General features: G+C 39.8%; 4 protein-coding genes across 6 annotated transcripts; 1 reads left to right on the top strand and 3 right to left on the bottom strand.

Moving 5' to 3' along the window:
• The first annotated feature begins 4734 nt into the window (after positions 1–4734).
• Positions 4735–10878, top strand: LOC133728382 (uncharacterized). 3 transcript variants are annotated; one of them, XR_009855827.1, is made up of 6 exons: positions 4735–4953; positions 5119–5880; positions 5974–6131; positions 7487–9422; positions 9513–9670; positions 10591–10878. XR_009855827.1 is itself a non-coding variant. In XM_062155795.1 (4 exons), exons 1-4 carry the CDS (start codon positions 4946–4948, stop codon positions 7888–7890), a joined length of 1332 nt encoding a protein of 443 aa, XP_062011779.1. In that variant the 5' UTR covers positions 4735–4945; the 3' UTR covers positions 7891–10141. The 3 variants fall into 3 exon arrangements, 1 of the variants encoding a protein (XP_062011779.1); XR_009855826.1 differs by having other exon boundaries at positions 7487–9670; XM_062155795.1 differs by lacking the exon at positions 10591–10878 and having other exon boundaries at positions 7487–10141.
• Positions 10879–33658: 22780 nt separating this feature from the next.
• Positions 33659–40433, bottom strand: LOC133730785 (uncharacterized). Its single transcript, XM_062158308.1, has 3 exons — positions 40355–40433; positions 35572–35650; positions 33659–35072 (listed from the first exon to the last, which is right to left on the bottom strand). Exons 1-3 carry the CDS (start codon positions 40431–40433, stop codon positions 33659–33661), a joined length of 1572 nt encoding a protein of 523 aa, XP_062014292.1.
• A 10044-nt stretch (positions 40434–50477) lies between these two features.
• Positions 50478–53918, bottom strand: LOC133734101 (ankyrin repeat-containing protein At5g02620-like). Its single transcript, XM_062161746.1, has 6 exons — positions 53775–53918; positions 53375–53591; positions 52195–52665; positions 51951–52106; positions 51419–51867; positions 50478–51246 (listed from the first exon to the last, which is right to left on the bottom strand). The coding sequence occupies exons 2-6, from the start codon at positions 53547–53549 to the stop codon at positions 50620–50622; spliced, it is 1878 nt and encodes a 625-aa protein (XP_062017730.1). The 5' UTR covers positions 53550–53591; positions 53775–53918; the 3' UTR covers positions 50478–50619.
• Positions 53919–66320: 12402 nt separating this feature from the next.
• Positions 66321–66668, bottom strand: LOC133730783 (uncharacterized mitochondrial protein AtMg00310-like). The gene has a single exon (XM_062158307.1). The coding sequence runs from the start codon at positions 66666–66668 to the stop codon at positions 66321–66323; it is 348 nt and encodes a 115-aa protein (XP_062014291.1).
• Between the last annotated feature and the right edge of the window lie 5421 nt (positions 66669–72089).

The following is a 72089-nucleotide window of genomic DNA, read 5'->3' as shown; positions in this document are numbered from 1 at the left end:
CGGTTTGTTTCCCCATCGGTACTCTGTTGTTCCCGATCGATCCTGGATTGTTCCCTGAAGGCTGCTATCTCCGCCCGCATGGATTTCAACTCCGATACCGGAGACACTTGGTCCGGGACATGTGGGTCCAAGGACCCGAGACCATGAATTCCTTCAACACATGGCGCTTCTGCTGACGAAGTTCCCGGAGAGAATATCAGTGCCCGGGCGAAACTTCTGCCCTCTCCTGCCGTTCCTTCCGGCTCAGTCATGATACGCCCCTATCTGGTGCGCCAATGTTTCTGGTGGCTTTCTCCGGGTACCTCACACAGAATGCTATACCGTCTGGGGTACCGATCCAACTCCTAATCCTGTACCAAGAACACACGCTTAGAGGGGTAAACCGTACCGGACGGTTTACACCTCTCCGATGCTTGAATGAGAAACTAATATAGATGTGTACCAAGTAAATAGTGGACAAAAGGAGTTATTACCCGTAAAAGGTGGTTGTGCTAATGTCTTTATACTCGAACATGTGAAGGGAGTCTCCCCCATCCTCGATGTGGGACACTAGTTGTTCTTCTGATGCCATATCAGTCCTCCTGTTGTGTAAATAGTTGGGCTGTGCTGGCCTTGCCCAAGGCCCCGGGTGCCCGGGGTGGCATCCTAAATGAGCCCCGCCATGGTGGGTCGTGAACCCGGCCCATGGCATAGTACATGGGAGTACCGATGGGGCCCAGCCGATAGTGCAAATTTAGCTGAGACTTCCCTAGTATGTACAGCTTTAGTGGCTCATTTTGATATGGAGCTGCACCAAATGGATGTTAAAACAACCTTTTTGAATGGTGAACTAGATGAAGTGATTTATATGAGGCAGCCAGAAGGTTTTGTACAGGCTGGAAGTGAAAACTTAGTCTGTAAGTTAAGAAAATCAATCTATGGCCTAAAACAAGCTTCTAGACAGTGGTACAAGAAATTTGATTCTGTGATTTCTACTTTTGGATTTACAGAAAATCTTGTGGATGAGTGTGTTTATTTGAAGACAGTTGGGAACAATTTTATTTTTCTGGTACTCTATGTGGATGATATACTTTTGGCTAGCAGTAACATTAAACTGCTTAAAGACACTAAGAATTTGCTGTCAAAGAATTTTGACATGAATGACTTAGGAGAAGCATCCTATGTACTAGGTATTGAGATTAAAAGAGATAGGTCACAGAGACTACTTGGTTTGTCTCAACAGAATTATGTTACCAAAATTTTAAAGAGATTTGGTATGGAGAAGTGTGCAGCTGGAGAAGTTCCCATGTCCAAAGGAGATAAATTGACCAAGAAGCAAAATCCCAAAAATGATGTTGAGAAGGAGAATATGGAGTCAAAGCCTTATGCCATACTTATAGGAAGTCTCATGTATGCACAAGTCTGCACTAGGCCAGACTTGTCTTTTGCAGTAGGGATTTTGTCAAGATTCCAGTCTAATCCAGGCCATGAACATTGGGTAGCTGGGAAGAAAGTGTTGAGGTACCTGCAGAGAACCAAGAATTACATGCTAGTGTATAGGCAAGTGGAGGATCTGAAACTCATTGGATTTTCAGATTCTGATTTTGCAAGAAATTATCCAAACTCCAAGAAATTGACTTATGGATATGTGTTCATGCTTGCAGGAGGTGCTATTGCTTGGAAAACCATGAAGCAAACTCTTGTTTCAACTTCTACTATGCAAGCTGAATTTATTGCAGTATATGAAACTGTGTGTGAAGGACTTTGGATTAGGAATTTTCTCATGCAGACCAAAGTATTGAGTCACATTGTGGCTGGCACACTTGTGATTTATTGTGACAATGAGGTTGCAGTTTTCTTTCGCAAGAACAGTAAAAGATCAAACAATTCTAAGCATATTGATTTAAAGTATTACAGTTTTAGAGAAAGAGTAAAACATAGTGAAATAGCTGTTTTGAGCATTGACACGAATTCACAGATAGCAGACCCCTTCACCAAGGCCTTGTCAGTAGCAACATTCCAGAAGCATACAGCAAGCATTGGAGTTTTAGCTAATCTAGATGCTTAGGTTCAGTAGAGAGTTATTCTAGTTGGAGCAATTTAAATTTCTAAGGTTTCTGAGTTCTTGTATTTCTTTGAGTTGTGGATTTCCAGTTTATTTATCACAACTTGATTGTAAAGACAGTTTATTATTATCAATTAAAAATTGAGGTATTTCCAAATATGGTTTGCTGCAGCTTTATTGTTATATTTTGGAAATTATCATCTTGTTTTTTGAATATCATACTTGTTATCAGATGGCTTAAATCATGTATAGCTTGATGTTAAGGTTCAAGCAATATTTTTAAGCCATCAGTACTGTTCAAAAAAATTTGCTTGAGTTTCTGGTTTAAGAAACATAAAGTAGGACCTAGCATATGCCTTCTTGTTGATACACATTAGCATATATCGTATCACTTCTGGATTGACATATGTAGATTGCAGGAGCTTGTGTTTGTGGTTTTGAAACTCTGCATTTTTGTTAAAATGTATACTGTTTCTTGCTCTGCATAAGTAACTGTGATCTGACCATGTTGGAATGAATTTTTGGTTTGATTTTGTTTTCTGGCGCGCACTACAGTAAGTTGAGTAGTTTTTGACATTTTCTGGTGCAAATTATCAAGCTTAATATGTGTCAATCCAAGGGGGAGATTGTTAGAATCAACATGGACTTGTCACACATTAACATATAGTAAATTGATAATTAGCTTAATGTCAAAACTAGTTCAACATGGACACAAACTGTAAATCAATATTGTAACTTAATGAAAGAGTGTATCAATTCATTAAGGTAAGTAATCCTATTCTTAGTCTGCAAGAAAGACTACAATGATGTGATACATTAAGAATCTAACTAGGAAACCTAATCCGATAAGGAATGCTTTAATGGGAAGCTTCTTGAGGGTTAAGTCACCTATATAAATAAGATGAACTTGGTCCCTGTTACTACCACGTTTTGCATATTGTTCTGTCCATTGAGAAGCAAGTTGGTAAGTAACAGAAGGCCATCTTCAAGTGATCATTGTTGTGCAGCTGCAGAAGATGGAATCCATGCCAGTAATTGCTGAAGGTAAGTCTTGATTCTTGTGTGATTGTTGTCGAGTTTGTATGCATATGATTGTGAGCATGAATATGGTTTTACACTGGGGCTATCCATTGATACATTGACTGAAACACAAAAAGAAAACAACAATGCATGCAGTTTATATTAGCCAAAATAAAATGCAAACAACTCATGATCGACTTGAAAGCAACATGCAAACAACTTATCTCCTTATGACTTGAAAGCAAAATGCCTCCTCCTTTTTTTTTTTTTTTTTTTTTTTTTTTTTTTTGAGAAGAGGTGGTTCTAGTTGGACCTCCAAATTTGATATTTGGACTTCCAACTTTTTTCAATTATTAATAGACTTTGTCAAGTCATATGATATGAAAAGACAAATAAGGACAAAGTGAGAAAAATGAAAAAAAAAATTACTCTTCTTACCTCCCCAAATATAACATTCAATTAAATTGTTTTTTTCTTTTTCTGGAATTTCCTTATATTGCCATATAGTTTTATAATTTACCTAAAATAATTAAGTAAAAATAATAATTTATATACATGGCCCATCATTTAATACCAAAGTAAATTCAAAACAATCTGATTTTGAATTTTTTTAAACTAAATTAATTGAATATTATGATATAGTTATTACTCAATCTTCCAACCCAAAACCCTTGAAATCCTTCTTTTAGCAAATTCAAAATGTTTCTAGCAACATATTAAGATCAAGAACCAACTCTCTAAAAATAAGGAGGTCTACTAAGCTTTTCAAGTATTCTAAAAGGTAAATTAGAGGTATACTAAGTATAGGAGGTCCAAATAGCAAATTTGGAGGTCCAACTAGAACCACCCGAAGCAAAATGCCCTTTGATATCACAAAAAGTTGCACACGTTTGCAGTTGTTGATCGAAATGACACTTTTTGGTCTTCCTTAGATGCTCTGTCATTGTACGCACGGACGCACCTATTAGCAGATGAAATTTAATGTTTCTAACATTATTTTGCGAAATTATATAACAGAAAGCACAAACACGAACAAAATTTTAATTCAAGTTTTTGACATTTAAAAGAGTAGCGCTAGAGACCCCAAAAAATTATACCAAATATGAATCCCAAATGACGTGGCAGCAGCCACATGATCTCTTTTAACTTAGTAACTTCCAATATGTAAATAAAAAATAATTTATTTGAGGAACTAATATATTTTTTGAATTAAAATCCTAATATTAGCAAAACATAAGAGGAAATAAACTCTACACACAAACAATCAAATTCCAACAATCCCGGTACTGATAACATCGATTTTTAAAATCACAAGTTATTGTCATCAATTTTTTAATGCAACTTCTCAATTTGGATTCCATTTAATAGAAAGTGATAGCACCAAAAATTTGACTTGATCTAATTCAAGGAATCATCTAAGCTTTTTAATATTTTGAATGGCAACATGCACAATTGTAAAGGAGACAACTCCATTTCAAGTAAAGATTCTTGATCAAAACACTGTTTGTATAATCTTAAGAAACAGTTATCGGAGTTGGTCGGTTGCTAGCACGTTGGGGGATTTGGCAAGAAGCTTCATGGTCGTTAGGGTTTTGAAAGCAACTTATACATAAATATTAATATAATTCCATTTCTTTTAAACAATTCCAATTATAATCTAATTAAGGTAACAAATTGGCCTTCATATAAATTGAAGTTCAATAAAACATACTTGGAAACTTTGATTTAAAAAAAAAAAAGGGTTAGCCTCGCGGAAAGATGAAGAAGTGAAATTGAAAATTGAAGTCGGCTGGGTCGCTGGCTACTCTGCTCAAGAGCGGGAAGTTCGTGTTTGTTGAGCGAAAAGAGGAGCCCCCTTCTGGTTTTCTTGGAATCGGCAATATGGGAAGGTAAGCTCTCACCCGCCCCCCCCATAGTTTTGATTCTCTCTGTGGTTTGAATTTGAAGGTTTGGCTTAGGGTTTAGTATCAGTTTTTTTGAATAAAGGGTTTAGTATTAGTTAAAACCACAATGATCACCTTTATGTTTATGGGCCTTGTTCCTATTCAACACAGGAAAGGTAAGAGAGGCAGGGAGGAATTGTTGTTGTCCTGGAGCTTTCCTCCCCAGGGATGGTACAAGCTCAACGTAGACGGGAGTCGGCGTAACAAATCTGGGTGCATTGGAGGAGGAGGTGTTATTCGGAACGAAAACGGAGAATGGGTAGCTGGATTTGCAGCCAATTTGGGAACAGGCAAAGTTATTGAGGCAGAGCTTAAGGCCTTGCTCAAAGGCTTGGAACTTGCATCCAATTCTGGGTGGTCACTTCTTGAGGTAGAAACTGACTCCAAGTTGGCTGTAAATCTTTTATCGAATGTAGGCGAATTGTACCAAGATCACCATCTGATTCAGTTTATTAAAAGCTGCAATGCTCTGTTTAACCAAAACTTGAGATGGACACTAAGTCATGTGTATAGACAGCAGAACTGTGTAGCTGATTGTCTAGCCGGTTTGGGGCTTACTTTGGAGGAAGGGGTTACTACATATTATGATGCACCCCCTACTCCATGTGAACCGATTTTAGTTGAGGATCAGTCTATGGTAGCTCGAACCAGGTTGATTTCTCTTCGTAAATTGAAGAATCAGAATGCTGGTATATTTATTCCAAGGTCGTATAGATTGAAGAAACATTATGTTCGTAGCATGAAGAAGGTGAAAGTCGAGGAAGGGGATGATCTTGAACCTGTGACATTCACATGGAAAATTGAAAACTTCTCTAAGTTGGATACCGCCTTCAAGCATTACTCTGATATTTTCGTCACCAGCAATTCTAAATGGTAATTTGGAGTATCTACTATTTGTCACATGCTTTAATGTTATATACTTTCTGATATATGTCTTATGGTTTTGGACTTGACTGCTTTGGTTAGGCGGATCCTTCTGTATCTGAAGGGGAATGTTGTTGATTACTTGTCACCATATTTGGATGTCCCGGATGCTTCAGAATTGCCTCAGGGTTGGTCTAGATGTGCACATTTCAGCTTGTCTGTGGTTAATCAACTTCAACCCAGCGAATCAATAACAAAGGGTACTTTGTTTTCCATGTTTCCATGGCACATTTATGGTGATCCGGTCATTATGTAGAAAATAGTCTAATTTATTAAATTGAACGAGTGATTCTTGCATACTGTTATTGGGGGTTTGGGTTTCAATCAGTCTGACTCTTGCTGCATAAGAATGAGATCTTGTATGATTTTTTGCCTGATTGTCTTCTAGACATTTTTATATTTTCACAACTGAAACCTTGTTACCAAATGACAGTATGTTGACCCTAGTCTATGGGTCTTCGTTGTAGTAATGATGTTAGACCTTCTATGTACTTAACGGCTAGGTGAAGAAAGGAAGTATGTTTTTATTTGGTCTGGATCAGAAAAGTTATAGTTTTGTTTTATCTTTTTGGTCTGGACAAGCGATTAGAGAGGAACTAGAATAATAATAAATTGGCTTTCAAATATGGGGGATATTTCTTTTACAGAGAATTATAGAACTCACACATTATCTTATCTTATTGTTCATTTTGTTTCTGTTCATATTATGTAAACTCCAAAATTTCTGATAAATGATATTTCACATTATGTTCTTTTACTCTTTTTTCTTCTTCTATATTTTCCCTTCAATTCCTCAAAGTAACCAAGCATGCAAACACCAAAAAACATTGCTTTCTATTCTTCCTTGTAATTTCTTGCTGAAAATGAAACATAGTGTACATTCATGGATTGGTCATTCACTTTTATTCCCGGTTAATGTAGTATCACATATCCTTCCATGACTTCTAGTCTGCAGATTGATCGTGCACTTTTATTAAGACTTGAACAATGAAAGTTTTTTGAATATAAGCAACTTGAAACTTGTTGGCAAAGTCATCTGCTTGCCTGGTTGCTTCATTTTGAGCATTGAACACGACAAAGATGTATATTGAATGATGGCTATAATGATGATCATTTCAATTTATTGCTCTGCCCAGAGGGGGAAAAAGCAAAGAAGAAGATAGTGCTCCCTATTTTGTTAAGGTTCTGGTCAACTGGCTCCCAATGTGTATTTAGTTCTAAGATGCATCAAAAAAAAAAAAATAAAACAAACAAAAAAAAGGGTGGAAATATTGCAAAATATCATAGGCATCCATTTGGTTAGTTTGCCCCAAATGCCTCTGACAACTCAAGTTTTGATATATACTTAAAAGTTCCTTTTATCTAACATATGTTGATATATCTCTATAATTGATTATCAAGATTGTTAATCTATGAAACCTTAATTGAGTTCATCCACTGTGTATCCTAAAAAAATTTACCTCATTATTATTGTTTCTTTACTATGTAGTAATGAGCTATGCCTTCTATTAATTTTTTTTTTTTTTTTTTGTGATATTTTATTTTTGATTTGCAGATGCTGTACATGTGTTCAATGCTTGTGACAGTGACTGTGGCTTCAAATTTTTAGTTCCTCTCAGTTGGCTTTCTGACCATGGTAATGAGTATCTGGTAAATGATACATGTATCCTTGAAGCCAAGGTCATACTTGATAAGGGTAAAGCTAAGACTTTAGAAGATAAAAGAACTGTTGGTTCTGCACCCGTGCAACCCTCAGAAGAGGAACTTAAGGAGCAGGGACCTGATATGGATTCTGTAAAAGCTCCAGACTTTTTGACTACATGCAAGGAACTGAATTGCGAACAGATGCCTGCCTGCCAGAATGCACCAAGTTTTGAAAAAAATTGCTCGGAGCCTACTAGCCCTTCATCACTTGAGGATGTACATCAGGAACTGAGACCTTCAGATGGGGATCTGTAAAGCCTCCAGACTCTTTGGCAGGATGCAAGGTACGGAGTTGTTAAAAGGTGCTTATCCTTCTAGGCATGCTTACTGGGATGCATTAAGTTTTCGAGGTGGATATACATAAGGAGCACCTTCTTCTGTAAAAGCTCCAGATTTTTTGACATCATGGAAGAGTGGTCAACAGGTGCATGCCTAGAAGGATAAACTGCTGTTTGAACAACTTCACATTGATCCTACTGACCCTACCTCAGTCAAGAAAGACAAGGATGCGAGGCTGTCAGCTCACAGATTTTTGGGGTTTAGAAAAAATAAAGAAAACTCTCTCTTCACTCCTAAATATAGTTTCTTGGTGGCATCATTCTCGAATTCAAAATTAATAGAAGAGAAGTTGCATGTTTATGAATGCGCATTCATTGCTTCGGCTCGATTTTGAAGACCACCAAAGTCAAGGATATGACAGATGATGCCTGCGAACACCTAACTTTCATGGGAGGAGCTTAAGATCTTTTGATTTGAATTGGTTTGGTTGGAGCCCTGGTGCTTTGGGTATGAAGAAGTTTGTGGAAGAAGTTTAGAGACTAAAGGACGAGGTAACTCCTGCAAAGGTGGATCTTGTGGTAGCAAGAATAGATTTGGACGGCAAGGATATGGACAATGAACTAGGCTACCTGAGGAGTTGGCCTTTATTCACATGCTGAAGATTGCAATTAGTGTTTTAGTTGTTCTAGAACATGCTTATGTAATTATGCATGGGAAAGTTTGTATTCTTCATAGATCAGTTAGAAATTATCAGCCGGAGAGATATACGTTGGCAAAAAATATCATATAAGTTTCATTTCGGTTTACAAGGCCTAAAGAAAAAGCAAAGCTCCATTGATATTTCTAGTTGGCATTGCCCTTCCTCTCTCTACCTCAGCTGCTCTCTGTGTTGATCCACCTCCTGATTGTACCCCTTTGCTAGCTGAGGATCAGAGTGGGTTCGCTTGACCCCAGTTTATTATTCCAAGAGCCATGCAATACAGGTTTGTTTTAGCACTACTTGTGAACCGAGTTTAGTTGAGGATCAGTCTATGGATTCTCCAACCAGGTTGATTTCTCTTTGTATATTGAAGAATCAGAATGCTGGTATATTGATTCCAAAGTTGTATAGATTGAAGAATCGTTATGTTCGTATCGTTATGTTCGTAGCATGAAGAAGGTGAAAGTTGAGGAAAGGGATGATCTTGCACTATGGAAAATTGACAACTTCTCTATGTTGAAGAATCAGAATGCTGGTATATTGATTCCGAAGTCGTATAGATTGAAGAATCGTTATGTTCGTTGCATGAAGGTGAAAGTTGAGGAAGGGGATGTGTATTGAAGAATCAGAATGCTGGTCTATTGATTCCAAAGTCATATAGATTGAAGAATCGTTATGTTCGTAGCATGAAGAAGGTGAAAGTTGAGGAAGGGGATGATCTTCCACTATGGAAAATTGACAACTTCTCTATGTTGGATACCGCATCCAAGCATTACTCTGATATTTTCGTCGTTGGCAATTCTAAATGGTAATTTGGAGCATCTACCACTAGTGACATGCTTTAAAGTTATATACTCCTGATATATGTTATGGTTTTGGACTTGACCGGTTTGGTTAGGCGGATCCTTCTGTATCTCAAGGGGCATGTTATTGATTGCTTGTCACCATATTTGGATGTCCCGGATGCTTCAGAATTGACTCAGGGGTGGTCTAGATGTGCACAATTCAGCTTGACAGTGGTTAATCAACTTCAACCCAGCGAATCAATAACAAAGGGTACCTTGTTTTCCATTTTTCCATGGCACATTTATGGTTGTTCCGGTCATTATGTGCAAAATAGTCTAATTTATTAAATGGAACCAGTGATTCTTGCATACAGTTATCGGGGGTTTGGGTTTTGTTCAGTCTGACAGTAGCGGCATAAGAATGAGATCTTGTATGATTATTTGCGTGACTTATGCAGGGGCATCCAAAGGACTTACCTGCATCACAGTCTTCTAGACATTTCTATATTTTCACAACTAACACTTTGTTATCAAGTGACAGTCTGTTGACCGTAGTCTATGGATATTCGTTGTAGTAATGATTTTAGACCTTCTACGTAATGGCTCGGTGAAGAACGGAAGTTTTTTTTCCTTTGTTCTGGATCTGAAAAGCTATAGTTTTGTTTTATCTTTTGGTCTGCACAAGCGATTAGAGAGGAACTAGAATAATAAAATTGACTTTCGAATGTGGGGGATGTTTCTTTTACAAAGAATTACAGAACTGAGACTTTATCTTATCTTATTGTTCATTTTGTTTGTCTGATTTTATGTCACGTACTATCAAAAATTTCTGAGACTCAAAAGGGCGTTTCACATTATGTTATTTTTCTTTTCTATATTTTTTCTTCAATTCCTCAGGGTGACCAAGCAGGCACTCACAAAAATACATTGCTTTCTATTCTTCCTGAAAATGAAACATAGTGTACATTCACAAATTCGGTTTCGGATAATGTAGTTTCACATATTCTCCCATGACTTCTAGTCTGCAGATTGATCGTTCACTTTTATTAAGACTGTTGCACAGTGAAAGTTTTTTTGGATATAAGCAACTTGAAGCTTGTTGGCAAAGTCATCTGCAATTCTGAATGCCTGGTTGCTTCATTTTTTTTTTCCTTGTTCTTTTTTTTTATGATTTTTTATTTTGATTTGCAGATGCTGTACATGTGTTCAATGCTTGTGACAGTGACTGTGGCTTCAAATTTTTAGTTCCCCTCAGTTGGCTTTCTGACCATGGTAATGAGTATCTTGTAAATGATATATGTATCCTTGAAGCCAAGGTTGTACTTCATAAGGCTAAAGCTAAGATTGTAGAAGATACAAGAACTCACTTCTAGCACAAGGCTCATAGAATACAGATTTTTTTCTGTATCTTTTGCTTCAAATGATACAAATAAGGGTATCTAAAACTCATTGGGTACGGTGCAACCACGGAATGAAAAAGAGTATTCTCTATCGTAGGTTCCACTAACCAAAAGCCACGCTTATGACTTATCTCCCATTTTTATTTTCTTTTTTGCTGCATTAATTTTTATTCTCTCTCTCTCTCGTCATTTTCTTTTATTTTCTATTTTCATATTTACCAGAATACATAAATATTTGGGTTCTTGACCCAAAACACCAAAATTGGTCAAAATTATCCTACTTACCCCAGCAATAGATTTTTATTCTCACTTACACAATTTTAAATAAAATAACAATTTTGCCCTCAACTTAATTAAAAAACTGCATCCATGCCATCGATCTCTCTCTCTCTCCTCCCACTCATCAATCTCCGATCAGACTCTGTCTCTCCTCTCTCTCTCATCCCTCTCCGATCAGACTCTCTCTCTCTCTCTCTCTCCACTGCCATGTTCATCCTCTTCCCCTCCGACCCGGCCCTAGAGCTCGCCTGGATCCAACTCAACCACGTCGGAGTCCACTTGTCGCCGGAGCTCACCCTTGACCTCTCGTTTTCGCTGACGATCAAGGTTGACCAGTTCTCCGATCTGCCGCCGGTCATGGTTAGAGCATATAGAAGGAATTGATGATGTTGTAACAGAAATCGCCCAAAGCAAGAGAGAAAGAGAGACGAGTTTTCTGCAGCACCGATTCCGGTAGGCTAGGAATCCAAATTCTCTCTCTACGGCAGTGTTAGACGGTGGGGACCGGTTTTGTTGGAGAAGCTTCCGGGGACGCCTTGCCAGAAGCCGAGATTGGCATCCTGGACTGACCGGATGTGCGAGGCAGGGAGAGAGAATTTTGATTTGTTGACTTGGGTGCCTAGAGCAATTTTCTGGGTGCCCAAAGCAGTTTTTTTTTTAAGTAATGGGGTAGAAGGAAAGGAAAAAAAAAGTTTTGAATGTCTGTTGGGGGGCAATAGACGTTTATTGGAGGACAATAAACGTTTTTAAATTGATATAATCTATTTATCTAATTTTAGGAAGATTAGTTTCCATTCCGGCTACCAAAAGTTCTATTGGGAGGCAATAGACATCTATTGGGGGACAATAGAGGTTTATTGCCCCTCTATTGGGGGGCAATAGACGTCTATTGGGGGAAATAAACATTTCCGGCGACCTATGAAATCTCTGACGACCTCTTTGGGGACCTCCAGCGAGGTTTTCAGAAAAGTCCGATGGGCGGCGGCCAGTGACCGGATTCCGGTAAAAGTTGGCTTGAATCCCGCGACTGGTGACGGGACTCCGGCGAAGTCTCTTATGGTTTCTCTCTCTCTCTCTAAGTAAGGCATATGACAGAGTTGAATGGAGGTTTTTGGAAGCAGTTATGTTGAAGATGGGGTTCTGTGATGTGTGGGTTAATTGGGTTATGGCTTCTGTTCGTACGGTCTCCTACTCTTTCATTGTTAATGGCGACCATAGGGGCCGAATTATTCCATCCAGGGGTCTACGACAAGGAGATGCTATTTCACCTTATCTTTTTCTTCTTGTTGCTGAGGCCTTATTGAGGTTAATTATGGTTGCAGAAAGGGATGACAGATTTCACGGTATGGAGGTTTGTAGGTGTACTTACATGAGCTTTTGCCAAGCATAATTAGCTAGAATGAGCCACACTCATGCTACCGCCAGCGGTACCAACTACCACCAACTGTGTGACCTACGGAAACACAGCCAAGCAGGCTACTGCCTGAGCCCCGGCTCACCCCCAGATCACCACTGTCGCGCCGCCACGCGCTGCGCCATGATAGCATCAGAAGCTCTAGAAGCTAGGAACTGAAGCATATCAGTCCCACATCGAAAACAAGGAAGAGGTCAGCCTCTTCCCAACCTATAAAAGGTTATCTCCTCTCTCCTCATTAATTACGCATTTACTACTTACCTACTGTTACGTTGTCAACATAAATACATTGACTAACTTAGGCATCGGAGAAGAGAAGACCGCCCAGTGCGGTCTCCCTTTGACGCCTCTTTGTATTTTACTTGACAGGTAGCAGGAGTTTCGACCATATCACAAGTAGCGGTCCGCCCATCGGATCATCGTTAACCAAAGTACAACTACCGCTGAACTTTAGACATTAACAGTAAGGGTGCACCAAGTATTAGCCATTTATTTTTTGTAGACGATTCCTTTATTTTTTTCAAAGCGGAGGCAGCTGAATGTATGGTTTGGGATTCTCCAGGACTATGAAAATGCGTCTGGCCAGCAGGTTAACCTTTAAAAGAGCTGTATCTCCTTTAGTAGGAATGTGGCGTTGGATTGTGTAGTGGCTAGGCGCCTCTCGGACATTGTTTATGCTTGATGTCATCATGTTTATAACTCCCCAACAAAGAAGCTCCTCTCACTTGGGGACTTCGGGGACTTGTAGATACCTCTACTAACAAGGCTAATATCTATGTCACCAAGCATAAACAACACCCTCGTGGGGGGCCCACGAGCCATGGTGGGACCCAACGACGATATGCATCCCGTAGCCCGACGTCCAAGCTATGCCATGATGGTCGGAAATGCTCAAGAGCTTGTCGGGAAACCAAGTTCCCAACCTTGCCAAGTTGCCTTCACAACATGCTTTCTAGACTAGAATAGTTGTTTTTGTATCCCACATTGGAAAACAAGTGAAGGAAGGAACCTCCCTTCCCTATAAAAGGGGACTCCTTCCCACTTACTCATCATCCCATTACAACTCTTGTAATCCTGTTGAGCCTCAAGACCTGACACATAGTAAAGCTTTAAGTGGACGTAGTCTCCCCCAAAGTGGGAGACGAACCACTATACTTGTCGGCGTTATTTCTCTCTCTCTCTCTCTTTTCTCTTTAACGTTAATTAGAGCCTCCGATTTCTAACATTAACAGATTGTCAAGAGGAATTTGCAGCATTATTGGGTGTTACAAGGGTAGAGAAGCATGATAAATACCTCGGGTTGCCAACAGAGATTAGTTATTCGAAGGAGGAAGCTTTTGCATTCTTGAATGAAAAGGTGAGAACTCGGACGCAAGGTTGGAGAGAAAAAAAATTATCGGTAGCTGGAAGAGAAGTTTTGATCAAAGCAGTTGCACAAGCCATTCCCTCTTATGTGATGAGTTGTTTCGAATTACCCAAACATTTGTGTAATGAGATGCAACAATTAATGGCTCGTTTTTGGTGGGGTGGATCAGAGGATGAGAAGAAGATTCATTGGGTCTCTTGGGAGAAATTGTGTCGCCCAAAAGTGGAGGGAGGTATGGGTTTTCGAAAAATGCATTGCTTTAATCTAGCTCTCTTGGCTAAACAGGGGTGGCGGTGGATACATAAGCCAAAGTCTTTAATTGCTCGTGTTTTGAAGGCCAAATACTTCCCCAATTGTTCTTTCATGGCAGCGGAGATGAAGAAGGGTTCATCATATACATGGCGTAGTATTATGGCTGGGCGGGAAGTGCTACGTCAAGGTGTCCGTTACCAGGTTGGAGATGGGAGTACTATTTCTTTGTGGCAGGACCCCTAGATGTCCATGCCTAGCTCTTTTAGACCGTTCTCTCCTATAATGGAGGGCACTGAAAATTGGGTAGTTGCAGATGTCATAGATGCCGACGAGAAGGAGTGGATGGTTGATGTTCTGAGTGAAATTTTTACGGAGATGGAGGTCACTAAGATAGCAGCTATTCCCTTGAGTATTAGACCGGCAGAAGACAGAATGGTATGGCATTATGATGGCAAGGGTGTCTGCAATGTAAGAAGTGGGTATCATGTAATGGTTAATTCCTTGAGAAGTCATGCATGGGCGTCAACATCTAGTATAATTGCTGGGGTCAATTAAGGAGCTACTGGAATAAATTGTGGCAAGCTAATGTGCCACCAAAAGTCAAAGTCTTCACATGGCGTTTGTTGAATGGGGCCCTACCCATGAGCTATGCACTTTTTTCACGTAAAATTCCTTTGCATGATATTACAACTGCAATTCGGTGGAGACCGACAAGCATTTATTTAAAGATTGCATGGCACTCCAATGCTTTTGGACTTTCTGTCCGTTAAAGTTAAAGCCTCAGACTCATGTTGCTGCTGATGTGAAGGCCTGGGTCTTTGATATGATGGATATATTGTGTTCTGAGCAGTGAGATTTTTTTATTATGGGCCTATGGTTGATTTGGTGTGAGAGGAATAATTTAGTCTGGAAGTGTGGTAGCTTTCAACCCATGCATATGATCCAGTGGTGTAGGCAGCGATCGGAGGACTTTCAGCTTTACCATCCAAAGGCTTCCAGGAAAAAGAAATGGCGTTTGACTAAATGGGAATGTCCTCCTTCAGGAAGACTGAAAATTAATGTTGATGGGGCTTTCAGAGTTGATTATGGAAGTGGTGGTCAGAGATGAATGGGGCATGGGTATCGCGGCAATTGCAAGACCTTTTCTGCATGCACACTCGGCTATTAATATGGAAGCGGAGGCGTGTAGAGCTGGTCTTCTTCTTGGTATACACCAAAGTTGGACGGAAATTGATATTGAAAGCGACTCTGCCATTCTGATTGCTGCTCTCAATAGCAAGGAGGTGAATTATTCGGAGGTAAGTCGAGTTTTGGATGATTGTAAAGATTAATTACCTATCTGCTTTTCAATTAGTTAGAATTCGGCATATCTACCGCGAAGCAAATGGTGTTGCAGATAGGCTTGCTCACCTTGCTAGTGTTGATTGGTTAGATGATGTTTGGTTAGATGAGACTCCTGCTATTATTCAGGATGTACTCTACGAAGATTATTGTCATTGTTCTAATGTAGCACGGGGTTCAGGTTTTATGTCCCCCCCGTTGCAAAATATTATTTCAATAAATGGAACCGGGCGTGGGGCTGAGCCTCCCAGCTAGGCTGGGTTCCAAACCTCTTTTCAAAAAAAAAAAAAAAAAAGGGTGAAGTAAAATAGTCTTAAAAAAAAACAAAAAAACAAAAAAAAAACTTAATGGGGTATTAAGGAAGACTTCCTTAGAGTGTTTTAGGTAAGGGGGAATTAAAAAATCTTAATGGGGTAAGTGAGAAAAAAATCCCTAGAAATGGAGTAAGTGGACAAAAATCCTAAATACTTTTATACGTATACAAAATACGTTATACTTTATTTCATATTATATTTTTTGTATAATATTAATTTATCCAAAATTACGGATAATTATCCATGTGTATTAAGCAATGGATACAGTACGACATTGGTATTGTTTAAATTTTATATTTTAAAAGAAATATTATGAAAATTGGTAATTTTAATATAAATAAATTATATCCAAATAATTCTAATTTTCACGGAATTAAAAAAAATAATAATAACAATGAAGCATAATCATTAATATTCTAAAGAAAATATAATAATAATAATAATAAAATCTACAAAGTTTGAACTTTAAACAAACAAAAGACAAGAATTAAAATTAATCCGAAATCTCAAATGACTAGAAAATGGAAATACTAATATCAAAATCTTTATTGTAATATGAAACTAATTTCGATAGAGTTGAACGAGCGACCACCATCTTCAAGCAATGTCTTCAATCCGTCTGCATATCAGAACATTCAAATGGCAATATGGGGCGGTAAACATCATCATTTGGGGAAAAAAAAAAACCACATTTGACGGCCTTTGAGAAATGTTATGAGCAAATTGAGACATTGTTTGCTCCATATCTTCTTGTGTATCCCCACATTGTTTAAACGTCTCTCCCATTTTTTGGTGTTGCCATGCCTACACACCTTACTTCAAACATTTCTTCCATCTTTTTTGTTTGTTCGGCCATTTTCCTTTGTAATTCATCCATCATACGTACTTCCCTCTCTTGTGCCTCTTTGGTTTGTGCAGACCTAAACACATCTTATTATTTATTAAGGTTGAAGCTTGCCAGGCTATTGAGAGCATGTAATGACTGTTATTTAAATACTAACTTTGCATTCCATATACCATGAAAATAGTAATATAGTTCAGTTGCAAGACGTTAAAGAATGGAACAAATCAGAATTGCATGAACCATAAATTACTACAACTCGAACTAAACATATAGCCTTGGCACTAATTTATTCGAATTTAGATATTATCAGGGTACATAAACTACTAAACAATAAACCGAACAATTTGATATGCTGAAATCAAGCATACTATTTAATCATAAGTTACTGACTTTTCCCCCTCAAAAACGCAAAGTGACTCCTTATACTGTACAACTTATTTGTATTAAAAGATGCTTTCAAAGCTCTGGCACTCATATGAACAGCCATTCCAACCTATTTCATAGAATCATAAGGCCATAAATATGTTGTCTATTTCTTTGTAAAAATACAGGCTTATGTTGATAAAAAGTCATAAAACTGCATCCAAACTCCTAGCATGAAAAAAATACCCAAGTGAACAAAGATCAAAGCAAGGTTCATACCTGCTAAGTAGGTGATTTTGTCTTTTCGATGCCTGGAAAGACAACATAATAAATTGCTTAAGAACACTATAACTCCCATCAAGATTTCCAAGTCTAAAAATGGAATTGAAAATCTCAGTGCAAGAACAGAACCCCAAAAAATAGTCTAAAACAACAGAGAAAACTAGCTTATACAAAACAAGCACATGCATTTCCATGAAAACTCGTAAATGCTAAGAATAGCAAGAAAACAAAACCTAGCAAGAACAACCCACATGCAGAGAACCCAAAGACCTTATTCCCAAGCACGATAAGACCAAAAATGGCACATGCAAGTAAAAAATACTACCTAAAAGCACATGAAACCCGCTTCCTAAAAACCCAGCCGTGTCGATTCCGCAAACCCTGCAAAACAAACAAAGATCGATCACAAACGATTAAGCGCAAGACATACCCCAAAATCAGTAAAAAAAAGAAGTGCATTGCATCTATGAAAACGAAGAAAAACCCTTTCAAATCTACAATATTTATACAGAAAAAGGGTTTGATTTCCAAGTCGAAAAAACATGAACTCAAACCAGAAAAGTTTCCAGAAATACCCAAAATCCTTGAAATTAGACCAAAAGGGAAACAAACATGAACATGAACAAATTCGGGTTTAAGAGAAGAGCAGTAGCCAAACCTCTACTTCCCTCTGCTTCCTTGGTCAGTGAAGAGAAGAGCAGAACTCCCTTTTAATCTAATCGATTAGCATGGTTTGATGGACTGAGGATCTTATTGATAAACCAAAAGAATGTTTACACTCTTCACGTATGCATGCATGTAAGGCAACTCTATCTCTCAAGTCTCCTAACCTTATTCCACCTTCTTCTAATGTCCATCAACAACATGGGAGCAATCTGTTGCAACATTTATCTGTATAATTATCATGCTTATCAATTGTATATGTAAATCTAATAGAGTTCTACTCTATCATTTGTAACGACTTGTAGTGATCACTAGTGTTCTGTTGAATATAAATACATGGTATTGGCCATCAATTAAGGTGTGCTCAATACTACATTTCCATCCCTTGTTTCTAAACCTTTTATGATATCAAGAGCTTGTAGTGTCTAACGACAAACTACAATTTTTTTTTTTTTTTTTACCAATGACCACTACCAGTTCAACCTCTTCCTCTACTATCTCCTCCACCACCTCCTCCCAAACCCTCACCCTCAACAATAATCATTCTGTTAATGCCTCACAGTCCTCTAATGCTGGAAATGATTTTTCTTCTAGCAATGTACCTCATTTTCTATCCATCAGGTTAGATAGAACCAACTATCCTTTGTGGTTGGCTCAGATCACTCCTATTCTCAAGGGTCGCAAACTCATGGGCATTCTGGATGGCACTAATCCTTGCCCTCCATGTTTCCTTGCTGATAGTGACGGCAATCTCTCTGACACTGTCAATCCCAACTATGAAAATTGGATTGCTCAAGAGCAGACTGTGCCCAGTTGGATCAATGGGTCTCTCACTCCCTCTGTACTTGCAACGATTACCTGTTCCACATCTGCCTTTTCCACCTGGAGGTCCTTGGCTAGGAGATATGCATCTCAATCACAAAATCGGGTTATGCAGCTCCGCAGTGATCTCCTTCGTACTTTCCGTGGTAATCTCCGCATCTCTGACTATCTTGACAAGATTAATTCCATTGCAGATAATCTTGCCCTTGCTGGACATCCTATGGGTGATGAAGATCTGGTATCTATTATTATGAACAACGTTGGTCCAGTTTATGAGACCACAGTGAGTTCTGCTCAAGCACGTGATACTCCTATCACGTATAATTCCCTTGAAGCCTTACTTTTATCTGTGGAATGAAGAATGGCTGATCAACATCAAGGTGCTCTTGACCTCAGCTCTCAACTGACAGCCCTCCATGTCTCTAATTCTGGCCGTGGGAGAGGTCGAGGTCGAGGTCGTCATTAGACTCCATTTTCTGGAGGACGTAATTGACGCAGTCGGAAGTAACGGGGTTTACAAGCGATAAACCCTAAAAGACATAATTCTGGAATCCACCAGAGAAAGAGAGAAAAATCTCTAATTTTTATTAAATTTGATATGATAAAACTGATCTAGTACAAAGTATAATGGTGCTTATATAGGCATCCAAAACCCTAAATCATAGTCTAACAAGAAATCCTAAAGAATCCAAATTAAAAGGAAACTAAAAACCTAAAATAAAAGAATTCTAAAACAAATGTAAGACTAGCCTAAACATATTAAATCCCGAATCGGATTATTAAAACGACATATTTTGGCCTAAATCCGTTAGGGCTCACTAAAGTGAGTCTTGAAGATCTCGTCGTTCCCATTCTGGAAAGGGATCATGCGTCTCAAACGGACATTCTGGCCAAAAGTTGATCAAATCTGATTCACAATTAAGACCTGACTTTTCGCACGAGAAACTTGAAAAGTCCAAAACCAAATTTTCTTGGATATTGAAGCGGCTAGTAACCTCATTATGCGTGAATTACCTATTTTCCAATCACTCTTCTTGATTCCACGCCGCTTCTTTATTTTTCTAGTTTTCCGGCTAAAACAGGCCCGTTCTCGTCCTACATCATTCTCCTCTACTATGAAAGAACTCGCCCTCGAGTTCCTCTTGAATAAAGAACAAGAATAGGTAGATAAACGACCTGAGAAAAAATTAGACAATTGAACCTGTAGATTATTGGCCTGATCCTCTGCAAATTTTGATGGCACAATCATGAACCCAACGCCAAAGATGAGTCTGTCATATGCATTTTGGCTCTCATACGCAACCTTAGTAGATTCGTCTCGGCTCTCAAGGTTGCATTCTTGAATGATATCTGGTTCTGAGTGATTTATTTCAGGCTCCAAGACTTCTTCATTATTAATAACCATGTCTACATGAACAATTTCATCTTTAACCTCTTCTTGGTCATGATGGATGATTTCTTGTGGAGCATCTTCCATTAGAAATTCTTCTGACTTTTCTTCAGATAAACTATTAATCTCAACGGGCAAAGAAAACTCTTTGGACTTTAACTTCTTCTCAAAAACCTTAGAAGGGTAATTCTTGATCGAAAAATCTCTAGGCAAAAATTTTTCGTTAAGAAGACCTTTCATCTTCCTCCATGTTCGAACACGCTCTTTTCCTTGCCTCTGACGAAAACTCTGCAATTGATCCCACCAATAAGCAGCATCTTTTTTTAGCTTATGAGAAACCATCTTAGCCTGCTTGTGTTTTGGAACCTCCATGATCTCAAAGAATCTATCCACTTCAACCTGCCAATCCAGAAAATCCTCCACATTCATGTGACTAGAAAAGTAAGGAATATCAGCCTTGGTTATGAGATCCTCAGAATCATAATTGATGTAGGATGAGATTTTAGCCAATTTCAACAAAGAATCTCGAAAAGAAAGAAGCGTCTTCACATCAAGAATAATAATTTGAATATTGAAAACTGGTATTCAAATAAACTTCTTAATGATAGAATTAATCATAAATTACTATTTTGGATATATCGGGATTCTCGAACAAAATCTTGGTTGGGATTCCAATTATATATTTGCGTAATATTCTTTAGTATCTAGGATTTTATTTCTGATTTTTATTTAATGAGGTTTAATTAGGTTTTCTAGTTTTAGTCTATAATAAATTATTCTTTTTGTTTTCTAGTTGTATTAGGTTTATGCTATGTGCCCTATATATAAGGCACCTCTTAGATTGTAATTTTCATTCAAGTTATCAATAAAAAACCAAATATTAGAGAAGTTTCTCTATGTTTCTTATGGCTGTGCCCGTAATTGCTAGTGGATTCTAGCTCATCTCATATGGCTTTCAACGCTTGACGGAGTCTCTTACTATCGTGTTCACGCTTCCCGCATTAGTAATCCTAATCCTCCTTCCAGCTTTGGCAGATCGGGTACACCAACTATATTTGGTACTCGAGGACGTGGCATCTCAACTGGTGGACCCTCTATTCTTGGTCCTCACCCTTCCACAACCAAATTATCATCTGGCAGAATTTCTTGCCAAATTTGTAGCCGCAGCGGTCATTCGGCTTTAGATTGCTACAACAGGTTGAACCTTTCCTTTGAAGGTCGAGTTCCCACTAAGAATCTCAGTGCTTTGGCTGCCTCTGTATCTACACCGTCATCATCTACATGGTTGCTTAATAGTGGAGCCAACACCCATGTTACGTCCCATCTCAATAATCTGCAGTTCCCAAAAGAATACAATGGCACTGACCAAATTGGTGGTATAGGTACAAACTCTGCTTTACCTATTTCTCATGTTGGTTCTTCTCTCTTAACTACCGGTAACCAATCCTTTAAGCTAAACAATATTCTCCATTGTCCTACTGCTTCTACCAACCTCCTTTCTCTCTACCAATTTTCTTCTGATAATGATTGTTATTAATTTTCTAATCTCTCCTACCATTTTTCTTATTAAGGACTTAAAAACAGGGAGGACGCTATTTCGGGGGAGGATTAGAAATGGTCTCTATCCGTTGCGCCTTCAATCACAACATGATCTTGATCCCGGTCGTCATTTTGCTTTTGTCGGTGTACGGGTCCCTACTCATGTCTGGCATTCTAGGCTAGAACATTCTTCATTCAAAATTTTATCTAGGATTTTGTCAAATAAAAGTGTGCTTGTCTCAGGCCCTTCATCAATGTCATTTTATCAGTACTTTTGTCCATTAGGAAAGAGTACTAAGCTTCCTTTTCAATTATCTGAGACTGTATCAAATTATCCTTTGGAATTAATTCATTCGGAGTGTTTGGTCTTATTCAACTATGTCAATTCAAGGATTTAAATATTATGTTCTTTTTGTTGATGATTACTCTAGATACTCTTGGATCTTCCCAATGAAAAACAAAAATGAAGTTTTTTTGTCCACTTTCATAAACAAGTTGAAAATCTCCTTTCCACTAAAATCAAAATGCTTCAAACTGATGAAGGTGGTGAATATACCTCCCTTGCTCTCCGACAACACCTAGCTAATCATGGAATTTGTCAACGATTTTCTTGTCCTAAACACCCTGAGTAGAATGGTCTTGCTGAGCGCAAGCATCGTCATATAGTTGATACATGTCTTACTCTCTTGGCTCATGCTCATGTTCCTTCAACATATTGGGTTGAAGCCTTTAACACTGCTATTTATATTATAAATAGACTTCCTTGTCCTGTTATTCAACATAGCACATCGAATACTAAATTGTTTCACCATGAACCACAATACAAATTTTTAAGGGTGTTTGGTTGTGCTTGTTTTCCGTATTTACGACCTTACAACACCTCAAAACTTCAATTTCGGTCAAAGAAATGTGTCTTCTTGGGATATTCTTTAAATCATCTAGGGTATAGGTGCTTGGATTTATCTACAGGTCTGTCTATCTCTAAAGGCATGTTGTGTTTGATGAAGGCTGCTTTCCTTTTTGTGAGACCAATTCTCCCTCTCCTGGTAATTCTTCAACTTTACATCCTTTAAATTTCTTTCCTCTTACTTTTCCTCATGTTTCTTCTCATCCATATCCTTTAATTAATGATACCAATCCACCTACTCCACCGTCTTCCTCCCAAGATAATTCTAGATCTTTATCATTATCCATTCCACCACAATTTCAACTTAATCCATCTACTATTCACAACAACCAGGTTCAACTTTGACCTCTTCTACAATTAATTCTCCTATTTTGTCGTCACCTTCACAACCAACATCACCACCTCCAATTAATCCTTCCTCCAGTCTCCCACATCTTCCTTCCCGACCTCAACCCAACCCTGTGCCTATACAACCAAGTGCAAGTGCCATACCTAATACACATTCCATGGTCACCCGTGGAAAGGATGGGATTCAGAAACCCAATCCTAAGTATGCACTGCATGCTTCTCTTCTTAATGATGTCGTTGAGCCTACAACCTTTAAACAAGCTATTAAACATGCACACTGGAGGAAAGCAATGTTTGAAGAATACACTGCGCTTCAAAATAGTGGTACATGGGATTTGGTGTCGTACAAACCCTCTATGAATGTCCTCCCCAATAAATGGATATTCAAAATCAAAAAGCGTGCTGATGGTTCCATAGAACGGTACAAGGCACACCTTGTTGCCAACGGCTTTCATCAACAAGAAGGTATTGATTTCTCAAAAACATTTAGTCCGGTCGTCAAGCATTCCACAATTCATCTTGTCTTGGCTTTGGCAGTTAGTCACAGTTAGCATGTTCGGCAACTAGATGTTCATAATGCATTCTTGCATGGTTATATCACTGAGGACGTCTACATGAGACAACCATCTGGCTTTGTTGATCCAACCTATCCCAACCATGTTTGTAAATTGAAGCGTTCATTATATGGCCTTAAGCAAGCTCCTAGGGCCTGGTTTCAATGCTTTGCTGACTAGATCCAATACTTGGGGTTCAAAGAATCAAGAGCAGATTATTACATGTTCACTTATCGTCATGATGGTGTCTTTCTCATCCTTCTCATCTATGTGGATGATATTCTTCTTACTGGTAACAACCTTTCTGCAATTAATAAACTTATTCATCAGTTGAGCTCCTTGTTTTCTATGAAAGACCTTGGTCCTATACATTATTTTCTTATCATTGAAGCAACCTATCATGGCTCTCATCTTTCTCTCACACAAACAAAGTACGTAGTTGATTTGCTTAAACGTACTAACATGCATGAAGTGCAACCAATTTCTTCACCAGCAACTAGTGGTCAAAAGTTGAGTAAACATGCAGGCACTTGTCTTTCTGATCTCTCAGAGTATAGAAGTGTTGTTGGAGCACTCCAATATCTCACGCTTACTAGACCTGACATTTCGTACTCTGTCAATCAAGCGTGTAAGTTTATGCAAACATCAACTACAACTCACTGGACAGCCGTGAAACGGATATTTCGCTATCTTAAAGCCACTATCACTCAAGGGTTACTTTACAAACCAGGTTCTCTTCAACTTCAAGCTTACTCAGATGCCGACTATGCTGGAGATCCTGATAATCGACATTCATCTGGTTGATATTGTGTATACCTGGGTCCTAATCTGATCTCCTGGAGCTCTAAGACTCACAAAATAGTTTCCCATTCTAGTGCAGAAGCTGAGTATAGGCAACTTGCTTATACTGCAGCAGAGATCTCATGGGTCCGCTCTATTTTTTGTGATCTTGGCCTATTCTTTCACTGTCCCCGTATTTGGTGTGATAATATCTCTGCCATTGCAATTGCCTCTAATCTAGTATTTCATGGACGCACTAAACATGTTGAGGTCGACTATCAAAGTTGTAAACCGAGAGCTTCAAGTTTCCTTTGTTTATACAACAGATCAGCTAGCTGATATATTCACCAAGGGACTACCTGCTCCACGGTTTCACTTTCTCATTTCCAAGCTGCCAGTTCTTTCTCGCCCTGCCAGCTTGCGGGGGCATGATAAACCAAAAGAATGTTTGCACTCTTCACGTATGCATGCACGCAAGGCAACTCTATCTCTCAAGTCTCCTAACCTTATCCCACCTTCTTCTAATGTCCATCAGCAACATGGGATCAATCTGTTGCAACATTTATCTGTATAATTATCATGCTTATCAATTGTATATGTAAATCTAATAGAGTTCTACTCTATCATTTGTAACGACTTGTAGTGATCACTAGTGTTCTGTTGAATATAAATACATGGTATTGGCCATCAATTAAGGTGTGCTCAATACTACATTTCCATCCCTTGTTTCTAAACCTTTTACTTATCAGGCGGCGATAATCGTCCCGCCTAAATTCCTTCTATTCCCACTCTCCTTCGTGTTCTTTTTTTTATTCTTTTTATTTTTTATTTTTTTCATTTTGGGTGTACAAGCGGGAAATTGAAGAAATAGAAGATAATAACGACTACTCTAGTTCATATGCTGATACCATGGATAATTCAATCTGGAATTGATATGATTATATAAAATCATTGGATGATTAAATTAAATAAAATAAAAAATTAAAGCCACCGTAAAGAATAATTTTTTTTATTGAGATATAGAATCATAGTACAACAGGATGACAATTAACAAACTATTATAAGCAAAAAACTAGGCCGTAAGAAATTAAACAAAATATTATAACCAAAAGAAAATAAACAAAATATTAAGCTAATACAAAAAGAAAAACAAAAAGTTTATAAATATAATATAAAACAATTATTTCAAATTTATATTCTAGGGATATTGACCATTTACACAATTTGAGCCTAAAAATTGCCCACTTACTCCACTAAGAAGTTTTTAATCCCATTTACCCAATTTAAACATCAATGACAGTGTTACCCTCATTTTAATTAACAAACTACTCCCCTCAGACTCTCTCTCTATCTCGACTCCTCTCAAAGACTCTCTCTCTCTCTCTCTCTCTCTCTCTCTCTCTCTCTCTCTCTCTCTCTCTCTCTCTCTCTCTCTCTCTCTCTCCTTCTTCGACCGAGTCAACTCAGCGAGTCGCAACCAGTAGACACCAACCACCATCTCTGCCGGACGAGGAATTGACGGCGATTGGCGAGGCAGTTGGGGATGAAGATCTCGGCGTCCCTCCACCATCTCTGCCGAGCGAGGAATGGATGGCGATTGGAGATCTCGGTTCGGGATGATGATCAAGAAGCAGCGCACCCCTATCCCGCTCCCCGTGACACAGGTTGGCGAGGCAGTTGGGGATGAAGATCTCGGCGTCCCTCGACCATCTCTGCCGAGCGAGGAATGGACGGCGATTGGAGATCTCGGTTGGGGATGATGATCAAGAAGCAGCACACCCCGATCCCGCTCCCCGTGACCCATGAGATCGCTGCTCTCATCTCCACCGTGTGGTTGCATGTCCGGTTCGGCGTTTGACAACCCACGGCTAAGCATACAAGCCCTTCGTCAAGAGCTGCCTTGTCATCGTAGGGGAAGGCGACGTCTGTATTCTTCGTGAGGTCCCGGCCTAGAGCAGCATCGAGAGGCTAGAGTTGTTGGACGAGGAAAGCCACCTCATCAGCTTCAGAATGGTGGGCGGTGACCACAGGCTGTCCTTTTTATATATATATATTTTTTTTTTTGGCAGAACACAGGCCATAGGTTGTCTAGTATGTGAAAATATGCAGAAAAAATGTTTTCATTCCAGTTATGTACTAGAATAGCATCTGTTTGGTAGATTTTGTAGATTGGTCACTACGCCAATAATATGATCAGACGACAGTTTTTCAATGTCGTCTAATACCCCTCTTTGCTGTTGACTGAGTGAGAGCCGTCTGATGGAGGTATCAGACAACAGCGAGATTCTGTCGTCTGAAGAAAATTTGGACAACAGCAAGGACTATCAAGGCTGTTGTATGAACACCAGAAAAGACAACAGACCTCCTAAATAGTTGTTGTCCAAAGTGAATAAAGTCATCAGAATGTAAACAAAATGAACTTCTGAGGTCATTTAGGACAACATTTTTCTCATAGTAAAATGTTGTTTGTAGTCGACTCAAACAACATCTTTCTAGATTTTGCAGTTATTGAAGTTTATTTTCAACCATGGTTTTGCTACTATGATGTACTGCTTATTGAAGTGAGACAATGTTTAATTTGTACTCTATGTTGTTTTGCTTTTGGTCAAACAACAGCATATTTGTAGTTTGGGCACTATGATTTAGTGGTTAATGAAGTGAGACAACAGAATATGTACCTTTAACATTGTGTTTTACAATGTTGGGCAATAGAACCAATGTAAAAGATGTTGTTGTTATGTTGTACAGACAACAGTTTTTTCACTTGAATTTTTTGTGCTAAATTGTCAGACAATGGTTTTCTGGTGAAATTGAATTGTCTGAGATTGGATAAGAAAACATACATTCTGGATATTGCATCTAACAAAAACCTATCAATCAACGCATTTACGAACACATCCAATATTGATACCAAAAACTTTTCATTGATTCCAACAAGATCTACAATATTCCATTAGTTCGATTCATCCCAACATCGATGAACATAGTAATCAACACCCTGATGCCTACACATATACATTAAAACCAAAAACATGTGCTTGTATAACTCTGTCCAATGCACATTCACCATAATATGCCTATACATAAAGGCCAAAATGGCAACTAGCTAGGGTGATCAAAATACCAAAAACATTATCCCATTCATTTACCAGCTATGTGTGATACTTCATGAGAAACTTAGCCCACTCTGTCCTCACAGCATCAAGATCCTTTTGGGTGTAAACCAGTTCCTTGGATGATCGCCGCTGCCACTGAAACAAATATAGTACTATCTCAACATCACAAATCACATGCAACAAGAAAATGAAGTTACAAAGCAGTTTAGGCCTAAATTTGAGGCTTTACCTTTGATCCAAATTCCAGATTCCTATCCTCAACTATTTCTTTCATGAACCGCATGATGAATATGGCACAATCCTTGTCAGTTTGCTGCACCGGAATACCCTAAAAATAGTACATTACAAGAGCTCAGCAGTGCACTAACCATCATATGTACCAACCAAAGTAGAAAGTGTAAACCTACAAATGAATACTAGCTAGACATACTGCCATGTTTTACCACAATATTGATTTGCGGCTAGATCTATTCCTGTGAGCATTGTAAATTTTGATACCACTAACAAATAAACATAAGAAAGCAATAAGTTAAAATCGATCAATTACAAAGAAACAAACACAGAAATCATCAGTCCATCATTTAATCAAAATGAAAGACGCTCCAAACTTACTTCTCCACAACCGTCTCCCATTCGTCACCTATTAGTCGACGCCTCAAAGGATCCATGAAGTAGATTGTTTCTTCATCCGGATTGACAACAGTCAACATCCAGTGCTTGCTTATAATTTGAAACCAAAAATTATGTCAACTCCAGTTTTTGTATTATACATATACACATACATATTACTTACTAAATGACTACTTCAAGTAATTAGATAAACTTAAAAATATGTTACTCACCCTGCATTATATGGCAACATAAAAATCTGCCCTTTCTTTGCATTTTGGAACCTATTTGCTAGATGGCGTGATCTTTCTGTTGGATTTCCACATCCAAGTGCGCCAAGCTGTGAAGGGTCCACAAAGCCAACCATCTCTGACATCTTTGCTCTCTTCAAGACTTCATGCAAGTAGCTGCAAAATAGGTAGAGCATTAATATATTTGCAATCTAGGAGAGTATAATTATTGAAACACAATTATATGGCAATAATACATTATGAATGACTTATTGGAGCAACTTACAGCATGTACATGCAGATCACTCCACCCGACAATTCACCCATGGTACACAAGGCATGAATATCTGCCTTAAATACATATTGCTTTTTGTTGATGCCAAAAACTTTGTCTTCCATCTGAAAGGAGATTGTCTTCCCATTTGCCAAATTGTCTTTCGCCCACAACCACAAGCACTTGCACGCTGCAGGGTAATCTTTCGGCAGCTTCTTGAAGTTGATAAATAACTCCTCTTCATCAACGGCTACTACCCTTTTCCTCTTCTTCAAACCCTTACCAGCCTTCACAGGTTGTTTCTACATGAAAACAGTTTTGAGTGCTTAATTAACAAATACACAACATGTAACATATATAATCTCATTAAATTCCAATTCTTGTTACTTTACCTTTTTAACATCGGGAGGGGAATGAACTATAAGATCCCTCGGCCAAGCAACAAAAGACCCCACAACATCTTTGACAGTAACCATCTCATCTCCGACTGGGATTGGAAGCTTAGCTTTAGGGTCAAGTGGACGCAAAATCGACACTCGCACATTCTCTTCTCCCAAATGTACACAATGAATTGTCTGGTTGGCGGAGTCAGCGTCGACTTCAACAAGCCTCGCAATGGCAACAATATTGCCAATGTCACCTAAAGCCAATTTGCACTCTGCCTCCTTGAGTTCCTGTTTTATGAAGAACCACATATTCCCATACAAATAACTATATCAATGACTGATCAACTATTTATATATATATATATATATAGGATTTTTCTCAGGTAAGGATGTCCTTAGTTTTTCTTATGGAACGGATTTACTGTTTTCACCCACTTTCCGATCACATTTTCACATCTTAACCGTTCAGTTTTTAGGTCCTAATGTATGGATCACCTCTGCAAAATTTCAGCCAATTTGGTGATCGTTAAGGCGTCCAAAACTGCAATTTACACGAACGAACCGAATCTGTCGAACCGGAACCGTTCGTTTACATTGTTGTAATTTGCAGTTTTGGATGCCTTAATGATCACCAATTTGGCTGAAATTTTGCAGAGGTGATCTATACATTAGGACCTAAAAACTGAACGGTTAAGATGTGAAAATTTGATCGGAAAGTGGGTGAAAACCGGAAATTCGTACCTAAGAAAAACTAAGGACATCCTTAGTGTAGCCGAACTGTATATATATATATATATATATATATATATATATATATATATATATATATATATAAATATTCCTGATCCCATATGCATGAAAATAGACAAAGTAATGTACATCTACATTGATCATATAGGGTTTAGGGAATATATACCTGTTGTGTGACTTCAACCAACTTAATAGCCCTCTCCTAAACCTTTACGGCAGCTGGTTCCTCCACCGGCAGCTCTATAACCCTTTCTTTTTCTAGGTCCTTCACAATGTCATCCACCAAATCCAATCGCTTCTTTGTAGCGACAACAACCTCATCAGCCTTCTGCTTTACACACTTCTCCCTCAAATTGGAGCAGCTACCTTGTCCAGAACCAACATCCTTGCTAATGTGCCCTCCAAGAGGCGACTCAATGGGAGTGGATCTCACTTCCTGTAATTTAGCTTCCAACCTCATTATCCTCTCGAAAAAATGAGCTCTCTCTCGTGCCACAATCTTCTCTGTCTCCTCTTCTATAAATTTCTTACAGCCTTCTTGAATCCTCTCTTCAACACTCTTTCTGTGGTGCCTAGGTAGGTTGAAATAAGTAGCAGGCTTGACATGACCTCCGACACCACGGACTCTACCATGGTGCTCTGGGTTACCTAGAGCCAATGTCAACACATCATCGGTACCACAAGTTGTCACCGATCCTTCACTCACTTCCTTCCTCACCTTGTCCTAAAACAAAAAATGACACTCACATAAATCAGTTTAGGATTTACAAATGCCAATATCATAATATGGTTGTAAAAATGGCTTCAATTAATTGAAAAGACTATACTGGTTTACTTACTATTTCTGCGACCTTCTGCTCTACCTCATCATCTTTGAAGTTACCATGTTTATCTTGCCGTGCCTTGATCCACATTGTTGCACGGTCGAGTTCTGACTCAGGGATAGATTCCGACTACAACATGCATGACAAAAATATAAGGAATCATTTAACCTTAAAACAACAATGTATGAAAGAATTTGAGGATCAGTCTATATACGCTCACCTGTTCAGCCTCCAGATTTGCATATCCCTTGCGCGACATGCGATGAGGGTATTTGTTCTTAGCCTTCTTTCCCTTTTGCACCTTCTGAAGTGCCTATAAACAGTACAAGTAAAAACATGTATCAATTCAAAAGTATGGACATGATTACAATAAATGGGAAATCAAAATCATCAAAACATTAAAATACTCATAAACTGTACCAAAAAGTCCTCAGATAACCGATCAGCTACAAATATGTCCTAATGAGACTTCTCGATGAAGCTGTAATCAGCAGGGGGATACTCTAGCAGTTCTGGTTCATCCTTAAAAGGTATGATGTAGTGTGTAGTTAGCTTGCTCTTGAATTCTCTCCACTTTTGACAAGCTGAAGATAGGACCAGTTTCCTTGCCTCCGGTGGTACCTCAAATGCCATCTAAACAGATGAGAATTGTTCAGATTAAAACCAAGTCTATGAAGGTAAAGTACTTGTTGTTTACATTAATGAAATAAACAAAGGGGTCATTTGCATACCTCAACACATTGCCATATCTTATTTTTACGATCTCTTGGCACCTGCTTCCAAGTAGGTCTCCAAATAGGTGCCTTGGTACGTGCAAGTACCCCAATGTATGACTGCATTTCCTTTGCTGCAGCACCATAAGGCGAACCCTTCTTGTTAAACAAGACTTTAAGCTTTACACCAAGGATTTTTCGACGCACAATCCTATGCGTAGTTACACAGCCTCGCTTCAACAACTGTAAGCCATGTTTTTCGGGGTTGGTGGCCTTTGATGACTTGCCCTTCTTCTTCTTGGTCAATGACTTTTTGACCTTCAACGATGTGATTGCTTTCTTTGGGGAAGGCATATTTTCAGAAGCATTCGAGTGAGCCAGTTTTGCTGGTTCTGGTGCAGACTTCGCTCTTGTCACTCTCAATGCCTTCAGAATATTTGCCCTTGCTCTAGAGGCAGCCCTTGTCTTTGTTGGAACCATAACCTAAACCAATAACACATAGATTAGTTTAACATATAATCAGGTAGGAAACCAAAATAAAACAAAGATTCACAATGAACATTTGATTACAGTAAATTCATCTTAGACAAAACGATAACAGATTAAAGCAATCAAAGAATGCAAAAGTGTACTTAAAAGGCAACGATTCACATCATGGTAGAAACAAATATATATATATATATATATATATATATATATATATATATATATATATATATATATATAGACCAACCATTCAGTAAGCAAAGATTCATACAAAGGTTCAATTACAATGATCAAATTAACAACATCAACCCTAAACCATGATAACACACAATTCATCATTCCACCCATATGCCTTCGTCACCATCCCGCATATAATTGCTGGTTTGGTCACTAGTGCCTTCAGTACTATCTATGGGTGGCCTGGTTGCAACAAATGGCTCCTGCTCTAATTCAATGACGTCAACCTCCTCCTCATCCCCAACATGGTAATCCCTATCCGGACATCGTAAAACCACTGACCAATTAGCATTAAGAGGATCATCTATGTAGCAGACTTGCTTCACATGTCTACCTAACACAAAAGGATCATTGAAATGTCCTAACTTGTTCAAATTTACTAAAGTGTATCCTAGGTCATCCATCTTAATGCCCTTATCAATATCAACCCAATCACAATAGAATATAGGTAACCTAAAACTATGATAGTCTAACTCCCAGATATCCCTAATGACTCCATAGAAAGTGGTATCATCATTCACAGGGTTTTTATCCTTCGCACTAGACACTAGCATTGCATTGGCGAATAACGAAACACCACTGCATTGAACTTGTCGGACATCATCACGATCCTTGGTGCTGAAGTTAACTCCATTGATCATGTAACCACAGAATGAGGGTACTTCTGGATTAGGACCATCAGCGATCCATCGTAACTTTTCTGATACATTGTTACCGTCATCAAGAAGTTCAGCTGCAACCAACATTTTCACATAAAACACTATTATAATCTAAACATGTCGAAATAAATAAGAGGTTGAAATAAGCAGATCACTACCTTGTCTTGTATCCATTTCACAAATGTTTTATTCTGCTTCTCCTTTAGCCATTTCTCATTTTTTTCAAAGTTTTGAAAAACACGCTTCAAGATTTCCAAGTGTTCATTGCAAAAAAGAATAGAAATGATAACATTTAGTAAACTAACTTCCAAGATACTTGTACATCAGCAAAATAGAAGTGGAAAAACAGTTAGGCTCACGTACTCAAAATACGGCCTTGCTGCATCTGTATTCTGCAATACACATAGATGCGCTAGTTGGAACTGCTTCTTATCGGGCTTGATGATTGTGGCACCTGATAAAGGTCTACATGTATTGCCATCTAAAAAGGTGGCACTTTGTCCAACAACAGCTTCATCTAGATCATGATCCGCCAAAAACTCCACTGCTTCTTCAGCGATGTATGACTCAGCAATGCAACCTTCTGGAAATGTATGGTTTCTAACATAGTCGTTTAAAGTCTTCATGTATCTTTCAAATGGATACATCCATCTAAAGAAAATGGGGCCGCAGAGCTCAACTTCTCTAACAAGATGGACTGAAAGATGAATCATGACATCGAAGAAGGAAGGTGGGAAGAATTTCTCAAGCTCACAAATGGTTACGACAAGGTCAACTTGCATTTTTTTCAGCAACCCCACATCTATGACTTTACTGCAGATCCCCTTGAAGAACAGACAGAATCGAATGATGGCATACCTAACAGGTTTATCTAAAACAGAACGAATTGCAATGGGAAGCAAGTCATGAAGCACTATATGGCAATCATGTGATTTCATGCAAACAAGCCGAAGATCTTCCATTGACACTAAACTCCTCACATTAGAACAGAAATGATCTGCTAACTTCATACCGAAAAAAGAAGTGCAAACTGTTCTCTTCTCTTCTAACATCAAATTCCAGCTTGCCAACGGTAACTTCTGCTTTTTTCCCGAAGTATCGGGCTTCAGACCAGTCCTTATACAGTTATACCCATAGCCACCATATCAAATCGAGCAGCCACCCCATCTTTTGTTTTCCCAGGAATGTTCAGCAATGTTCTAATGAGTGCATCACACACATTCTTCTCGATGTGCATGACATCCAGATTGTGGCGAACCGGTAAAAACTTCCAGTACTCCAATTCGAAGAAAACTGATTTCTTCTTCCAACACGGTCTGTTCACATCTTCAACACTCTTATATGAAGGATGACGGTGCTTTTTACCAAAACGCATGTTCAACCCTTCCACTCTTTCCAACACTTCTTGTCCACTTAATGGAACAGAAGCAAGGTCAGCTTCTTCAGTGTTATCAAAAGCTGCTGCCTGTCTTCGATAAGGATGGTGACGTGGTAAGAATCTTCGATGCCGCTGATACGACATCTTTTGACCATGACTGAGCCTAAGAGGTTTGGTGTTCTCTAGACAAATAGGACACGCATTGTATCCTTTCACAATGCTGCCTGATAAGTTCCCATATGCAGGGAAGTCGTTGATTGTCCAAAAGAGGACTGCTTTTAATGTGAAGTACTGATTCCTATAAGCATCATAGACCCCTTCAACCCCATCCCACAAAATCTTCAAATCATCTATCAACGGTTGGAGGTAGACATCAATGTCATTTCCAGGTTGTTTAGGTCCCGAGATTAACAAAGTGAGCATCATGTACTTCCTCTTCATGCATAGCCATGGAGGAAGATTGTAGCTCACTAATATGACATGCCAACAAGAATATCTACTAGATAGGGAACTGTGGGGATTGAATCCGTCGGAGGAAAGCGCAAGCCTTAGATTCCTAGGGTCTGAACTAAAAGCAGGCCACTTATCGTCCACTAACTTCCAAGTAGGGGAATCAGCCGGATGCCTTAATTTGTCATCCTTGACTCGCTCATCAGCATGCCAAGTCAAGGTTTTAGCTGTATGCTTTGATTGAAACATTTTTTGGAACCTAGGTATAGGTGGAAAATACCACAAAACTTTACCTGGAACCCCTTCTTTCTCTACATTATTCTTTCCCAACTTCCACCTAGATATGCCACAAGTAGGGCAGCTAGTGGCATCAACATGACTGTCCCTATATAAGATACAATCATTAGGGCATGCATGTATTTTTTCGTAGCCCATTCCTAATGCACACAACGTCTTTTTAGCCTCGTAGAAAGATGTATGTATCTCATTACCTTCTGGAAGCAATATTCCGATCAGTATTAACATATCAGAATAGCATGCATCACTTAACCCATGCTTTGCTTTCAGATTATACGTTTTAACAAGTCCATTCAACTTTGTAAAACGGGTACAACCAGGGTAAAGAGGTTTATCGCCATCATCAACAAACCTCAAAAACTCATCAGAGTCTTCTGAAAACTCCTCATCATCGTGCCCCCTATACCTATGTGATTAGGTTCCATCTCTACAGTTTCTGAATACCCTTCAGTCTCTGAATTTTCCCCATGGTTAATCCATTTTGTGTATGTTCTATCTATGCCAAACTCGACTAAATGATCTTTCACAACCCTAGCCTTATGATAGTTAACGTGCGCACAATTCAAACAAGGGCAACATATTCTATTAACATCACAACCATTCTCTAGTGCAAACTGAATCATCTCTTCAACCCCTAACCGAAAATTCCGCGATCTTCTATCAGCATGCATCCATGATTTATCCATCTTACAATGGAAAAAAAAAAACACAACTTAGAAAGCATTCCCACAAGTAACATCATACTCATCAAACATTTTTATCGCAACCACGGCAAATTGTATACAATATGCATGTCATCACAACTAGGCAGTTCAACAAACACATACTTTAAAACTATAAACCTATATATATGCTTCACTAGCTAGTACAGATCGAATAAGAGAATATTTGCAAAGATGTCTCACTTCAGTTTATAGTACTCCTCCACCAGCAATAAGCTTATATATACTCCTCCAACAGCAATAAGATCAAAGCTCAGTTCATCTGCCCATATTGCAAACCAAAAGTTACATTTTCACAACCATTGCCATATAAATCAACAGCAAACAACTTCAAAGTCACACAAACCAATAAGCTCAATTCATCTACCCATATTGCAAACCAAAAGTTACATTTTGACCACCATGCATTGTCATTGAAATCACAGCAAACAAGTTCAAAATCATACAAAGCAATATGCTTGTACGTAGTCTAGTACTCCATGCTTCAGTATATATGATTCTGCTTTTTATGGAGATGATCAGTTGAGTACAGCAGATACATAACACAAACAATAGACACCGTACCAGAAAACCAGATAATTGAGACCCACAAAATCGTGATTCCAATTGTTAAAAGAAAATATTGTATGAGGTACTTCAATCCAAAGGTACGAATACTAGCTATAAATCTTACAAAATTAGGAGATTCTGAAAAAAGGGGAAAGAATGGTTACTCGAAACAGATTGTTGTAAGAACCTGTTACCACTCCAACTACAACACTTAATTTTATCAAAGATAAAATAGTTTTCATACAAATCACACAGCTTATTATGTGGCCACGAAAGAAACACAGGTCATTCTACCTATACCAATCATAAATTTAAAAAGAAACAAGAAAATTGAAACCCAGAAGCTATTAAAAGCAAAACCCAGTACAACGAAATTTCACAGAAAACAAAATTTCACAACCCTAAAATTGAAATTAACAAAAAAAAAAACCCAAATTTAAGAGGCAGTTTCCCCAAATTTGACAACCCCCAAATCGAAATTAACAACAAACCATAAACCCAATTTGAGTTCTACCCCAATCCCCAAATCCATGTTATCCAGAAAATCCTCAACTCAAAAATCGATTTGAATTCGAAACCCTACTCCCAAATTCAAATCCAAATCAACCCCGAAACCCTAACAAACTTGTAAAGTACAGTTCGTACCTAGCTCGAAAGAGGGAGCAGTCTACAGTCAAGAACCTCCAAAGCTGACTTCGATTGAGAGAGACAGTGAGAGCTGAGGGATGAGTGAGAGAGATGGTTGAGGGTTGAGTGAGAGAGAGGTGAGGGCTTCGGAGAGGTCTAGCTGAGGGTTGAGACAGAGAGAGGTGAGATCGTCGGGGAAAGCGATTTTGGGAGAGAGATCGAGGTCGAGCTGAGGGCGGGCTCGAATGTTTTGGGAGCGCAAAAGTAGAGGGAAGTTTTAATTTTTAATTTTGTCTAAGTGTTGAGAGGCGCGCATGTATAGTTAGCGAGCTAGGGCAGAATAAATTTTAACCCTAAAAACAGACAACATAAATTAAGGACCAATTGTATGTAACAATGTCACACAACAGACAACAAAAGATGTTGTCTGAATTGAAAATATCAGACAACATAAAAATATGGTGATTGTCTGATTATTAATTGCACAATAGCAATGTAAAAAGAGTTGTCTGATTGAATTTATTCAGACGACATCAATATTCAATCATTGTCTGAATAACTATGAAACAACATCATCATTTATTATGTTGTCTGAAACTAGATATTTGGACAACAGCAATCTAAAAATCTGTTGTCTCTTAAAGAAATGCGGACAACATCACACCTATTCTACAATAACTGTTGTATGATTGAATCATACACAATAGAATAATTCTTGCTGTCGTTTGATTTTTTCAGACGACAGAAAAAATGTGCGCAGTTGTCTGATGCGTGTTGTCTGATTCAAATATTGGCGTAGTGGGTGACTGCCTGTACTAATGTTTAATTGTTTTAATCGTCTTGTTGACATTTTATTGGGGGCAATAATAAGATTATTTATTTGGATAAACCTCCTAAAACTTTGAAAATCCCAGACATCTTCATTTTTCACTAATCATCGATCCCCAATAAACTTGCTATTAGGGGGCAATAACTTTTTATTGAGGGGCAATAATATCCTCCCGTGACCTAGATCTCCGATGATCTCTTTAGAAAAACCCGGAGACCTCCGATGAGATTTCCGGCCTGTGACCAGAATCCGGCGAATGATGAACGGAATCCGGTCACCAGTGAAGGGATTCCGGCGGCCATTGACCGGAATCCGACGACTGGTGACCGGAGTCTCGCGCCAGTTGATCGTAGACCAGTGAAGTCTCCGTTGACTTACAGAGTGACAAAGAGAGGGAGGGCAAAATTGTCTCAAAAATATATAAAGAATAATAAAAAAATACTTAATTGGGTATTAGGGCAAAAAATATGTAATTTGTTGGGTAAGTGGAAAATCTTATAAGATGTTTGGGTAAATGTAGCTCAAAATTGGGTAAATGGACATTATCCCTTTATTCTATCACCTCATCCACTAAAACACCATCAACATATGTTCTTGTTATTTAGTCATTGTTATTAACCAAATTTTGGGCGTCATACGGCTCGAATTCTATGTCTATGCCCATATCAAACAAATCTATGGGTCGGGTTCGAATTACCGTGTGCCAAGCCGGTTGAGTTGGGTCTTGAATATAGAAAAATTGCACGGCTTGTGAAGCAAGAATGAGATTGTCTAGCTTAGGAAGTAGATGATCAAAGTTTACCAAAATGAAGCCATACTCATCCATTTTAACAGCTCTATTGCGGACTCTATTATCGGCCCAATCATAATAGAATAATAAGGCTTTTCAACCATGGTGGTAGTCTAGCTCGATAATGTCTGTCAGTATGTTGTGAAATTTTAATTAAAACTCGCAAGCGCACGAATTGTCGTTAGTATAGTGTGCAAGTACGAGGTCGTTCCAACTGAGGATTGATAATTAATTTAAACCCTAACTCAATTAATCCAAACACAAAATCACAAAAACACAATGAACAATTAAGATAAAGAAAGTATTGTTTTTAGATTTTTGAATAAAGAAATAATGTGAAACAAACAAACAAACAAAATAAAGTTTATAAGTTGAAAAGCAAAGATGATGAAACCTACGGTTTCGGAATCAACTGCTAACAATCCTATTTATGTTTCGATGCAATTAACAGATTCTTTTGTTTCTTTTTATGACAATTCCCGCATCTAAGTCTAGGTATGACACTTAGACCATAGTTTTCCTTAAGTGTATGATTCTCTCCAGGTACCACTACTAGAATAAGTGAATCACACGACACTTATCAGAGGTCGTATATCCTAACATGCAATTTATCCAGGTACGACATAAATTTAATACTTAGGACTCATTATGTACTAGAAAACAAGAGAATTATGCAAACGATTACTTCAGGTATGACAATAATGTAATTCACAACTCTTAATCACAATAAGCTAATTTGAATTATATTGCAGGTACGCGTCAAATTCATCTTCTAATTACTAGATGCAAAGCCATAAGGTGATCAATCAAAGAACTTAAACATAAAGCATCAATTCAAACAGTGACTAAGAATTAATCATAAAGAAACTATAAATCCATCAATAAATCATCAAAGTATATAAACAATCATGATAGGGCATCGTCTTAACCCTAGAAAAAGGTTTAGCAAAATATAACTAAATAAAGCATAGAAAGAACATAAAAAGAATGGAAGGGAAAAGATGGGAAATATGGATGAGTCGTCTCTGCTCCTTAGGCGTCTGCATTGTGCTCCCGAGACTCCTCTTATGTGAAATTCGTGCTCCCTTATATAGGGAAGATTTGTACTTATCTTTGGCTTCATGTTTCCTTATAAAACTTGGGTTTAGATTCCTTTCTTCATTTGGAATGGGAAAACCTTGAAATATCTCTTGTAGAAGTAGGAATGAGTTCATCATTTAATCCTCATCTGAATTAATTAACTTTGCTGAAACATTAGGATTAACGATCTTGTGCCACGGTACTTGATTTCGATACATGAATTTTACAGAAGTATTGAAATCAAGATCTGTAAAATTCTACAGAAAATATACATCCGTAGCATTCCAATGATATAAGGCTCATTTTCTGATTCGATCTGAGTAATTCACAGTAATTCGGCGAAGTTGGGTGTTCTGCATAGACAGATTCTGGAATGTGGTATTGCAATCGCCTTTCAATCCTACTTAGCTCATTCTAGCTTCTTTTCTTCTTTCTACGAAACAAACCTACAAAAACATTAAAACATGTAAATGAATCATCAATAAGTAGAACTAAACATAAAAACTAAGATTAAGAGACATAGAAATATAGGATAATATGAGCACATCACAGTACACCATAGTAGTCTTTTACACTGTCCTTTGGTCTGCGATCTCCTTCTTTAGCATAGCTACTAACCTCAACTTTAACAAAAGGATTAAATTCAGTTTACCCTGAGGTTTGGGGGTAATTTCATGTTAGTCTCTGTCCTCTCAATTTAATCAGTTTACCCCCCGAGCTTGTCAATTTTCCTTAACCGTGTCCAATTTCTCAGATTCCGTCTAAATCGAACGTTAAGCCTGACAATGGGGTCCATTTTCAGGGCTAAAATAGTCATTTCAGGACAAAAATGGCAAAAAAAAAAAAAAGAACCACGACAAAATACTCATCTTCTTCCTCTCCCTCTCCTCTCTCTCTCTCTCTCGTCCCATTTCAAGTACTCCAATCGGGTCGTGTTGAAACCATCTTGGACCACAGTGATGGCGGCCTGGAATTGATCCGGGGACGTTCGAGCTATACTTTGAGGACCAAGCAGGGCTGGGCCTTTTGCCGCTGCCATCCAGCATGTTGGATTTCTTGATGGTCTCGAGTTTCCATCGGTTGCAATTTACCCAATTGGATAACAGTATCCAATCTCTCCTCCATCTCCGCCTTCTTCTTCTTCTCCTCCTCATCCTCCTCTACCGTCATCACTGCCAAGTGGGTCTTCCAACAAGAAGTGGGTCTTCATTGGCGTTGACGTCGGAGCTGGCTGTCTCGTCCTACTTATATCGCGAAGCCTTCCTCTTTTTGTCAAAACGACGACGCCGTCAGCATCAACGTCACTCTCCCAACTCCAAATTGTGTTTCGATTTCGATGTGTGCAGGTTACAAGTTTGAGGTGAGTCTGCTTGTGTTTTGGTGGGTTTTTGTTTTCATGATTTGTGCAAAAACCTCAGTTTCTTGTTGTGGGTTTTTCCGATTGCGATGAGCCTTTTCCGTGAACGCTATAGTTGAAAGTGTGGGAAAAAGGGAGGGAATCTATATAGGATAACACAGCAGCCTTTTGATCAAAAACCCACTTCTTTTGCTCCATAATTTGATTCAAGTTTGGGCTAGTTTTTTTTTTTTGGTCCAAGAAAAACGTTGTATTCTTTGGAATTATTGACTGGTGCAGATGGGTTTTGTGCATCGTGGGTTTCTCTGATATGTAATCTTAATCTCTGAGTTATTGGGTCTCGATCTATTGTGATCATAATGTAAAATTGAACAAGTATCTTAAGCATGTAATTGTGTTCTGTTCTGGGTGGATTCTCTTTTTTTTTTTTTGCTTAATTGGTTATTTGATCAAGTATTCTGATTGGTTTCAGATTTCTCTGATGATTTTGTGATCTGGGTATTGCAAATATTGGTTTCGGATTTCTCTGATGATTTTGTGATCTATTTTTTTTCTGCTTGTGAATTGTGAGGAATAAAATGGGTCTTTATTGGTGACTTGATTTGGTTTAGTTCATGTTTTAGATCTAAAATTGGAGACTGGCCTTAGTGCTTAAGTGTTGATTGAGGGCTAATGGGGTTATCTGAAGCAGAAGAAGTAGGGGGGAGAGAGGGGGGTCGAATATGGTATTGGGATTTTTTTCTTTCTTTTTGAAATGACTCTTTTAGTCTTGAAAATGGGCCCCGTTGTCAGGCTTAACGTTCTATTTAGACGGAATCTGAGAAATTGGACACGGTTGAGGAAAATTGACAAGCTTGGGGGGTAAACTGATTAAATTGAGAGGACATGGACTAACATGAAATTACCCCCAAACCTCAGGGGGGTAAACTGAATTTAATCCTTAACAAAAACACCACAGTTTTGAGTCTTTGATTTTGCGTCAATAGATTTGACAAAAAAGTGAAAACCGTTCATGGTGTACTTGTTAAATCGCCTTGCATCTTTACTTGGTCCTATAGCCAAAGCTCGAATGTGTGGATCGATCTCTTCTTTTCGTTGTACTTTTTCCTCTATCTATAGCATTGACATGTGATGCTTTATATGTAAGACATGAAAAAAGTGATAAAATTATATCTCTTTGGACAAAATCTTACTAAGTCTTGAAAATATTTCCAAAATGACTCGTTCGGTTGTTTTTCGGCCTCCATCAAAGATGTACTTCTATGCCTAGTTCGTTGAGTCTTTTCTACATGATCCCTAACAATTTCAAATGCACATCATCAATTAGTGATACATGAAAGAAATTTATTAGTGACATCATCACAAGAATGAAAAATGACTTACTGTAGATGTTGCTTGATCTGAGGGCAATTAGTCAACATATGTGTGTGCAGACGTATCCATTCAGCATCAGGGAGTCTAAACTCATGTCCAGATTCTATTGACCGTCCCCTTTCAAAAAATAATGGTAACCCTACATGGGGAACAATATCCGGGTCATCAACATTACGACCAATCCTTGTTCTCTTTGACTCGACACCATCTGACAAATACATTGTACAAAAGGATAGACATTCCTCAATTATGTAACCCTCTGCAATGCTTCCCTCAGGCTTACTCTGATTGCGTACATTTTTTTTTTTTAAGTCGTGTAGGTACCTGGCTCAAAAAAAGAAATATAATTGTCATTGATAATTAATGTCAATATGAGTCGTTGTTAACCAAGCACAGACAATATTAAAAGGATGAATAGATCAGTTTGCAACGCAATCTTTTATGGTGTACGCAGTCATTGTTTAATTATTGTTTTCAATGATATTCTGGATCCTTCTGAAAAGTGGGGGGGGGGGGGGGGGGGGAATCCACCTCCTCAATGGAGAATGAATCTTTTCAGAGAATTTTTGAATCGGGGTCATCTCAAGGACTTACATTTCCATGGACCTGATTTCTCTTGGTTTGCCTTGAGACATGGCCGTGTGTACATTAAGGAGCGTCTTGATAGGGCTCTGGAAAACATAGCTTGGTGCTCTGATCAACCTAACACTCAGGTTCTCCACCTTCCCAAGATTGGTTCAGATCATAGACCAATCTTATTGGATACTCAGCCCAGAGTTTGGAAAAGGCATGGCCTTTTTCGTTTTGAACAGATGTGGACCTCCCATGAGGATTTCAGTGATCTAGTTCGGAACTGTTGGAGAATTGCTCCTGGCAGATCAGCAATGGGAAATTGGAGTGGAAACCTTTCTTCCTGTGGTAAAACCTTGAAAAGGTGGAGTAAGGAAACTTTCTCTAATCCCTCCAAGCTTGTTGACGTTTTATTAGCTGACATTGAGAAGCTTTTTATAGCCAACCCTCCTGATGTCAACCAACAGATCAACATGCTTACTGAGCAAGTAACGAAATTATGGACTCAAGATGAAATGTACTGGCATCAGAGATCCCGAGTTAATTGGCTGCAGCTGGGCGATAAGAATTCTAGCTTCTTTCACCATAGTACTCTCCAGCGCAGACAATATAACGCAATCCTAAGAATCAAGAATGATCAGGGGAATTGGCTGAACTTCGATGCAGATATTTCTCTCCATTTTCACAATTATTTCCAGTCCCTGTACCGATCCAACGGTCCGCAACAATGGCAGGAAGTCCTTGAATTTGTGGATACAATCGTCACCCCTGAAATGAATGAGGCCCTTACATGTCCAGTTTCTCTTATTGAGGTAAAAAATGCAGTTTTTGGCCTTGGAGCGACTAAAGCTCCTGGCCCGAATGGGTTTTCCGGCATTTTTTTATCAACACCAATGGGAGTTGGTACAAACTGTTATCCATGAGGCTGCCCTCCAGCACCAGCAGTCTCCTTCTTTGCTACGAGTCATGAATAAGACGCATCTGGCCCTCATCCCCAAGATCAAAGCTCCAGTTGATGCTACCCATTACAGGCCTATAGCTCTGTGTAACTTTTCCTACAAAATTTTGACAAAGATCATTGCGACTAGATTGAAACCCTTCATGCCTGGCCTAATAACAGAGAATCAGTCTGCTTTTGTGTCCAACAGGCAAATTCAGGATAATATTATTGTGGCACATGAAATCTTTCATCACCTTAAATTGAGCAGAGATGGCAACTGTGGGGCTTTTGGGTTGAAATTAGACATGAACAAAGCATACGATCGAGTCGAGTGGAATTTCTTAGAGGCGGTGCTTCGGAAGATGGGATTCTCCAGCTCTTGGGTAGGGCTGGTCATGAATTGTGTCACGACGTCCTCTCTCTCTGTTTTGATTAATGGTAAGCCTGGCCCTTTCTTCTCTCCCACTCGTGGCCTTCGACAGGGTGACCCGCTCTCTCCCTTCCTGTTCCTGTTTGTCAATGATGTCCTCTCCAAAATGATTATTAAGATGTGTAATGATTCCCTCTTATCTCTAGTCACTATTGGTACAGATCTTCTGCAAGTCAGTCACTTGTTCTTTGCAGACGATTCTCTATTCTTCTTTGAAGCTACTTTGGGGAACTGTGAGACGTTATCTGATCTGATCCATACCTATTGCCTTGCTTCTGGCCAGCTCATCAACGTTGCAAAGTCTTCCATTTACTTTAGTCTCAATACACCCCCTGAGATTGTCCATCTTCTTAGCTCTATTATACAAATCCCGTCGGTTTCTGATCCGGGGAGGTATTTGGGCCTCCCTACTTTTTGGCACAGATCGAAGAAAAAAGCATTGGGTTTCATAAAAGAGTCAATCCAGAGCAAAGTTAAGGGTTGGAAGAAAGCTACTTTGAGTCAGGCAGGAAAGGAAGTCCTCATCAAAGCGGTTGCCACTACCATCCCAACTTATCCAATGGGATGTTTCAAGTTCCCCCCTTCACTGTGCAAAGAGCTCAATGGAATTCTAGCTAGCTTTTGGTGGGGCAATGCAGATTCAAAGGGTATGCATTGGAAGTCTTGGGACTTCTTAGCTAGACCCAAGAAAGAGGGGGGTCTGGGTTTTCGGAACTTGGAAATGTTTAACGATTCTCTCCTAGCTAAGCAAGCCTGGAGAATTCATCAAAATCCTTCGGCTCTTTGGGTCCGGGTATTGAAACAGAGATACTTCCCTCATACTTGCTTTCTTGAAGCCACTAAAGGTCCCAGACCGTCATGGATTTGGAGTAGCCTCCTAATTGGGAGGGATTTTATTAAACATGAGGCTCTTTGGAATATTGGTAATGGCTTTTCAGTGAATATTAGCGGGGCTAATTGGATTCCCTCCAATCCTCCATCTCATATTGCCCTCCCTCCTGAGTATGAAAACAACAGAGTGTGTCAGCTAATCAATTGGGATACTAAAGCATGGAATCTGGAACGATATGAATCTGTTATCTCTCTTAATCAGAAACTGTTGATCTCGGCAATTCCAATCACTTCTCTTGCAGCTCAAGATACATTGGTTTGGCCCCATAATAAAGATGGAGCTTTCTCTGTCAGATCGGCTTATCACCTCATCCACTCCAAATCCCAGGTTAGCCAGAATGTTCATCCTCACCATTCGCAATCTGTTCTTCCTTCTTTATGGTCCTTCATTTGGAAAGTGCACTCCACTCCTAGAATAAAGAACTTTCTCTGGAGAGCCACGCTAGGGATCCTGCCCTCTCATGCTAACCTTTATAGTAGACATATTGCTTCAAATGAGGCTTGCTTCTTGTGTTTTCATCCCTCAGAAACTACTGAACATGCTCTCCTTCAGTGCTCCTGGGCTCGGTGTGCATGGTTTGCCCACCCGTTATCATTCAAAGTGAACATTCAAGCTATCACTTCCTTTGCAAATTGGTTACAAGATATCTCTGCTTTCGAAGCTCCTTTGGATTTTATGACTCATGTTTCTTTCCTTCTGTGGAGAATCTGGAAACATCGTTGTGACTGCTTGTTCAAAAAGAAGCCTCCTGATCCTGTAAAAGTGGAGCTTGAAGCGTTCTCTGCCGCTTCTGAGTTCTTGGAGTCCAACCACAATCTCCCTTCTTCTTCTCAGCAGATTTCAGGCAGAGTAAGAGTGCCCCACAATAGGTCATGGTGTCCCCCTCCAATTAACTCTATTCGTATCAATACTGATGCCTCTTGGCATCAGGGAACTCTGAGCGGAGGTATTGCTGCAATTGCTAGAAACTCTGATGGTCTAGTCTTGGGAGGTAGAGCCGTGAAAGTTCTAGCTCCTTCCCATATGGCAGCTGAAGCCTTGACTTTGAAGGAAGCATTGATTCTAGCTATATATGGATTATCCGGATGCTGAAATAATCATCACGTCAGACTCCAAATGCTTGATAAACTGTATGTTACATAAGTCCTTAGTTCCTGATTGGCGAGCTACGCACATAGTCTCCCATGTTCGTAGCCTGTCGGTCCTTAGGCGTGTTAGCTGGTCATGGACCAGCAGAAGTGCTAACCAAGCTGCTCATTTAGTTGCTTCTTTAGCTCACAGGGGGGAGTGCTCTTCTGACTGGTTTCAGAATCCTCCCCACTCTTTATGTATTATTTTGCAGCGTGACTGCTCTTCTTCCTCTCCAGGTTGAGGGTGTTTTGTTGTTTGCTTTGTAAGGGTTCTTTTTCCCCTTTTTCTTCAATGAATTTCAATCACTTACAAAAAAAAAAAGTTATATAAAAGGACTAGGAGTTTTTCCCTGTATAAGATTAGGAGTCATTGTTTAACTCTTTTTCCTTTTATATAACTACTTTATTTATTTGTATACCAAACGAATGAAGACAATCATGTAATTAAACAGCAATGACAATAATTATTAACAGCATAAAAAAAAAAAACAACAACAACAGCAATAATAAAAAATAAATATATGTATTTAATTAATTAATTTAGATGAAATATTAGACATACCTTTCAATTGGGTACATCCACTGAAATTGTATAGGCCCTGCAATTGCTGCTTCATCTGCCAAGTGTATTAGAAGGTGTACCATGATGTCAAAAAAAGATGGTGGCATTAACATCTCTAATTTGCAAAGTGTTTCAGCAATCCGATTGGACAAATCACGAAAATGGTCTACTATACCAACTTTAGTGCATAATTGCCTGAAAAATGCACTGAGCTCTAATAACACCTTAGCTATGTCTGGTTGCAGAGCATGATGAATAGCCATTGGAAGTAGATATTGCATGATTATGTGACAATCATTACTTTTGAGACCAACTAATTTTGTTTTAGCGACTCTTACACATCTACGAATATTTGATGAAAATCCATCAGAAACCTGAACCAATTCAAATATTTTGCATATTAATGTCTTCTCATCATTGGATAAGGTGTATTTTGTTGGAGGCAACCATGTTCGAGTGAATGCTTAATACCCATTAGTACCATCATGTACGGTCTTTCCATGCATAACCAAGGAGGGAGACTGTAAACAGTAACTATACCAGGCCAGGTACTATGGGACAAGCTCATCATACCAAAAGGGTTGAATCCATCACTGGCTAGACCCAAACAAACATTTCGACCCTCTGAGCCAAAATCATAGTCAATTTTGTCTAATTCTGCCCAAGCAAGAGAATCAGCTGGATGGCGGAGAACCCCATCTCGTGGTCTCTTTTCGGAATGCCAAATCATAAATTTTGAGGTGTGGCGAGACATGTACAACCTTTGAAGTCTTGGCCCTAATGGAAAGTAACGTAGAATCTTAGGAGCTGTCTTTTTACTGGATGTTGCGTCGGTAGAGGTGTCCTTTTTGTATCGACTAGTTCCACATACATGACAAACTGTGTCTAAAGCATGATCTTTTCGATATAACATACAATCATTAGGACATGTGTCGATCTTTTGGTATGCTAGCCCGAGATCTTTAATAATTTTTTTTGTTAAATAAAACGTAGCAGGAAGAGTTTCCGCCGGAGGCAAATAGGCTTTTAACAATTCAAGCCACTTTGTAAACGACACATCACTCCAGCTATGCAATGCTTTTAACTTATACAGCTTTATCAAGAAATCAAACATCTTCTTCCCTTCACATGGGTATAATTCAGTGTCAGCATCATCTATAAACCGGTAGAATCTTTCTACATCGGGGCTAGGGCCATGGGGCATGGATGGACCTTCAATAGGTCCTGGTGCTTCCCAATTATCTTCTTCTTCATACACGCCAAATATATCGTGCACCATATCTTGCACATCAAAATTTGGCTGAGATGATGATGGTCCTGATGGATTAAAATCTGGTTGAGGTTTTGAAGATCCTGGCAAATTAGGATCAACTGCCACTGGTAAATGTTCACGGTGCTCGGTCCAAGGGTTGTTCACATATTTCGGATCCATGCCATCCATAAAGAGATGCTCTTCAATAACTGCAGGAGATTTGTATTAGGTATTATGACATTTACTACACGGACACTTGATTTGACCCTTAAAAGAAGCATGTTGTAAGGCATGATGATCGATGAATGCACGCAACCCAATATTGTATTTATTGCTGTTTTTATCTGAAAATATACATTCTTTGTCCATACTGTTCAACAAAAAAATTAAGTATCAGGGGATATATATATATATATATACGAACGCGTTCCAAAGAGGACGTCCGCACTTTCGCTAAAGTGCGGACGATGGCGCTGCAGCCCAACTCAGGCCACGACGGCGCGGCGCGGCTTGCCGGAGGGAGCCTAGGGGTGGTGCGGAGGGGTCTGCGGTCGAGTGGAGTCGCCGGCGACGGGTTTTCCGGTGCTGCACAGAACCTGCAGTTGCAGGTGAGGTGGCTGCCCAGAAACCGGCAACCCCGACCTCCTCCGACCTCGAACGGTGCCCAGAAGCCGTCTGGGATGCTTCCGGCCCGATTCGCGCCGCCGTCGATGCCTGAGCTGGGCTGCAGCGAAGTGCGGACGTCCGCTTCAGAACCCGCCTGTATATATATATATATATATATATATCCTATCCATACTGTTCAACTAGATTTTGCTATGCTTTCATACATAAATCCATGGCTAATGAACTATGAATATGGATACTAGTGTGCAAAAAATGGTAGTGCGCGCATTGAGTACCTATATATATGCGTAGTTAATTTGCAAGTATATATGTGTATTAAGTTATTAATAGGAAAAGCTCTAATAAAATTTTAAATAGAAAAAAGGTTAAAAATATTATTTTTGGCGTATTTCCAATACTGCTGCAAACAAGGAATGATTAATTTGTAAATGTGGATAAATTAATTATTAATAGGAAAAGCTCTAATAAAATTTTAAATAGAAAAAAGGTCAAAAAATAATATATTTTGGCGTATTTCCAATACTGTTGCAAACATGGGATGGTTAATTTGAAAATTTGGATAAATTAAATGTAAAAGAGTGGTTTGTTAACATTACTTCACACCCTTTTTTTTTTTTAAATAAAGGGCTGGTGTCGCTGCCCTCAAACCTCGATTAATGAAACTGCCGAATATAAGGGGGGGGAGGGACATTGAGCCAACCCCTGATTACAATAAGCATATAGAGAACGTCCCGAAATAATATCAGGAGTCTCTACCAAAATATCTGTATTCTAACAAGCACCAGATAGCAAAGAGTGCTCGACTGGCTACTCTATTTGCTTTGACATAGCGGTGACATACCAGAAAGATAACTCGATTATAACGAAGCATAATTACCAAAATCACAGCTTTCCTACTATGTTACCACCGAAGAAGAAATCCGATGGCACTTAGTTTCATCCTGCCACTAGGAGGGTGCGACCATTTAACCATGGACTGTCCCCTCGTTAGGCCAGACAAGGCACAAAGAGTGCATAGACAAGCATTTAGCCTGACTAGTCCTACAGAATACCTGCAGGGATTTATTACACGCCGAAGGTGAGACAAAACAGACCAACTAAAATAAATAAAACTTAAAACAAAAATAAAGCAACCAGCCCAGGCAAGGCTCAAACATAAGGCCCAAGCCCAGGCCTCAACCCAGGAATCAGAGAGAATGCAGGCCACCAACCAAGCTCGGACCAGCCCCACCCTGGCCACCGTCGCCGGACCGCCGACTGCATCACCCCGCCGGTTTCGCTAGACCGCCTTCATCATCCTTCCGCCACCGTCGCGCCATGGATCACCACCCCAGCCAAACAACGCCTTCTCCAGATCGGATCCAAGAAAACCAACCCAGATCGGGTTCGTCCAAGCAGAGCCCGACCGTGGAACCCCCGAGCCGCCTCCGACCGCACAACCCCAGTCCCCTCCGCCGACCAGACCAGCAAGGGACAAACTGAAACCCGACAGCCTCCGCGATCTCCCTCTTCCTCATTGCACACACCACCACCGGAATCTCCCCGATACGAACGAAAACGACGATTGAAAAGTCCGGCCACTCACCAGACTCACACAAAGTCAACAAGTCCCGTCCAACGACGGCGAAAGGCTCGCCGCCGGACAGGGAGGAAAAGCTCAATGTTCTGTCAGGCAAGTGGTCAAGCGCGTTCACACGGTACATGTATATAGGAGAACTATTTCACACCCTTAACCGTATGTATATAAGATGTTTATCTGAATATTAAATAATAATACATTAATTTAGCCCTTTATTTAGCAATGAATACGGATGTTTGTGTTTATCTAAATTTGTATTTTTTGTAAAGCATTTTGTTGATTATGTTTTTTTATTTTGTCACAGTTATCAGTACTCATAAAACAAACAATACCACAAATACAAAAGGGTGTCATTTGCTTTATCAAATGACACGGCTAATAAAGTGTATCCAAAAGGGGGTGGCTAGTAGCCATTTTTCTAGTAGTACGTGACTATTGGTTGGATGACCTTAAAGAGCTCCTTGGTGAATGCTAGAATTTGTTTTTGCCACAAAGATTGCATTGAACTTTGTACAACATGTTCATCCATTTATGCATTCATAGTACAAAATGCGATGATCAATCTAATTACAACTCAATATGCTAGCTAGAATACATATATGTACATCATTATTGTAGCTGTGACCAAATTATTGTACAGCATTCAGCCCGACTTCTGGTAGAGCATGTATTTCCATGGCTGAAATAGTAGACTTGAGCAAAATATAGAAGAGGACATGTCGGACGCGAGAGGGAATTGCATAAAAGCAAACAAAGCAACTGGGACAAATGCAAATAAAAATGTAAAATTTGAAACCCATTTTGATTCGTATTGACAAGATAGATAGAAGGCGGTGCTGAAAGCCATCATCATCGATGCTATAGATATGAAGAGGCAAGTGAGTCCTATCATCAACTTCAAGGGTAAGGACTTGCGGAAATCATTTTCTGCATACCGGGAGGTAAGGATGAACAAGAACATCAGCATTGCAGTTGAAGAGGAAAAGAGTGCTATTTCGTCAGCTATGGTAAAGTCTAGAAAGGCTTTCTGTTTCAAAAGTTTTGGTTTTCCAGTATGATCATCTGTGCCACCCGGGATGCTAAATGTAGCTGAGAATACAACAGTTGCGATAATAGTCGCAACGAGCATGCATGAAGTTGCGGTGTCCTTCATCCATTTTTCTCCTTCACGCATTAACACCGTATGCTCTTCAGTAAATAATTCTTGAGGTGTTTTTCCATTGTCGTTTTCCATCTCGATATACTGGGGTTGGACAGTCTTTTTGACTTCCTGCCACATCAAAGATATATAAAGAATAGTAATTAACCTAGGAATGAATGTGAAGATATGAAATGATCAAATTAGTAGAGTTTTCTTAGTGTACTTGCATATGGCATATATGCAATTATTACCTCAATTTTACCTAGATGATCATTATTAAAACATCAAGCATGAGAAGTACCTCAAACCATACCAACTCTCGATGCATTTGAAGAGCTACGCCTGACACGAGATTCAATTGATTTTGATGTGCTAATTTTGCAGCCATATGCACAATGTTGTTACCCTCATCATCTTTATATGTCACGATGACATCTTTAATTGAGCCTATTTCATGCACTAGATTGAAGATACTTGCATGACGATGCAGAACTGCGACATGGATTATGGTTCGATTTTTTTCATCAATTTCCCATACTAACTCAGGATAAGAGCTCATAAGCGTTGCCAGAAACTCATAATTCCCTGATTCCACTGCGTCAAATAATAAATTTGAAGGATATTTGATCATTCTCATAACATCATCATGCTCATCTCTCAAGATTTCTTCCCAGAGGCAGTCGACTAGCTGAAGGGCTCCATTAGTTTCTCTCAACTTTCTTTTGCATGCGAACTTCAAACCTGGGAGGACTTGAGATGAAAAGTTTGAAGAACATAAGCAACGTGGTCAACAGTAATGAAGCTAAATACTAATTTTTGAAGAATTCACTCACATGAGTTAATGAGTCTAGTCCACATCCGTGGACTTTGGCTGCCACCAAATGCTGAAGGTCTTCGAGCCAGGATATGCAAGGCCGTTTTATTTTTCTGCGAACTAGTACGTGCCTTCGCTAATGCTTTATCAGCATCTAGCAACTTAAAGGCCAAATCTGCAATTTTCACACACAGAAATTAAGAATCTGTACCCATAAATGATCAAATGCATGTATAAAAAATGATGAACTTTAGTATACGTACCGTACAGACAATTGTTGATGCAAGAAAAAAACAAGTTTTCTCGGTCGGTGTTCTTCAACATCTCTTTACTACTTTCGCGGTGCAGGTAACATGCCACTTCAGACTGTCCTAACACAGCAGCCATATAGGCTGGTGCCACACCTTTACCGCCTCTAATTGTTAGCAAAGCCTCATTCTTTTTTTTCAAAATCTGGATAATGTCTAGAGATCCAGCCGACGCAGCAATGCACAAGGCAGTGTTTCCATTTACGTCCTGCAGTGCCAAGTCTTCTTCTTCCATCATGTTGACCAGTTTCTCCACAAAGTGAATATGGCTTGTTCCTGCTGCAACGTGAAGGACTGTTTCATATCCTCTAGATATGCTAGCTCGCAGAAGTCCCCTTTTTTTTGTCAAGATTAGTTCAGCTGCTTCCCAATCGCCTTTTAGTGCATATTTATAGAGGGCAACACCTGTCTTAAGGTATTCTTCTCCTGTTTGGGGTTTAATCATATGGAGACTAATTTAAGTTGCTTATATGGAGAATATATATATATGTATATATATATATATATATATATATATATATATATATATATGTATATATATGTACAGATCCTATCCAGAGCGAGGTTAGGGTTTAGGATCACTTTTCGGTCACATATCCACATCTTGACCGTTCAGTTTTTAGGTACTAATATATAGATCACCTCTGCAAAATTTCAGCCAAATTGATGGTCGTTAAGGCATTGATAACTATCATAAAGCTAGTACGGTTCAGGTTGGACAGATTCAGTTCGTCCATTGGTTTAAGCTAGTTAGATACATTAAAGATCATCAATTTTGCTGAAATTTTACAGAGATGATCTATTCATTAGTACCTAAAAACTGAATGGTCGAGATATAGATATGCGACCGAAAAGTGACCCTAAACCCTAACCTCACTCTGAAATTGATAGGATCTGTATATATGTATATATATATATATATAATAATAACTAGATAGATTTATGGGAGTACTTTGCAAACGTCAATACAATGGACCAGCTCGCTGCCTAGACCAACGGTAGTGCATGGAGCCGGTCGATCTACCACTTAATATTGTATTTATACTTTTACGTACTAATTGAAAATTTAATTGTACAGTAGATGAATATCACTATGAATAACGTAAATGGAAGAGAGATTAAAGATGGTACTTACTGTTTGTACGTTCTAGTAAATAAGACGAAGGTCTGTTAGGTTGAGCCGAATGATCAGCTGAAATGTCGATGGCGATGTCTGCGGATTGGTTGTCTATCCCAGTCGCTGAATCGCGGCTAGCTGTGGTTAATTGAATCTGGGAAGGTGGTACATGTTGTGCTTGTGGGATAGACATGGTTCCTGATTGAACAAATTGTGTAAAGATACAAGCATGCACCTGAAATGAATAAAGGAAAAGAAAAGAAATATAATAAGTAGACTGTAGACTCGGTTAATTAAGCGCTAGCTATAAAATTTGTTTCCCACTACAAGATTGCTGTAATACTGAAGGAGGAAGGGGAGGGGGAGGAGGAGGAGGAGGAGGGGAGAGAGAGAGAGAGAGAGAGTTATTAATGCTTACAGATACCAAAGTTCACTTGTACCTAGTGCGGAAACTTGAAGCGGGATATATATAGAGGCCAAAATCCCAGTATAGTATATGGATGTATCTTCTCTAATGCGTATGTGCTCTAGGGGTGGCTGGCTAGTTTTGTAACCTAGTTGATAGTGGAAAATTGTAAGACATGAATGGACCAGTACGAAATAAACTCGTGGTGAGAGAATCACTGAAACCCCACGGCCATAGAAAAAGTAGTCGTCGGCGACTTGACTAATCGAGACTCTAGTGTAAATAATAGGCTGCCTCTCAGTCTCAGATGGAGGAACCCACCATTATAAGAGTGAGAGACAAACGATCCTGTTTTAGTCACCGAACGCGAACAAGATCGAGCTGGGGTAAAGTACTCGACGACCAAGACTAGGGAAATTGGTAGGAAATTTCCCACATCAATCCTCACTCCATAAACAGGCCCTCATAGATTAGTAATAATACGTGCTCTAATATAATTAGTAGTACAAAATAGATCCATGACTTCCCAAATTCTGAGGACGCAACTGAAACCCGACGTATATGTATATAGTATATACAGATATATTCCGGCCTGCAGATGCTAGCTGCATATATAAATCAATCAAAAGTAGATAATATTCTAATGATACGACTGCGCGAAGATCGATCGAGTTGGAGCTAGCACTTATTCTAGCTTCCATTCTCTGTACACTAGTGATCAAAAAGTAGTTTGGAACGACATTAACCAAAACCAATTAAAGGAGGGAGGAGTTCAATAGTGCGTAAAAGGTCGATTGCTTTGCAGAGTTAATTGTTCTGCACTCTTAGTTTTTTACGGACAATTCTCAGGTTTACTCTTAGGGTGAACGAGCATATTCACTTCATTGTCGATTAACATACTTTTACTTAATAAATTTATAATCCAACAGTCCATATCTTAAATTAGCCTTTAAAGATAATCTCTGTAAAAAATCAATCGAATCGGAAATCGTTTAAATATCTAATTGAATCAAACAAATGGATGATTCTAATAACACTTACTACTATTATGATGAACCATCCATGTATTTCATAGAAATGAATAACTAAAAGGTCTTCAATTTGATTGATTATTTACAGAGCTAATCTTTGTATTACATTATACAACATGAATGGTCGGATTAGAAAATTATAAAGTTATTATGCCTTAATCGCAAGAGAGGGTGAATATGCTCATTCACCCAAGTGGTGAACCTAAGAATTGTTCGTTTTTTATTAGGATTTTACATCAATCGAATCTCAATTGTGCATGTTTTAATGTTCTATATACTTTTTATGTATGTACTTCGTTTTTTATAATCGAAAGAGAAACAGTAACTGTTTCCTTCAAATCTCAAACTCAATGGTAAAGGTCTAGCAAGCTTGTAAGCTAGAGTAAGGCTTAGTTTGGGATTGCTTTTGGAACCTGCTTTTGGTCCAAAAGAGCTTCTGGAGGAAAGTGAGGTTGTTTGGTAAACTTCAAAATTGTTGCTTTTGGGCGGAAGTGATTCTCTGGGCAGCAGGAAATCCGAAGCTACTTTTAGTAGCTTTTGAAAATGGCTTTTGCGGAACGCGGCTGAAAGCACGGAAGATTTAATGAAGTTAAGCCAACTACCTATTTTATCCTCGTCCTTTTCTAATCGATCGAAATACAACAGAGCCAACAATAAGCATACATCCACAACCCATTCCATTTTTGCACCGAGCAAAACAGTCTCAATACACATGGAGTATGAGAATGAAATTTACCTTTACTGTGTTAATAACGATTATTGCTACTATGTGTAGCTTCGAACACGATCACTGAACAAGATATTTTCTAACTTCGAAGCCAACACCCTGCTACCCTCCAATTCCACTCGGGTTTGCACTCCACTACATAGATTCTGAAATTGAGCGCTACCAAGCCCGGTTTCTTGCTCTAGGATGATCATCAACGTCGAAATCAAACCACGAAGCCCAGAAAACTGCCGTGCACAGTGAGCTCCGTCGGCACCGAAAACAACCAAAAATCCCATTCGATCATAACTCATGCGAAATCGAAAATTAGGTGTACTATCGTGTAGAGCGTGAAGAGAAGATCAATTTCTATACCTCAAGCATCGACAACGGTGACCGGAGTCGCCTGAAAAGCTTCAAGCTTCCAAGCTTCGAATCTCTCTCAGATCCTTGCATGGACGATCCATCACCATAGACGTGTCAGCGCTAAGAAGAGGAGTCGAACGCCTGTGGTGCGCCGCCAGGATATGGCCAGACGGAGAAGTTCCAGCCGGATCTCGTTTTCGGGTCGTCGGGTCGCGTCGCGGGTCAGAGGCTCTGATCCCTTCCCCAGCCTTCTAGATCGATCTGATCTGGTCCATCCCCTTTTAAACAACATCTAACGGCCAAGATCAGTCGGTGGAGAAAGTGAACGGCTTAGATCGCTCCTCCTGATTTTCTATTTTCCTTTAATAATTTCTTTAATCCCCAAAACTTCCAAAATTCGTAAAAATTAGCTCAGGTATCCGAAAAATTCTCCGAAAATTCTCACTGACTCGTTGTGTCGTGTATGTTACTCTCAACCCCTTAAATCAAGAATTTCTCCCAGTGAAAAATTCTGAAAAATATTTCCGAGCACCATTAATAATTTTCGAGATCGTAAATAAATAATTATCAAATGATCTCAATTAAGCTCGATAAATTTTATGGGGCTCACATCTTGTTCTATTGAAAGATACCCAGTTGTGGGAGTTGTGGTTTCAGGGAAGAGACTGCTATTCATTGTTTGTGGGACTGTAAAGTAGCTACTGATGTGTGGAAAAATACTTTCTTGGTGGATGTCTGCAAAGTCTGGAAATAACGAAATTTCCTGGAGCTTTTTAATCTTGTTGCAACTGTTGCTAAAGATTGGGAGCTAGAATGGTTTGTAGTGATTGCTAGGTTTTTATGACAAAATAGAAATTGCTGAGTTCATGGGAAGAATGTCTCACAAGCCCTTGAGTTAATTAACAAGCTTGCTGCTTGGTTTGATTTTAATAGTACAGTACAAAAAGGAGATGATGAGATGAGTAATGTGCCTAGTGTATTAACATGTATGACCATTTTGGTAATTATACCCAGCCAAAACACTTTTGTCTTGCAACTTACCAAACACTTAGAAATTGCTTTTTGTTCTCACAGCACTTTTAAAAACAGTTTACCAAACACTCAACTGCTTCTTCTCACAGCAAGTTCAGAAGTGCTTCCTCTCACAGCAAGTTCGGAAGTGCTTCCTCTCACAGCACAGCAATCCCAAACTAAGCCTAACCTTCTAAGCTAGCTACTCCATCATCAACAAGAAACGAATCTATATCATCGATCGGTAACCCTGTTCATATATAAGAGAGAACTAGGTTTCCTCCCTTTTACTAGTTACCGGTGGCTAGCTTGAGTGGTGGAACCAGGATTTAATCATTTAAACGTTCCTCTTGTTCCTCTCTATTTAAATCAGAAAAGATACTAAGAAGCTAGCTATTGCATTCACTAAAAAATCTCCAATATATTTTCATGAAATTAAACCATTTTAATAAATCCCAATTATCTGGACACCATGGTTCACACCATGGTGAGGTTTACGGCCCACATGATCTCATCATATAAAAAGATGCATGGTGGCCCTGGCTAGGTAAATTAATCTGGCCCACTTTCTTTTGATATTCTATTCTTTGCAACTCATGTTTGCCGACTTTGCCTAGCTGGTTGTCTTCCTCCAAAATATCTTGTTTGGAATTTTTTTTTTCTTGGCACTTCAATCTTTAGGTCAGTCGATACGAATCTTCTCTTATCTTTGTGCAGTCTTCCACTAAGATGTCCATTTTTAAATTTTTCTTTCTTTTTATATTTTTGATCATGGCATGGCTACGCTAACTTGTCCTGTTTTCTTTGGTTCTGTTCTTTATTTATTTTTCTTTATGCAAGATTAAAATCCACATTGTGCGTAATGATTCGATCAATATATACAATTTAAATCATATTAATGCTCAAGTTGCATTTACTTTGATCATTATGATCGATGTTTAAAAATTCAAATGATCGAGAACACACTATAATTTGCTCTTGTCACAAAAATTGCATTTAACGTTGCACAAAATATTCATCCATTTATGCATTGAAAGTACAAAAGTGATGATCAATTATTAATTACAACTCCACATGCTAGCTAGAATACATATACATACGTACACATAGATAGAGAAATTTTTTTTTGTTTTTTTTTTTGTTTTGAGAATGGTAGATAGAGATTAGAGACCAAAGGTTTACTTATTATAAGTAGAATATGTACAACATTGAGCATTCAGCCAGACTTGAGCAAAATATAGAAGATGATATATCGGACAGGAGAAGGAATTGCATAGACGCAAACAAAGCAACTGGGACAAATGCAAATAAAAATATATAAAATTTGAAACCCATCTTGATTCATATTGACAGAATAAAGAGAAGGCAGGGCTGAAAGTTATCATCATGGATGCTATAGAGATGAACTACAGGGACCTAATATCTGTAAAAGCTCCAGATGCACCAAGTTTTGAAAAAAAAAAATGCAAATAAGTTATGTAATTGTTTATGTTTATGCATAGGAAAGTTTGTATTCTTCATAGATCAGTTAGAAATTATCAGTCGGAGAGATAAACATTGGCGAAAAAACTGTACAACTTCTTTCCAAGGTTATAGTGATCTGGTTCCTTATTGCTTGTGTCCCAATCTAAAACATCATGTTGAATTTAGTCTCCAATGACCACCCATGGTAGTTAAGGAGGAAGCATTTTCCAGCTATCCGAAGGTCCCAGGATATATGTCGATTTTAGACATCTAGGGTTCCATTAAACTCCATGGACATGTAGCAATTAATCAATAATGTTGGAGACTGGTTTGAAATATATATGGATATCAATCTCAAATGACATGCCAAGACCAAATCCTCGACTCGAAACATCCTTGAGATTGAGAATTTCAATGGTGTAATTAATGATATGGCACTAGTGTTATTGTTTCAATCAATATTATTAGGGAAAAAGTGAGGATTTCAAATTAGCCTTAGAGTTAAATGGCAATAAATTTTTGATGAAAATTCCAATTATAATATTTGTACATAATTTTTTTTTTCTTCTGGGTAATGAGATAATAGATTGTTGATTGGCCAATATAGTTTATTGGTATACACATACCTCCTAAGCATAAGTAACGGAAGCACAAGACTCGTATCGCCTATACACCATCGAGATAAGCTCCCAGCCGGGGGTTCCGATACCCCTCGGGACGATATCGGGATCCCAAGCGTCCCACACGGAAAGAAACGGAACCAAGCTCCCACAAACCTGCTACATTAACGTCATCTCCAACAACCTAAAGAGGTAACTGTTTACTATCGCTTTCCATTATCATTATCTTACCCGATACTGACTTAGGCATCGGAGCGTCGAAGGCCGACACACCCGGTCTTCCCTCTGATCTTCGTCTGTTTTGCAGATAATCGAGACAGATAACGATAGTATCAGACCGATACAACCCGTGTTCAGTTGGACCATACAGCTCTCGAGACCACTGAAACATTTGGCGCTAGAAGGACTCCCCTCGCTCCTTGCTGGCAGGACAACACATCGATGGCTACCAGCAATCCCGATACAAGCAGCGATGATCCGCCTGGTGAGACAACGATCCGCGAGGTCCAGCGTACTCTCGAGTTTCAGAACCCAAACACCGAGACGGGATCAGTGGTGACCACCGATCCAACCACGGCGCTACAGATCGCAATGCGCGACCTCATGGAGACACGTTCACAGGTCGAGGCCGAGGGCGCAGCGGCCATGGCTGCCCGTCGGGAGGTCGAAAACATGTCCAACCAGAATCGCACCTTACGAGAAGTACTCCAGCGGCGAGTCGCGCATGACGACGTCTTAGACAGGGCCCATCAGCAGGAGACCTTGATACCGACCATTGGTGGTGTCCCCACACCGGGACCGGCCCTCACTGCCGACCCCGCCACCGGCCTCGTTGGCACCTTCATGCCCCCAAACTTCACATAGGGAGGCCTCGCTGGCCTCACGCACAACAACACCAGCACAGACCCTCAGGTGGTCTACCTGAATTCCCCACTTGTTCCAGGCCACCTCGGCGCCGCACCGATTCCCCAACCGACTACCGACATGGTGGGAACCTCGGGTGAAAACACCGCTATGACCACCAACATACCTCCACCCGATCCCAACACCTGGCTATTGCTCCAAATGAGCGAAGCCATCGCCTCCTTACAGGCACCAGTGGAGAGCGCCGAAAGCAGAGTCGAGTGGCAGCTAATCACAGCTGGTTTCCAGGGAAAGACAGGACCCTTCACCGCCCACATACAGGCAGAGAAGCGCCCACCAGAAGCCAAGCCCCTCAAGATCAAAAAGTATAACGGGACCCGAGACCCATACCATGCACCATCTAGAAGTCTTCCAATCCAAACTCCATGGAACGCGATACACCGACGCCATGGCCTGCCACGCGTTCGAGGAAACTTTGAGGGACGAGGCCCTGCGTTGGTTCCTCAACCTACCCACCAACTCTATTGATAGTTTCCAAGAACTGGGAGACAAGTTCTTGCAACTATTCATCCTGTGCGGCGGTGGATATCGTACAACTCCCGACCTATTTCGGCTTAAGCAACGACCGAACGAGCGATTGCGAGACTTTGTTCGCTGATGGCAGAAGTAGGCCACTCAGTGCCGCTCCCTCGATCCAGCCCTGGCGGCTTCTGCATTTAAGCAGGCTCTCCAGCCGGGATACTTCTTGTTGCAGATCAACACCAATCCCCCTGCAACATATGATGACCTCCTCGATGCCGCAACCGCTTTCGCTCAGGCCGAGTACGACACCTTTGGCCGCGATACCAACGCCAAAAACGCTATTAGTACACACCAAAGACAAGAAAACCCACCAACAAAGGCAATCACAATACTCACAGATGGGTTGAAACCAGCTCGGGGCCTGGTGCACCATATCCGGATTCTGCCACCGGCCGCCTACTAAACACGGCCTCCCCCGCCACCGCGCATAGATATTTGACGGCAAGTCCTCTACAACAGTACGGCCGCGCCCCCTAAAATTCACACAGCCACTATCGTCGGCTTTAGTCGAGTACTACATCTTGAACATGGAATTGAACTCGCCGATACTAGGACACAGCAACTTTCTTAGCTTCCACAACAGCAATACTCCCATTATTTGCCTCAGTGCATTGGGCAACAACTGCCCTACCGCTACATTCAAGCAAGACAGCAGATACTGCAACTCCTCCGGTATCGGAAACTCAACCCACACCTGAGCTGATACTCATAAAAGCATGCCCATCCTAACTGAGGGTGGCTGAACGTTTCACCATCCCTCAAGGGACATAACTAAACGTTGTCCGGAATTGCCCAAGTGGTCCTCATCTCGGCAATCTGCTCCGTCATACTCGGACCAGGTTGATCAATGGGCGTAGAGCCAAGAAGCAACCGCCCCCATTGGCGAATGCGAGATCTCCAATACATCAACACCCTCCGCCTCCGGCACGTCAGCCACCACGGGTTGCTCAACCCTACTCGGAACTCCGCGAGACGAACCCTCGCCACTTCCTCGGGAACTCCCCTCGATACTCCCACGGGGAGCTCCCCCACCACCTCTTCTAAAATCGCCCTCGCCAGCTCCCCGGTAACCACCTCTACCGAGACCGGGAGAAGCACCTTCTCCCCCACCACGACAGGTCCCCTCCCTTCCACGAGAGGAACCCTCTCGCCTACCACGACTACGGTTCTCACGCGCCATACTCCGAGCGATACAAATCCCTAATCAGTCGTTCTCCCTCGATATTGTCTTGCTCAAGCTCCCCTGCAAAATTCAAATCCTCAAGCCCTATCCAGAACGACCAAATGAGACTCAACGGGACCCACAATTCAACCCCTCCACAATCTCATCGGACCTAAAGCAACCCAGAACCCGCCAATAAATCGCCCTCCTGGAGTACGACCCTCACAAGGTACACGCACACCAATACCCCCAGATAAACCCAGAAAAGGACAAGAGACGGCGTACCTATTCACTCATCCGATTGCTATACCGGGACAACGACGACCACTCTACAGACAGCTAAAAGCTCTCCACTCAGCTACGACCCAAGTCTCACCCTGTTTTTCTTTTTTTTCTTTCAAGCTCCAACACGAACGTAGGAACAGTAATCATCTCCACCTCTCTCCCCTGTCCTTATATAAGGACCTCGAGAACACCGGGACCGTTGGACGTGCAGGGGCGACAACCCCAGTTCTCGCCACGTGTCCGACATCCCCGAGCGTTATAGAGGTCATACGCCGTCACCTCGGCTACTCACCACTCTGCCATTATTACACGTTACGAATCCCAGTACACCGGTCTTCCCGCACACGAAAGAAAATAAGCTCACCACACGTGTCACTGGGGCATAGCCTATGCACTAACAGACGCATGCAACCCCACCACCGATTCGCGATAGCGACACCACATCGAATGCCAAAACAACTCACTCACCCCAGCAAAGACTCCTCTTAAGTGGGGACTTGGGGGACTGGGGGGGTAATGGTTGTACTGAAGCCACGTGGCATAAACTCGCCTTAAACTTCTGATACTTTTACCAGCAACAAACTCCCCACCCAAGAGAACTCTTGACCGGGGACTTGGGGGACTTGTTGGTATACACATACCTCCTAAGCACAAGTATCAGAAGCACAAGACTCGTATCGCCTATATACCAACGAGATAAGCTCCCAGCCGGGGGTTTCGATACCCCTCGGGGCGATATCGGGATCCCAAGCGTCCCACACCGAAAGAAACAGAACCAAGATCCCACAAACCTGCTACATTAAGGTCATCTCCAACAACCTAAAGAGGTAACTGTTTACTATCGCTTTCCATTATCATTATCTTACCCGATACTAACTTAGGCATCGGAGCGTCAAAGGCCGGCACACCCGGTCTTCCCTCTGACCTTCGTCTGTTTTACAGATAATCGAGACCGATAACGATAGTATCAGACCGATACAACCCGTGTTCAGTTGGACCAGACAGCTCTCGAGACCACTGAAACATAGTTAACCTTATATATTGGCCTAGCCGCTCTATTAGGGTTTCTTGTTGACATCCAGTCCTAAAAAAACTGCTAAATCCAATGGATCTCGCTAGCGCTGGCCTGGTCCTAATCTTTGTGAGTGTCGCGCTCGGCGTCGGCGACGGTGAACTGTTCTCGGGGTCCGTGACCTCTCGTTTTGCTGCTCGGGAGGAGCGAGATCTGGTTACAAATTCCCATGTTGGGTGGGGGATTTCTAGTTTGGCTTGGCCTTTGCCAGATTGAAAATGTGCCTAATTTGATCAGGTTGCTTCACGGGAGAGTGATTGAACGCTGGCCGAATTGCAACTGGTTGGTTTTTGCAGATTCGGATCGCCTTGTTGGTGTTGATCGGAGCTCTGATATGCTTGTAGGGGTTGCTCGACCTGAAATGGATGATGGTGTAGGGATGCATTGTTGATGGCCGTGTTGTTGATTTTGTTCGTGGTAGTGATAAAGTGCTCTACGGCAGCGGCTAGGTTGCAATGGTTGATGAAGATGGAGCTTGGAATGGTGGGGCTTGGTGGGCCTCCTTCTTAGCCGAATTTGGTTACAGTATTGACCTTACACTTTGGGCTCCTTACTTTCGACCTAAAGGGTTAAGGTTGAATTTGTAATTGGCCACCCTATTGTTGTGTGTGTGGCAGTTTTAGGTCTTTAAGGTTCCTATTTTTGCTTAATTTTCTTTCCAGTCCAAGAAATCTAGTTGCTCTCTTGAATTTTTATTCTACTTAGAAGAATTAGGTTTCTTGTTTTAATAAAAGTGCTTATCGTCTAAAAGGTAGGTGTATCGGGGGTGTTGGGGTTTATTCTGCATTAGTAGTATAGGTTTTGGTACTCTATAAAACGGCTATTTTTGATGACCATATGGGGTGTGTCGTCTTTGTACTGCTTGCTGAATTATAAAATCGCCTGACTAGTGAGTTAAGTGAAAGACGGATGTAAAAACAGACCAGGCCCAAGTGAGTGAGCAAAGGCCCATAAGAGAACAACACCAAGTCCCTTATCCGAGAAATTTATAAAAATGACCACTTTTATGTGTTCGAATTGATTTATAACCTGATTTTTAAAAAAGTTGAAAAACGACCTTATAAATAAATAAAAAGTCAAAATTATCCCCATAAAATCTCTTTTCTAACCAATCTTTCTAGCAAAATTCTCTCTCTCTCTCTCTCTCTACGCATGTGCTGCTGTGCATATATAATTGTCTATAGAGTGGCATGATTATGTAAAATTAGGCTATAGTATTGATAGAATGATGATGTAGGTACGTGACTATATTTACAAAGAAACTTCAGTTTTACATGAACAGAGACACCTTGGAGATTTACTTATTGGAAACTGAAAAACCTAGCTATGGCTATTCTAAGACAACCGGAAAATGCTTTGAAACTTGATGCTAAGGAATTGACCAAGTCATTTATAGGTGGAATGCAGTGAGGATGAACTATTCCCTTTATGTCCTCAGCCGAAGAAAGTCATCAGCCTTACCCAGAAGCCGTAGGACTCACCATCCTCTTGCAAGTCAATGAAATTGAAGGTTTCCAAATCAAAAGGGATGGGATTTGGGTCCCTGTTGTCAACATCGGAGACATTTAGAGAGGTAAGCAAGTTTTTCCTTAACCGTATTAACTATACGTACATATACGTATATATTACTTGAATGAGAATTATTCACTTGCTTGAAACCTAACATGAATTACTGGTAGAGTCAAACAAAATGCGACTTATCATAGCATCAAGCATCAAGCAATTGTCAACTCTGAAAAAGAAAGACTCTTAATCGGGACAGTTTACAATCCGTGATTTGATGGCAAACACCTGCTACATATACAAGGATTCGGAGTGCAAGATTTCTTGAGAGCCCTATTTGCACGTAAGCTTCAAGGAAAATCTTATCTTGATGGATGCTCTGACCAAATCAACAACAAATTCGCAAGTCAAAAGTGCATAACTACCTGACATCACAAGAATTGGCTGTGGTTTTTTTTTTTTTTTTTTTTTTTTTTTTTTGTGGATAATGAAAATTATTTCATTAAGGGACAAACCCTGAAAGCCCAGTAAACACTGGGGCCTGAAACATACAAAGAAAATAGTTTCAGTTCCACCTAAGTCCAGATTAGGCATAGAAACATGAAAGAAAACCAGAAGAACACAACCAAAAGAGAAAGCACCACCGCCTGCAGTTATAGCTCCTTTGGAGGGGGGGGGGGGAAGGCAAACCATTGTTCCTCAAAACTTGTGTCCTGGATGGTGGTGGTTGGTAAGCGCATCGCAAAGGACCCACCGTTCGAATGGCAAGCGAAGCTGCTGCATGAGCAACTTTGTTCACTTCACGGGGAACCTATTCCCAAGTGCAGTAATCAAAGTAGGAGCATCGTCTTCTTATTTGGTCGATGATCAGATAAGATTTCAGCTCCGGCTAATTTGATTCTTTAGGTTAGAGATAACCTCCCTTGCATCTGATTCAAACTTAACCAATTTCAAATGCATTGATACTGCAAGATTGACACCAGATAGTAATGCTTCAGAATCTGCAATTTCCACTGAAGAACAGTTTGCTTGGATAGCAGAACCACCAAGAAGAGAACCAGTATGATCCCTGATGACTACTCCAAGTCCGGCCCAATTTGGGGCCAGCCAAGACACATCGCAATTGACTTTGACATGATCTGGTGGGGGAGCAATCCAAATTGGATGAGGATCCATTTTGTAGGTGTCATAGATCGGAGTAGCCAGGAAGCGGTTTGTTGCATCATGAAACTTAGCAACCAGCTTGATGGTGGTATGATGGTATAGCTCGGAGAAAGGGGCTTATGCTGAGACACAAAGGCACACCTCGCCTTCCAAATGTTCCAACTCAATAAGCTGATAAAAGTTAGAATAATTTCTTTCTCACTCTTACTGGATTGATGTCTTGTTAGCCTAAGTAGCCATTGATCCAAAGTGGTGACATGTTGTTTGTTTATTCTAATTCCCAAAAGGGAACCAAACCACACCAACTCCACCCAAGGACATAATAGAAGAATGTGTTCCATTGTTTCATTTGCACTCCCACAGACAAGGCAAGTAGGAGTAGTAGCAATTTTTCTTCGAAACAGGTTATAAAGGGTAGGAATGGCACCATTTAGTGCTCTCCAAAGAAAGAGCCTGATCTTTGGTAGAGTGTTGATCTTCCATAGAACTTTCCACACTTGATTGTCAATCAAGTGTGAAGGGCAATAGTAGAAAATAATGGTTTAGCCAGCTGCTGATGGATCCAATGGTACCCAGAGCTAACTGTAAATACACCGCTCTTGTTCTAGGGCCAAACTAATCTGTCACACCCCTCCGCATCGCCAATAGGAATAGCCAATATCTTCCGCACTTCACTAGGCTGGATGAGATGTAAAATGCAGTCTAGGTTCCAACTACGAGTATCCAAATCAATTAACCCATGTAGGATCACCCACCTGTGGAGTTCCAGAAGTAACTACGGAACTACCATTTGGAGGAGGGAGCCACTTATCCTTACAAATATTGATGGTACAGCCATTGATGACTTGCCAGTTGCACCCCCCAATAACCTGGTCCCTAGCCTCCAGTAAGCTAGACCAGCTCCAGGATGCCCTATAGCCTTTAACTGCTTCTAAGAAACTGCAGTTAGGGAAGTATCTGGCCTTGATAACTTGTGCCCATAGAGAATTAGGCTCCTGTATAAGTCTCCAGCATTTCTTTGCAAGCAATGCTAGATTGAAATGATTTAAATCTCGAAATCCCATTCCACCCTCCATTTTAGGAGTACCAAGGTAGGACTAGCTCTTCCAGTGAATTTTTTTACCCTCTTGGTATGCTCCCCACCAAAACTTCCCCAAAACAGAGTTTATCTCATCACAAATGTTTTTGGAGAATTTGAAGAAGGCCATAGGATAGGCAGGAATAGCCATAGCAACTGATTTGATAAGAACTTCTCTTCCAGCTAAAGACAAGGAGCGCTGCTTCCTTCCCTCAATCATTCTATTGACCCGATCTTTGATATAAATCAAAGCCTCCTTCTTTGATCTACCCCATACAGTTGGTAAACCCAAATAGATTCTGGGCTTATCCACTTCTCCAAACCCAAGGAGCTCACATATTAATCTAGACATTTGAGGAGGAGTGTTTGGGGTAAAAAAGATGCTAGATTTCTCATTATTAATCAACTGCCCTAAAGCCAAGCAGTACTCGCTGAAAATGTTTCTGAGATTCCAGCAGTTCAGTAAGGTAGCCTTTAGAAAAAAGAGAGCATTGTCTGCAAAGAACAAATGAGAGAGGGTAGAGCTGCCCCTGCATAATCTTATACCCAAAAGGGACTTGTCATTGACAGCCTTTGCCAGGCGCAAGGAGAGAACTTCGCTTACTATAAGGAACAGGTATGGGGAAAGAGGGTACTCTACCTATCAGAGACCTGCTTAGGTAAAAAAAATTGCTGGAATTGCCATTTAAGACAATTGAGAAAGACACAGTGGTGACACATGCCATAATGCGATTAACCCATCCTCTAGCAAAACCAAAACTCAATAAGGTCGCCTCAAGGAAATCCATTGCACACGATCGTAGGTCTTATTCATATCGAACTTTAGGCCCAGTTCATTGTTCTCACCTTCTCTTTTCAGCCTCAGGTAGTGATAAGATTCATGTGCCAGTAGGATATTGTCTTTTATCTGCCTCTATTAGGTCCATAATTACCTAGTAATTATTTCTCTAATCTTGCACTTTTGCTTAATATTTGTGTTTATTTATATATATTTATTATGTTTTTCTTATCATGCTAGGAAATGATGGAGAAGTTTGGAAATACACTAACAAGTCAATCTTATGACCTTTTCCTATGCCGACTAGGAGAAACCGAGGTAGGCAGGGAAAGAGGAGCGGAAGCCAAACCAAATGAACTCTAAATAAGCTGAAATTATATATATATATATATATATATATATATATATATATTCTAGACATCCTGAGGATCATTTCTTATGAAGAGTACAAGAGCTGGTTCAGAGTGGAAGACCTTCAAAATATCCAAGAAAGTTTCTGCACTAGAAGACAAAAACTGCAAAACCGGACCTGTAAGGCCTCCGGCAGAATTTTTGGCCAAACCACGATGAACCAAGCTCTGAAATTTTACTAGGATGATCTACAAACATAAAAAAGAATATAGTATTAACAAACCGAAGGCCAATTTTGAAGTCTTGATGGAGATTGAATTGAATGAATAAAGGAGAAGAAAGTGAGCAAAAGGACAAAAAAGAGGGTCAACGCTGGCCAACGCCGGATTCTGGCCAAGTTGGCTGGTCAAGAACATGTGTGGAGGATAAGGAATAGCTGTTGACTCGGGTTAGGGACTTTAGGTGGGAAGATGTATTGTAGGTTGTTTTGAAATTCAAAATTTGAAAGATAACAAGTGGTCCCCCTCTTACATCTTACACCTTTATCTCCCATTTAGTACCTTGTTTTCTTACATAATGACCCTCATACCCTTACTTTATCTCCTCAGCCAAAATATCCATGGGCTTTTAAGTCATTTTAATGTAGATTTAAAGACTAGATCTACATTTTGTGCTTACACATTTGTCCATCACATCCAACCCTTCATTTTCTTTGATCTCCACCCTCCATTCATCACTTTTAGCCTATATATAGACCCTCCCCTCACTTTGGACGTTTTTCATGTCTTCCTTCATCCATTTCATCTTCTTTATCTCTCCATTTCCTCTCCATTCTTCTTAGTTCTTCATCTTTTAGGTAGTTTTGTTTAGCTTTTGTGTAGAGAGAGAGATATAGCATCTTTGGTTGATAATCAAAACCAGAGATTCTATACCTTTTGATCATAATTTCTAAGAGTTTTGTGGATTTGTATGGTGATTTGGGTTTGTAGAAATTAAAATTACCATACTTTGAAACATTTCTCACCTTGTGTTGCATATAGGAGGCTAGATTGAGTTTTTGTGCTTTCGGTTTGGTACCAAAAACACCAAACCTATGGGTAACATTCAATTTCTCCACTCTACCTCTTATTTATTTAGATGTTTCACATGCTTGTGGCTTAGATTTGTGTATGAGGTGTGAGTAGAATAAATTTGGGGTTAGGGTTTAGCCCTAACCGAATTTGTGTACAAACTATGTAGTTAAATTTAATATGGATCATGCCATGAATTTCTACTTTGCTAGTTTAATTGTTCATCATTTATGCATCTTAGATTTGTCACCTAAGGTTGGTAATTGTTGATAATTTCATGGAAGTATGCTAGGCTTGACAAACTTAGTAAACTAAAGCATGTTGCAAATGTAGAATAAGGTTGTTTGGGTCCTTACAATTGGGCTTATCATGTGGATGTGGCTTAGGTTTCCGATAATCAAGGGATCTTAGGTTGTATCTACATAGGTCTATTTGTGTACGATAATCAAGGAATTGGTAGAAACTAAAAGGTTTGTAGGAGAGTTATTTTCGGTAATCAAGGGGTAGCTTAAATACATTTTCTAGTATAATTGTTTCTTGGTTACTTGATAATCAAGAGAACCGAGGGGGAGTCTATCTTGGCATGAGCATGTTAGGTTTGGTTACTTAGACTTTGCACAAAGGAAGTTAGGTCTGATGCACTACAACCCCATTTTCATCTCATTTGATCAAATCTCTTACACTTTGTTAGTTTAGTTTGCTTTATTTGCAATTTAGCTTTAATTTAGTTAAAATCAATTCAAAAGCCGATTCATTATTTCTCATTGTTAATATCACCGTTTGGTAGTTAGGCTTCCAAAAGGCCAAAACTATTAAACTTGTAAAAAGGTAGACTTTGTATGTGTTTTCTAGGTTTATTTTTGCGGTAATCTAGTTTAGGGTAGAGTTACTCAATTCCTTGGGTGCGATACTCTTACTTTTCCCTTTTACTAAAACTTGACCTCCTAATCTTGGGAGTAGATAACATCACACAAATTTGCATATATTTTTATACTCATGATGCAACCAACAGCCTCTCGGGAATAAAAGCATTTTGATTTATAGAAATCAGATTAGGTAGTATTTGCTTCAGGCGGTTTGTTAGTAATTTTGATAGGATCTTGTAGGAGTTGTTGCACAAGTTGATGGGTCGGAAGTGTGTCGTTTTTTCTGGGTTTGGTACTTTTAGGATGAGAACAATGTGGGTCTTGTTCAGTTCCTGAAGCCTCACACACCCATTTTTGAAATCTTTCAAAGTCTCAAAAACCACCTCTTTTACTATCCTCCAGTACTTGTGATAAAAAAAGGCCTAGGAACCCATCAGTGTAACGCCCCAAACTGCACCTCATCAGCTTGAGCACGTCACAGTGCCGCGTGTCTCTAAGACATAAACTGAATGTTCAGTTTATGTCCTAAAAACCCGCAAGGCATTTTAGTTAAATCGCTTTTTGTAAATCGTGTAGCGGAAACGTCGAAATACTTTTTGAGGTGAAAACTTTTTAGAATCATTCATCGAACTTATTCGTCTAAAGCACTTCTAGATCACCACTAGGGTAAACAAGAGTTGGTACATTTCGAGACAAGAAGAAATAAGGATTATCAAGTTCCAAATCTAACGACTCTCAAGAAAAGTTCAAGACTAGACACGAAACCTGAATTCAATTACTACTGCTCACCGAAGCTATCTCCGCGCACCCTGCTCCGTCCGTCAATCCCGTCACCAGTGCACAGTACCTGCATCCACACTGTTGTAGGGGTGAGCTTTCGTCCTCGCTGCTCATTGGGAAATCATCTCGACTAGGTTTGAAAACAATGTAATATTGCTTTGTGGCCACAATATAAAAACATACTCAAAACCATGTCATTTAAAGAACGACAAACTTTAAATATCTTTCGGACTCAAAATCCAATGCACGAAACTCAAAGAAATGCATAATACCTGATGGCCAGTCCCATGGACCAACTACACGGCCTTACCTCAAATAAAATCATCACCAGGTAAGCGTAGTGAGAGTGTCCACTTACGCCATATCACCTAGAAATAGTGTCACACCTTAGAGGATGTCAGACACCATTCCGTCCATACGGCCCCTCCGGAGGTTTAGGGGATCGAAGCCCAAGGAATCGCTATGTTCCACTCACTCTCAAGCCATCAATAACCAAACCATGCAACTCAAACATGCATAAACATTTAATTCAAAACGGAAAACAACTAACCGAATGAGTCCCAAGTCCCCTACCTGGATTTCGATGCTTTAACCTTTTACGTTGTCCGAGATTCACAAACCTTTCGTTCCTCTGGTAACTGGAAATCCTAGATTCCGACATTTTGATAGTTAATATCTCATTGAACTAATAATTGAAATCTCGACAATTACAAATCGTACAATTAAGTTTTCCTGGTTTGACCAGGAGTTGACCAATTTGACCATGTTTGACCAACCGAGACTTGTTCGAGAATTACCCCAAATTACCGAACATTTACTTGAAATTACAATATCGACCAATTACAACTATGTCGAAGGCAACGACTTAATTTCAAACATATTAGGCGTACTCGAAATTTACTAAGGCCACCCAATATGCTTATATATTAGTTTCTTTCACTTTCTATCCATTTAACATATGCACAAGCATAGAACACAATTTCGTCAACAATTTATCTCAATCACGCTACACTTGGTCTTTTACTTCCATTTTGTAATTTGTCGCATAATAATTCAACGGAAACTACTATGGACACCCAATATTATTTTTGGCTATTTCCCACATCATAATTACAATCCATGCACATCGACACACAACCCATTCTGCACATGCAATCGAGCTTATACAACATTCAATCAACCAAATATCCACTTCAAGGCCACAATAACAGGTTATCAACTCATTTGGGATTCTCTATCCGATTCAAACCCAACCTTGAGCAACCCAACTTAGAACCAGCGTAATACAATCTCAGCCAAACAACCAACTCAGTTCATCAAGTTTCGACTACCACAAAAAGGACAACAAGGTTCGAATTATACCTTCAAGAATCGATTTCAGCTAAACCCAGTTTCCCACACACTGCCGAAGCTGGCATGAGGGAGAATTGATGATTCCTGGTGCTACAACCTAGCGTGATCCTTGATGCCCGGCCTACAGATCCTGTCAAGCCAGAAACGAAGCCGGAAGTGACGGAAAAGTCGCCGGCGTCAGCAACAGCGTCGAACCCGAGCTAACCCAGAAATCGATTTGT

This window comes from Rosa rugosa, chromosome 2 (assembly GCF_958449725.1).
Source record: "Rosa rugosa chromosome 2, drRosRugo1.1, whole genome shotgun sequence".
Taxonomy (NCBI): Eukaryota; Viridiplantae; Streptophyta; class Magnoliopsida; order Rosales; family Rosaceae; genus Rosa; species Rosa rugosa.
The sequence above is the reverse complement of the archived record's forward strand: the minus strand, read 5'-3'. Positions and strand labels throughout refer to the sequence as shown.

What these genes read in the sequence shown, in the direction of transcription:
- LOC133728382 (XM_062155795.1), top strand. An exon ending in GTCACCAGCAATTCTAAATG is followed by an intron (nt 5,881 to 5,973) that starts GTAATTTGGAGT and finishes TGCTTTGGTTAG; the next exon opens with GCGGATCCTTCTGTATCTGA. An exon ending in CAGCGAATCAATAACAAAGG is followed by an intron (nt 6,132 to 7,486) that starts GTACTTTGTTTT and finishes TTTGATTTGCAG; the next exon opens with ATGCTGTACATGTGTTCAAT.
- LOC133730785 (XM_062158308.1), bottom strand. Translation starts at nt 40,433, where the DNA reads ATGACGGTAGAGGAGGATGAGGAGGAGAAGAAGAAGAAGGCGGAGATG. An exon ending in GGATACTGTTATCCAATTGG is followed by an intron (nt 35,651 to 40,354) that starts GTAAATTGCAAC and finishes CAATATGGGCAG; the next exon opens with ATGAACTGAGCTTTGATCTT. An exon ending in GAGGAGTACTATAAACTGAA is followed by an intron (nt 35,073 to 35,571) that starts GTGAGACATCTT and finishes CTAATCACATAG; the next exon opens with GTATAGGGGGCACGATGATG.
- LOC133734101 (XM_062161746.1), bottom strand. Translation starts at nt 53,549, where the DNA reads ATGTCTATCCCACAAGCACAACATGTACCACCTTCCCAGATTCAATTA. An exon ending in CATCAACAATTGTCTGTACG is followed by an intron (nt 52,107 to 52,194) that starts GTACGTATACTA and finishes TGAAAATTGCAG; the next exon opens with ATTTGGCCTTTAAGTTGCTA. An exon ending in GAGAGTTGGTATGGTTTGAG is followed by an intron (nt 51,247 to 51,418) that starts GTACTTCTCATG and finishes TTGATGTGGCAG; the next exon opens with GAAGTCAAAAAGACTGTCCA.
- LOC133730783 (XM_062158307.1), bottom strand. Translation starts at nt 66,668, where the DNA reads ATGGAGGGTGGAATGGGATTTCGAGATTTAAATCATTTCAATCTAGCA.